This window comes from Malaclemys terrapin, chromosome 23, assembly GCF_027887155.1.
Source record: "Malaclemys terrapin pileata isolate rMalTer1 chromosome 23, rMalTer1.hap1, whole genome shotgun sequence".
NCBI classification, from domain to species: Eukaryota; Metazoa; Chordata; order Testudines; family Emydidae; genus Malaclemys; species Malaclemys terrapin.
In genome coordinates, this window is record NC_071527.1 from 2,104,522 (window position 1) to 2,170,407 (window position 65,886).

The following is a 65,886-nucleotide window of genomic DNA, read 5'->3' on the forward strand; positions in this document are numbered from 1 at the left end:
CCTCCCAGAGCCAGGGATAGAACCCAGGCGTCCTGGCCAAGGCCTGGGTGGCCCGCCCAGCTGGGTGAACAAGCGGACAGGAAATTCCCACGGCCTAATTGGTGCGTCAGCGGGGGGCCTGGCTATGCGGTGACACTGTCCTGTCCCAGCCGGGGAGGAACAGTGGTGTCCAGCCTGGGGTCGCCACCATGTCCTGTTGGCCCAGCCACGCTGCAAGGCCCTGGCACGTGGGTGGGCTCTGCACTGGTAGGTGGCCCCATCCCCAGCACAGATTGAAACAAGTCCCGGGGCTGGCGTGGGAACGCTGGCAGGGCTGGGGGAGCCCCGGAGGATTGTCAGATCAGGGTCGGTGAGAGCTCCCCATCCCCCAGCTCTGGATAACAGCGGGCCGCGGGGCAGGAGTGAGGGGCACTGGCAGAGCTGGGAGGGATCCCAGGAATGGGATGGGGATTGGGGGGCACCGGCACCATTCCGCGCCATCCCCCGTCCCCCCAGCACCATCCCGGCTGGGCCCCGGAGCCGGCGCTCCCTCTGGGGCACGAGAACACCCCCGGTCCCGACTCACCACAGCTTCCTGCTCCTCCGAGGGGTCGCGGGCAGTGGTGCTGGCAAAGAGGGCGAGGGCACAGACCTTGCAGAGCAGCTCCAGCCCAATCATCCTCAGCGGAGCCTCCAGCAGCAGCAGCCAATGGCGGTTTCTAAGGGGGGGCACTAAACACTCCTCTGAGACCTTGGAAACCGTCTTTCTGGGCCTGGTCCCTCGTCCCCTCCTGCCCGCCGGGTTCCCAGCGGCCCTTTGCTCCTCTCCAGCCCTCCCGCCCCTTTCCCAAGTTTATAAACCTTGAACAGCCCGGATGACTCATGCCAAACTAAACCATGTTGCAACCGCAGGCCAGAGCCCCCCCCCCCCCCCGGGGGGGGGGCAGACAGTTAACCCCTTCCCGAGCGGGCTGCGTGACGGACCGACCCAGCACAGGGCCTGCTGGACCAGGTGCTGCACAGACACAGAGCACGGGGCAGTCTCTGCCCTGCGCAGTTTGGGCACCAGAATAGGACACAGGACTCCTGGGTTCTAATCCTGGGACAACCACAGCCCCGCCCCCAGGCCTCAGTTTCCCGTCATGTCCTTTCCCTGTGAGATGCTGCCCAAGCCCGGCCCAGGTTACTCCTCTGGGATGCTCTCAAGTGTCCCCCAGGCCTGACCCTGGGAGCAAAACAGAGTTCAACAAGCCTGTGGAATTGACCCTTTGCCCCCAGCCCGGACAGCCCCCGCGCCGCCAGGATCTCTCCAGCCCACTGGGGTCAGCTGCTGGGGGTCTGCAACGTGCCCCTAGGAACCAGCTGGGACCCATCCCCCAGGGCCCCAGTAGGTGTAAAGCTGGTGAAGTCAGTAGGGCACCGGTCGGTCGCCCCGGCTGGGCTCTGGCCCCATTGACGCCCGTAGGCACCAGCCGGGTAGCCCCAGCTGGGCTCTGGCCCCATTGATGCCCGTGGGGCACCGGTCAGTCGCCCCGGCTGGGCTCTGGCCCCATTGATGCCCGTGGGGCACCGGTCAGTCGCCCCGGCTGGGCTCTGGCCCCATTGACGCCCATGGGCACCGGTCGGTCGCACCAGCCTGTTCTCCTCACAGACTCGCTCCTTGCCCAGCAAACCGCGCCACAAAACAGCTGCCAGGAGAACGGCACAAAGGACCAGGGCTCCCAGCAAGGCCCCAGCGCCCGTCCCTCGGGACAAGCATTGTCAGTCTCTGGCCTGTTCCCCCCGGGGACCAGGCAGTAGTGAATCAGCCGCAGCCATGGCAACGTGAGCCTCACACGCACGCCTGCTCATTGCACAACCGGCTGCTGCGCGGCCTGAGTCTGAGGGCTCCCCCCTTTCACAGCGCATTGGGGGGGGGCACCAGGGCAGTTCAAGGGTTCCCCCTTCCCCTCCACTCACCTGCAGAAGGGTGGAAAGAATTGGGGTGTGATGGGACAATTCACCTGGGGAACTCACCGCAACAGGATCGGACAGAGGCATAGGATTAAAGGGGGCTAGATACATACAGGACTAAGGACAGGACCTAGCTATGATAAAAGTTACAAGGGCCAACGAGGCCACATAGCAATCAGTTCCACCACCACTGAAATGCAGCCACCTCTGGGGTGGAACATGGCAGCTGTTAACACCTACACAGCAGAGCTGCCGGAGCCAGTAGGGAGGCAGAACCCCCACCCTGGCTGAAGCTGCAGAGGGATGTAGGGAGGCAGACAGGGACAACCAGCAGTGGGGGAAGGCCAGGACAGCGGCTCCCATACCCAGCTCCCCCCTTGTGCCCCACATTTGGTGTTTTGTAGGATGGGTATTTTCCATGCGTCCAACTCCTGCCAACTCCCCCAGCTGAGAAAACCATCAGGGTGTGACTCCCGGGCTCCCGCCATCCCCAGCTGATGGGGAGATGCAGCCTGGCCCGTGGGCTCAGACTCCGGCATCATGCCAGCCCTGCAGGGCGAACCGGAGTGAAGGACGGGGCACAGTGGGTGAAAGAGGGACATATCATGGAGCCTGCCATCCAGGCAGGCAGGAAGGGAATGGAGGGATGAGCTACAGAGCCAGTCACCTGTCTAGAGATGAGCCCAGAGACCTGGCTGAGATGCAGAGTGCGGCCCTGCCACTCTGTGCTCACAGGGAAACTGAGTCACAGAGGGGCGTGACCTTACCCAAACTGTCACAGAGAAAGTTAGTGGCAGGAGCTTGGAGTGGGTCTCCAGAACACAGTACAAATGCCCTGATAGAACTCGTTCAGACCCCCTCCCCCAAAACCTGCTGAGGACCCAGGAGTCCTAACTCTGCCCTTAACCACTAGGCCTCCCCACTCCCACCTCTACTCTAACCCATGAGAGCCCCCTCCCTTCCCACAGCTGGGGATAGAACCCAGGAATCCCCACCCCAATCCCCTGGGCAGCACTTCCTTCAAGCACCCCACCCCAGGCCAGCTGCCCAGCCCAGCCCCCAGGAAACAGTTTAACCTTCAAGGACAAAAGCCGAACAAACACCCCCATGACCATTCTGGTCCCTGGGGCTCGCCCCCGCCTTGGGCTGGTTCAATTGGCATGGGCGAGCGGCTGGGCCAAGGGGCAGTCAGTGACCCAGCACTGCCAGGAACTCCAGGCGAGCGATGACTGGTCTGACAGAGCTAACCAGCTGGGGAGAGGGGGGGTGCGCGTCACTGGGCGGGAGAGTGCGGCTTGGAGGGGGAGCGGGCAGGGGGACGACAAATGGCATTTGTATCCCAGCCGCAGCTCCAGGGCCGTCAGCCCAGATGAAGCCCCTGCTCCAACCCACTCAGCTGCTCCGGGGCGGGGGGAGTCCGGACTTCTGGGTTCTATATGCTCTTAGGCAAGTCACTGTCCCGGCACTGTGCCTCAGTTTCCCCATTTCCCCCTGGTCTGCGCCTTTAGCTCTCCAGGACAGGGCCTGGTCTGTGTTTGCCCAGCGCCCGGCCCACAGGGACCCCACTCTCAAAGCAATTAATGCTAACAGGTTCCCCCACTTGGAAGGGGCTGCAGGGAGAGGGGATAGCCTGTGTCCCCCCACCCCCCAAGCACATGGTGTTAACAGACCTCGTGCAGTCCCCAGAGGTGGGGGGCCCAGTCAGGTCACCCCATGTGCCAACCCCAGCTCAGCTTGAATAGACGCAGTGTGGGGTTTCACGCCCAGCACCAACCAACGTCCCGGAGGCCGGGGAGTCCAATCCCACAGCCAGCAAGAGCCCCCCTCTTTCCCCTAGAGGTGGGGCAGGAGCCAGCAAATGGGCCCCAGGCCGCAGCCCCATGGCAGGTTCCTGCCCCTGCTACCACGACCCCAGCCTCCCACAGGACAAGCCCAGCAGGACCCTGCTCTCCCCGTGCTTTGGCCCCGCCCAGCCACGCGGTCTAGGTGTTAACACAGGCAGAGTGAGAGCCAGGACACCTGGGTTCTGTTCCTAGACCGGCTGCCATCTCCCTGCAGGGGTTCAGGCAAGTCACGGCCGCCCCCTCTGCGCCTCAGTTTCCCAAAGCGGCAGCCACGCTGGTAACAAATTGCCCTCCGTGTGCCCAGGAGACGCTCCCGCCCCCCCCCCCCCCCGCCCGCGCAGTGACACTGACCAGACCCGTGTCCGTCACCCTGGCATCTCTCCCACTTAGTCACCCTCTGGTCACTATGGCAACAAACAAGACAAGCTGTGTTCTGTGCGGCTTTTAATTAGTCACCAATTCTGTGCCCTAAACACCCGTCGCTACCCAGAAAACCGCCGGGCTGGGTCATGCACAGGGGCTGCTGTCCCAGCCCCACAGCTGCAGCTCGTTGAGGGCAAGGGAAGGGGGGACTGGACATATCGTTCCCATGAGACACAGGGGGGCTGCTGCCCCTGCCAACCCTCATCCCACACCCGGTCCGCCCAGTTCCCACCCCCCTGCCCTTCCATCACTCCCAAGCACTGGGGAGGAAGGGGGCAGATGACCCCACACGTACCCGCTGCAGGGTTCTTCCGCTGGGAGATATGGGGCGAGATGGACCCTGGCTCTGAGCTGCTCTAGCAGCTGCTGTGTTACCGCACAGCTGGGGAAACCGAGGCACAGCCAAGTCACCTGCCCAAGGTCTCCGGGGGCCAAGTCAGCCCTAGAACCCTGCTTCCCCCTCCCAGGCACCCCGCACCACCTCTCCCTGGCCGTGCTAACGCGCTGCCTCTGCGGCACCGAGCCGACTCTGTGCCACTTACAGCCCGTTAATGGGGTGGAGCTTCCGGCCCAGGCCCTGTGAACACCCAGCTGCACCAACAACCCAGAGTGCGTCAGCGCAGCACAGCCCCAGGGCAGGAGCAGCCGGAGGGGAGAGGGGTTCGCTGAGCTGCTGCGGCGTGGGAGCGCACACAGGCTCTCAGGCAGCCAGGGAAGGCCGCTGGTGGTAGCGTCACCTCGGGACCTGCTTGCACACTAAGCTGAAGAGGGGTTGGCTGGTCAATAGCGGGCGGAGCTGTGGCTTGCAGAGGACTCTGCCCTGTATTACTTTACACCCCAGAGGTGATTGGGGGCCCAACATGCTGGGTGCTGCTCCCAGGGGCTCCCACTAGCATCCCCACCTACGAAGGCAGATGGGCACTGCCAGGCCTGGGCGCTGGAGAAGACAAGCGCACCAGGGGGATCTAGGCACTGGGTCACGGCCAGGCAAGTCGCCATTGTCAATTAGCCAGTCCCCACGCCCCGAGTCGGTAGCACGACCTATCAAGGTTTTCCGACCTTTCCCATTACAAGACCCTGTTTTTGTTGCTTAGAACTTGGCTACGCTTTATCCGCTCGAGCTGAAATTTCCCATGCCCGGCATCTGCTGCCTGCTGAATTCTCCTGGGAATTTCGGCCAAAGCTCTCCAGCCACTCCGAGCAAGGCGAAGGGGAGCAGGAGCCATGGGCCACCTCCTGGAGAGCCCCGTCAAAGGGGATCGAGGCCTCACTCCTTCGGCTCCTGGCGAAGCCGCCAACAATCCCCGAAGGGTTTTGTGTAAACCCCTTCGTAACCCCCTCCCCCAGACACAAATCGTGATCCAAAGCTTCCTTTGGGGTCTGCAGCAGCAGGACACACCCGCCCTCGTCTCTCCAGCAGCGCTTGGCCTCCAGCGCCCCCCAAAACGCAAGGCCCACCCCAGCCTGCATCTAAGGCAAAACCTTCCTGTCCACCACTGCCGTTGGGCTGGGCTGGCAGGACCCGCCCAAGTGCCCGCACTCCACCAATGGACGAGGCAGCTCAGATTTCGCTCTCGCGTGCAGGGCGACAGGCGTCACTAGAGCAGTGACCAAGGGTCTCATTTTCAGCCGGACGCCTGCAGCCCACCATACTCAAGGGACTGGACGGTCCCTACAGAACCACCTGGTGGCCAGTATCAGGCAGAGCAGGTCCCCGTTTACAGAGGGCTCAAGCCAGTTACTCTTACACCAATATACCCCCAAGACAGGCGCTGCTCCGCTCACCTTCGTAGGGGTGCACCAAGGACTAGCCAGGGGCACAGTCAGCCCCCCCCCCCCCCGACTGTTCTTAGCGGTGAGACTTGCACAGAAAAAACTTGGAAAATGGGACCTAGACGGAGCAGCACCTTCCTGAGTTTGCAGAGAGCCTGAAGCAATCGCTGGAGGGTCATTCCAATGGCGCGGTCTCAGACGCTGGTGAAGATCCGTTCAGGGCCAGCACTGTTAACTAGTTCTCTGCTCCCACAGGGAAAGCCCCACGTTCCAGAAAGCTACACAATCTACTCTGAGTAGCCATGCATTCTGGGTAGGCCGTTACCACACCGTGGGGCTGACGGGGGGAGGATGGGCGTGTTCTCCTGAGAGAGGGGCGCGCCTCAGCTTTCTCGGCTTTCCCTCCAGCACGCAGAGCACGCACTCTCCGGGGAAGCCAGCGAGACTCTGTGGGGGCCTGAAGGCAGCTTGGCTCGAAGAAGGAAAAACAAAATCCCAGACGCCGAGGTCACTACTGCAATTTTATTATTGCGTCATTTTTAAAAATCAGAGGAGTGAGTGGCTGGAACACAGAACACTGAGGACCTGGGAATCCTACGGGGGTGGGGAAACAGCCGTGGGGTGCTAGCCCCGCCCACCCCCTCCCTATGACACCCCCAGCCTCCCCCCCACCCCCAAGAAAATAATAAAAAAGGAGAGAGGTATGTGAAAAGTTGTCGAGTTTCTAACCTCGATAGCTGGGAAAATTGTTCTTAAAAAACCAGGCAGCACCCAACAAAAAACCCAGCCAGGCCCAACGAGGTCACCACAGCTCGCAGAATTCATTCACCTGCGTGCATTGAGTCCAGTTCAGAGTCTCCCTCCCGGGTCCCCCCTTACAAATCCAGCTCCAGGTCCTCCAGCTCCTCCTCCAACGCTTTCCGCCGCGCCAGCTTCTCCAGCTGCTCTCTCGTCGGCTGCTTGATCTCCCCAGAGTCCAGCCGCTGCTGCAGCTCCTCCACCTGCCGCAGCTTCTTTTTCAGGTTTTTCATCTTCTTGGTTTTCTCAGAGGCTGAGTCCCCCCCGTCCCCCAGGGACGTTCCGCCGCAGGCCTGCTGCAGGGCCAACTTACCATCCCCCGGGGGGCCCCTGTCCCTGCTGCTGCCCCCCAAGAGGGTGGCCTTTTCCAGTGACTGGATCAGTTCGTCTGTCTCCCTCTCCCCTTTCTCCTGCTGCTGCTTCCTCTTCTCCTTACGTTTCAAGTTCCTCTTGGCCGTCTTGGACAGGCCGGTCTCGCCGCACTCCGCCTTGGTGGCCTGCTTGCCTGGCTGCACGTTGGCCTCGGGGCTCAGACCGGGGGGCAGGTCTGGTTTGCTTTTGAAAAACTTCACATACTTATTCTCATACCTGCACAGAACAAAAACCATCAGGACTTTCCTCTCCCACGCACAAAGAACAGGAGCTAGCCAGCTGGTCCAGGCGGCGGCCATCAGCTCCAACGCGCTCTAACCCCATTGCACACACCCAGCGCCCCAAGGCCTTGCCGCTGCAGATCCAGCCCACCACAGGAGGTGCTAAGAACCCACTGGCCCAATCACCACCCAACGAGTCACGAATGCTCAGCCCCTCCCATCAGGCCCCCCAGAACAGCGGCATCACTGAGGGACAACTCCAAAGGGCAAAGGAATCACAGCACTTGGCCGCCACCCTCAGGGCGGGAGATGACACCCAGGACCAGAGGAGTGAGCCTCCATGAAACAGACACACCTCGAACATTTCCGGATTTGAGCAGTTTGCGAGTACCTGAGCTCTATGCCTGAGACTAGCAATGCCGGCCGGCAGAGGTTACCCTCGCAGGCAGGACACACCCGGAGCCCTGCCGAAGCCGCCCACCAGAATGATTTATAAGGGGAGTTAATACATACCGCCAGGTTACATCTTATGGTATAAGAGGGGTCAAAGTTGGTCGGGCACCTGGAAAAAGACTCAGATCTCACGATGTAACCCAACAGTACATACACATGGTTATAAATCATTACAGCCGAGGGGGCGCTGGGCTGTGGGGGCATCTTAAAGGGGCTTGATTGGGAAACGTGGGACAGCCTCTCCATTGCACCCTTCCTGACAGATGTGGCCCAATGGGAGACAGGCGGTTTGCTGCACCATGGCCCCTCTTGGATCGACTCGCGCTAGGCCAGCGAGAGGATATCTGGTGCGTAAGAACTGCACACGCGCACGCCAGCCCGAAGTGCAGCGCTCGGCACTAGCACGCTGAAAACACTTAGAGGGAGTCCCGGCATCGGAAATCTTGCCAAGGCAGGGAGGCCATCTTTAGTATTCCCCAAAGGGTTTGGAGACTGGAGACGGCAGGTTCGACTCCAACGAACGACCACATTCCCAAAACTTCATGGCCCAATCTGGAAGCCTAGAAAGTTGACAGCCGATTGGCCTTAGGTTCTAGCGAGGAGAGGGAGCCACATCCCACATGTGAGAGTCGATGAGCCCCCATGAGGGCTGACGTAGATCGACAGCGGCACGCTGAGCCCAACCCCCATTCCAGCTCACTAGTGACCCTTCTGTGGGCATGGGAATTCTGAAGCCAAGCCAGATGCCCCGGGAGCTCTCTGAACATGCTCTGCTGTGGGAGAAGAGCTGGGATCAGTACTCCAGAGCTGACGGGAATGCCTGGCTTGCATTAGGGATTCAGAGATTTAAAGCCAAAAGACACCCTTGGGATCACCTAGTCTGGTTCGGTGGAGCACTGAAGAACGTGTTTCCAACTCGGCCACAAAGCCTCCCACGGATCCTTTGGGGAAAGCAACCCCAAGCGGTGAGCAGGCCCCAAACGTACAATTGTCTGGCTCGTCACGCTGCACCCAGCTAAGAGGTGGACCGGGAGAGGACTAACGATTGTAAGATGGGCCGTTACCCTGAAGGAGGGAGAGGTCCCAGGCCTATATGCAAAAATGGTAGCACTTTAACCTATCCCTGGGCAAATCCATGGGGACCATTATTTCAGTGAGCGTGGCTTTCTTCAGGTTAGCTTATGGCCTTTAAGAACAGTTTTAAGCTAAACCAAAAGAAACCGCCCCGAATCCAAAAGAGCACGCACACAACAATTCGCACCAGCTTAAAATCACACCTTAAGTGAAACCAGCACCGCTTCCTCGGGTAGCCCAGCTCTGCGGAAGCAGGCCACCTGTTCACTGAATAGGCCGAAGCGCCCGGCACATATTCGGTGCCATAGAAGCAGATAATCTCACAGCAGTCGAGGTTTTCAGATGCAAGGAGTTGGACTGCGTAACAGCCCCCCCACTACGGGCCATGCAAGAGATCCCAGAGACCCTCCCCTGCTCTCTGGAGGACTAGAATTCGACTTACACTGGCACTTCTTCTTGGGGCACGTATCCCTCCTTCACCTTTCTCTGCTTCCTCCAGGTCCCGTCAGGGCGCTGCGTGGAGGCAATGTACTTCCCTGAAACGTTACAAGCATCTTTGTCTGTGATGGGATATTTTAAAGAGGGGGAAGGGAAAAAGTGATTTCAATATTCACCTAAAGGCTGCTCAGTAAGACCCGGCCAGCTAAGAACCCCAGTCCAATAAGAGATGTCACCTCCCCCACCATGTCTCTCCGGCAACTTTCAGTTCACAGAAAAACTGAAAACCAGCTTCACGCTCCCCCGGTCAGTACTGGGCCCTCCGATGGGGAAACCGAGGCATGGAGCAGGGAAGGGAATTATGCCGGAGATCACCCAACAAGTCAGGTCTCCGATGGGTCAGTGTGACTGTACCGGTGCCGTCTCCTACCGCAGAGGAACTGGGGTTCGCTACCCCCAGGGCCTGCCCCATGGCCACCCCACCCCTCCAGTGCAGCCCCCCAGGCCACAGTCAGGATGGGGCTTCTCTGGCGGGGCCCGCAGGGGACGGGGAGGAAACAGCCCCACGTGATCCGGAGTGAGACTGAAGGGGGGGACACGAGGTTAAGGAGTTGGGGGGGGGCACAGACACGTGACTGGTTAAGGGGTCAGGAGCTGGGGAGATGCGGGAGGTGGGGGTGTCCCTGGCGGGGGGGGCAGGAGCCGGGGAGGGTCGGGGGTGATGTGGGCGGGGGGGTCCCTGGCGGGGGGGGGCAGGAGCCGGGGGGGGATGTGGGCGGGGGGGTCCCTGGCGGGGGGGGGATGTGGGCGGGGGGGGAGCAGAAGCCGGGTGGGGCGGGGGGGATGCGGGCGGGGGGGGTCCCTGGCGGGGGGGGGCAGGAGCCGGGGGGGATGCGCGCGGGGGGGTCCCTGGCGGGGGGGGGCAGGAGCCGGGGGGGGATGTGGGCGGGGGGAGTTCCTGGCGGGGGGGGGCAGGAGCCGGGGGGGGTCGGGGGGGATGCGGGCGGGGGGATCTGGGGGCAGAACGGGGGGATACGGGCCAGGCGGGGGGGCGGCTCGCGGGGGGGTGAGGCCGGAGCGGGGGGGGGGGCTCCCCTCCCCCTCCCGGAAGCGGTTTCCGCACTCACCGGTCTCGTCAGTCACATAGGGAGTCGCCATCTTGGAAACGCGACCCACTTCCGGCCACTCTGCCCCGCCCCCGGAAGTGGCGTGCACGGGGCGGGGAGCGCCGGGCCGGGGGCCATCTTGTTTTTAAAGAGACACTGACCGCCACAGGGCTCAACGGGGTGGGGAGACATTTCCCAGCATCCTTTGGGGCTTAGGCTAAGCGACCCCCCCACATACGCACACAGAGCGAGTCACGTGGGACACAGGCCTCCCCCAGGGGACATCTGTGGGGGGAGGGCTCACGGGTTCAAATCCTGCCCCCGGGGTGGGGGCGTCAGGGGTTCGAATCCTGCCCTCGGCCGGGGGGGGGGGGGACGGTGGCGCCCTGGGGGCGACTGGAGCCCCAGGCCAGGGGAGGGAACGGGGGATCTCCCAGGGGTGGGGTGAGGGGTCTGAGGTGGGCGCTGGGGGTCTGCACCTGTGACAGCCACATCCCCACACTGCCCCCCGTCGCCGTCCCCAGCCACAGCCATGTCCCCACACAGGGCATAGCAGTGGGGGGCGATTCTCCCTCTGGACAGGGCAGGGGGGCAGCCCAGCCTGGGGTGGTGCATCGTTAAAAGGATGCGGAGGAAGTGGAGACGGCAAGGGCTGGAGGAAAGGCTCCAGGGGAGACGCCCAGAGCTCAGCACCGCCAAGAGAAGATGGGGGAGGTGATTTGGTGTCACCAGCCAGGCCAGGCACAAGAAGAACCCGCAGTGGGAAGCCAAAGCCAGGCTGATTCCAAAGGGAAATTAGGCCCAGAATTTGGCAGGGAGGGGGGTAAGCCCTGGACCCAGCTCCCCACAGCGGTGGGGGATGATCCATCGCTCCGTGTCTCCTGGCTTCCTTAGCCACACGCTAGCTCTCCGGCTCCACCCAGGGGGCAGCGGGCAAAAGCCTCTGCTCTGTGCCAGAGCAGGTGATCGAATGGGCCCCTCTGGCCTCAAGGCTCTAGAATGGATTCTCAGGAAATCCTGTGTCCATGCACCTCCCCCACCTCAAGGCGCCAGCAACCCAAGTTCTGGCAGCGGGGCGGGGAGGGAGGCCAAGGTACCAGCTCCCTGGGGAAGCCGTTACAGTGGCTGATCACAACCCAGCAGCTGCCTGACCGCTTTCGGTGGTGACAGATGGTATTTCCAGCCTTGCTGAGCTGTCTATCTCAGGTACCTAGCCAGCCCCCCCACTGTTAGGATCTGAGCCTCTCACGTTCTTACCCCAGTCGCCCAGTGAGGCTGGGAAGTGCAACAATCCCCATTTTACACGTGGAGAACTGGCACCGAGCGGCTATGGTCATACTCCTGGGGCAGAGAAAGGACGGAAGCTGGATTTCCCCTGTCCTAGACAGCGCCGTAACCGTTGGGTCATCCTGCCTCCCCAGGGAAGCGAGCAGATGGGCCGAGCTGACACCTGGCCAGATGTTCCACCTTCGGATTAACACCAGGGATGAAGTTTGCAACCCAGGAGATTTGTGTTTTGTTTTGTGTCTTTAGTTAGTGACAGAGAAGAGCCGCTCACCCTCCCCAGCTAGAGCATTTCCTGCCTGCCACCATTAGCAAGGCATCATGAAGGCTGGAGAGCGAGGCCAGATAGCAGGGAAAAGACAATTTCCCCTGGAGATGCAGTAAACCTCTGATTTGATTCACAACCTCCAGGTCAGTAGATAATTAGTTCCATATCAGCCAACAATCGGATTTGAAAAGATTGGCTGGAGTTTCATTAACTAGTTACAATGATCAATCCAATTAGCAGAGCATGGGGTAATTCAGTTACCCAGGGATTAGATCCATTACTCAGGCAGGGAGCGCCTGTAATTTATTTAGGCGAAACCCCAGGCGCTCCCGATGCGTTTAAAGCCATAAAGCAGCTTTTGGACTAGAATGACACCAGCTTAAAAATAGCCTGCAAACAGCAGTGCCCTCAGGCCAGCCCTGCCACGCTCCTAGGGCCAGCCTGCACACACCCTATGGAGCCCCCCCTGCACCCCAGTAGCTGCCAAATAAACAGAGGAGCACCTCTCAGGGCAATAGGATTCTCCCCCTCTAGGGATCTCACTACCCTCACCTGTTGCATTAGGGTCTCCAGCAGCAGCCATATTGGGGAGAAAGGGGAGCAGCTGATTGGACTTTATAGAAGCTTTGTGGTGGGGTTGTGAGCTAGGCTCCACCCTTCCACTTTTTTTGGTAGCTGAATGGGGCGGGGGTCTTAACACGGCTACTGCTACCCTTAGCTAACCCTGGGGGGGGACTTAACACCGTTTTCCCTGCGGGCTGGGCTGCATGGCAGTTTCCCAAGGGGAGCAAAAGGGAGGCAATCTACCACCAGCAGGGGATATTCTGGGAGCAGGGGCAAGGGAGGGTGAGTGTGTTGCCGGAGAACCGCCATGCATTGTGTTTGCTTGGCACCTGCAATCCAAGGAGCTGACCCATCCCTGAATGGCTGCTCCCTGGGGCCCTGGTCAAGGTGGACGCTTTGTCACCCTCATTTTACTGCTGGAGAAACCGAGGCTGAGGGAGTGGAGGTTTGTTCCCCAGGGGACAGAAGCCAGGCCCCCGACTCCCCAGGCCCCCTCTAGCTGCTCGGCCTTGCTCTCTGGTGCCGTTCCTACGCGGGGGCAGCACAGCGCCAGGCCTTTGCAAATCTTTGTATTCAAACTCCATGGAGACAGATGCGAGCTGTTAGGAGGGTGGGCAGTGAGGGATAAAGGGACCGGGTACTTCCCTCCCTTCCCCTCAATTGCCAGCACACAGCTCTGCTGGTGCCCCTCACTCCGGACCCGCAGCCCCTGCTAGCCCAGCCCTGGACTCCCCCCAGCCCTGTCAATGCTCCTCACTCCCAACCCGCTCGAGGACTCCCCCCAGCCCTGCAAGTGCCCCTCACTCCCAACCCACAGCCCCCTGCTCTCCTAGCCCTGGGCTCCCCCCTTCCCCAGCTCCATCAGTGCCCCTCACTCCCGACCCACAGCCCCCTGTTAGCCCAGCTCTGGGCCCCCCCAGCTCTGCCAGTGCCCCTCACTCCCGACCCGCTCGAGGACTCCCCCCAGCCCTGCAAGTGCCCCTCACTCCCAACCCACAGCCCCCTGCTATCCTAGCCCTGGGCTCCCCCCTTCCCCAGCTCCATCAGTGCCCCTCACTCCCGACCCACAGCCCCCTGTTAGCCCAGCTCTGGGTCCCCCCCAGCTCTGCCAGTGTCCCTCAACCCTGATCTGCAGCGCCTGGTAGTCCAGCCCTGGGCTCCCCCCAGCCCTGCCAGTGCCCCTCACTCCCGACCCACAGCCCCCTGCTATCCTAGCCCTGGTCTCCCCCAGCTCTACTCACAGCAGTTCCCTCTGAGCAGGGCTGGCCGGTTTGGAGCCAGAAGCTACCTGGGGTTAACAGCTGTTATAAAAAGGATGGGGATCAAGCGTTCTCCAGGTCCACCGAAGGGAGGACAAGATGCAAGGGGCTTAGTTGGCAGCAAGGGAGATTTAATCTTTCTAACTCTCCGGGCAGTGGAACCGGCTTCCAGGGGAGGTGGAGGTTTGTAAGAGCAGTTGGGACAAACACCTGGCCGGGCATGTCTAGGGTGACCCGGGTGGCCTCCACGGAGGTGGCTGGACCTGCTCGAGGTCCCCCCCAACCCGACACTTCTGTGACTCCATGAACAGCATTTCCCGGGCCCCCCCTCACTACCCCAGGAGAAGGCTGGACTCCCTCGTCTCAGCGTCTCTGGCATCTCAGCCATGCAGCCCTCATGCCGCAGGCACTCAATCACCGCTCTCCATTCATCGGGGCACCCGCTGAGGAGCATCTGTGGGTGATCCCTATCGACAGAGAGTTGAGGTTTACCAGTCAAGTAGCCAGCAGGCAGGGAAGTCCTGCCAGCAGGGCTGAGTTCTGATCCCAGCGAGAGATACACACGGCGGGAGGAAGCAGAGCTGCTGATCTGTGTCTGCTTTACGCCTCCTCCAGCTGCTGCGTGCAGTGCACAGAGCCGGCTTGAGCCCTGCAGCGAGTACCCGGCAGGTGTCGTGCTGAGCACTGGGAAGACAGGGTGAGACGGCCCGGCTTTGGCTTGATCCTTTCCACCTGGGCGAGGGGCCCAGGAAAGGGGGTAGGGACAGGCTGGAGTGCCCCCCCCTACACCCTCCATCGGTCCCGAACCACGGATTGGCCCCCAGTAGAACCGGCCGGGCTCCGACGCCCTCGTCGCTAACACCAGTGCAAACCAGTGTGAAACCCACCGGCAGACTTTGCACGGGGGCGAGGGGTTTGCACGCTCGCCTGGCTCCAGTGTAAACAATGGCACGAGGGCTCGAACACGTGATCCACTCGGGCACGCGCGTGCTGGGCTGGGCTTGAGCCAGTAGAGAAGCAGCGTGACCCGGGATCGAGGCTGATTCCCACTTACACTCGGGCTCTGGCAGCGTGACGGGGCCTGAGAGGGCAGAGCGGGGGAGTGGCCAGAGGGAGCCAGGGGCGTTCGAGCATAAATTAGAGCAGCCTCGGGCGTCTCCCTGGCTGTCCAGGGATTTCTGGAGCGCTGCTCCCTGGGGTCACGCATTCTAACACACACCCCTCCCTGCCTCTCGCTCCGTTCCTCCGGTCTGCCGCTTCCCGCCCTTCTCAGCTCACAGGTGCAGGGGAGACCGACCTCGACGCAGCTAACACCCGCAGCATGTGCATTTCTTAGAGCAGATGGTGCCTGCGAATTCCCACGCGCGGTCAGGCAGCATCCGTTAGCTCCGAGCCTGGTGCTTTCGGGGCTACGCGGAGCTGTCGGCGGGCTGCCCAGAACAATTCTGCTCCCTCTCTTTTGTGTGTTTTTCAGTCACTAGCAAAGCGAGACAAACACCTCCCAGCTCTCCGCTCCGGCGCTCTCGGCCGGGCAGAAATCCACGGTGGGACTATTCTAGTCTTGTTCGGTAATTTCAGTGGTTAGAGTGGAGGGCTGCGAGTCAGGACTCCTGGGTTCTCATCCTAGCTTAGGAGAGAGTGTTGTCTAGTGGCCAGTGCAGAGAACTGGGCGTCAGGACTCCTGGGTTCGGTCTCCAGCTCTGGGCGGGAGCATGGGCTAGTGGTTAGAACACAGTGGGGCAGAAACCCAGGGCTCCTGGGTCCTAGCCGTGCTTGAAGGAAGCAGAATTTATCTGCGGTGGCGTCAGTGCCGGAGCCCCGGCTCTGCAGCGTGCGGCTCGGTTGTTTTCAAGCAAACCTCGCTCCTCCTTTCTTTTCTCTTTGTTCTCTGGCGGTTTCTCGCTCTCACTCAGACGTGGGCAGCAGCACTGGGGCTGACAGGGAAGTGGGTGCCGCACCTGTGACTCATCCCAGGGCAGGAACATACTTGCTCCTCCGTACCTGCCTTCTCTGCACTGTGCCTCTGCCTTCCCCACGCCCACCCCCTTCCTTCCGCCACCTTGGTCCCCATGGGGGTGAGCCTTCCAAGGGGAAACCGACGCCGCTCTGTTTGCAATCTCTAGGGCACAAAGCTGGCTCCTGCTCAACAGAGTCAACCTTAGCAGGCTGCCTGTCTGTGCGTGGGAAGGCTGTTGGCTTACAAGGCATGCTGGGAAGGCTCTCCCCCCATTCCCCCCGACTTGGCCGGAGTTGGGGTGCATGGCTGGGGCATGCATTGTTTGTGGACGATGATCAGACACACAGATGAACACCATTTGCTGGGGAAGAGTCAACACGGCTTTTGTGAAGGGAAATCACGCCTCATTAATCTATTAGAATTCTTCGAGGGGGGTCAACAAACGTGGACAAAAGCGATCCAGTGGATCTAGTCAGCTTGGACTTTCAGAAAGCCTTTACCAAGGTCCCTCACCAAAGTCTCTTAAGCAAAGTGAGCAGTTGTGGGATAAGAGGGAAGGTTTCACAGGTCAGTAACAGGGGGAAAGGTAGGAACAAAGGGTAGGAATAAATGGTCAGTTTTCACAGCGAAGCGTAGATAGTGGGGTCCCCCAAGGATCAGTTCCGGGGCCAGTGCTGATAGACATATTCATATATGAGCTGGAAAAAGAAATAAAGAGTGAGGTGGCAAAGTTTGCAAACGATACAGAATTGCTCAAGATCGTTAAGTCCTAAGCAGCCTGCAAAGAGCTACAACGGGAGCTCACAGACCTGCGGGGCTGGACAACACGACGACAGATGAAATTCAGCATTGATCAATGCAAAGTAATGCACCTTGGAAAACAGAATTCCAACTACAGCTATACAGTCACGGGGTCGAAATGAGCTGTTACCACTCAAGAAAGAGAGCTTTGAGTCATAATGGAGAGTTCTCTGAAAACATCCACTTAATGTCCAGCGGCCGTCAAAAAAGCGAACAGAATGTTAGGCGCCATTAGAACAGGGATAGATAATAAGACGGGAAACATCATAATGCCGCTATATAAATCCAAAGTACACTCACACCTTGAATATTACCTGCAGTTCCGGTCGCCCCATCTCAAAAAAGATTAGAAGAATTGGGAAAAGTACAGAGGAGGGCAGCAAAACTGCTTAGGGGGATGGAACAGCTTCCATCTGAGGTGCGATTAAAAAGGGTGGGACTGTTCATCTTCGAAAAGAAATGACCATGGAGGGATATGATAGGTCTATAAATCATGGCTGATGTAGAGAAAGGGAATAAGGAAGCGTTATTTACCCCTCCACATATCACAAGACTCAGGGTCACTCAATGAAATGAATAGGCCACAGGTTTAAAACAAACAAAAGGAAGTATTTTGTCACACAACACGCAGTTAACCTGTGGAACTCATTGCCAGGGGATGTTGTGAAGGCCAGAACTATAATGGGGTTCAAAAAAGAACTAGATCAGTTCACGGAGGATGTGTCCATCACTGGCTATGAGCCAAGCTGGTCAGGGATGCAACCCTGGGCTCTGGGTGTCCCTAGCCCCTGACTGACAGAAGCTGGGCCTGGATGAGGGGATGGGTCACTCGGTAATTGCCCTGTTCTGTTCATTCCCTCACCGGCCACTGTCAAAGAGAGGAGACTGGCCGTTCTTATGTTTGACAAATGGCGAAACTTTTAACAATACGTAGGTTCGAGTGGCCCAGTTCACGTATATGTTCAACACTGCCCTCTACTGGATGGGATGAGGATGGCAACTGTGTACCATAGCACCCGGACTGCTTTCAGCTATTGGGGATTCTCCTTTAAGGGGTAGGAGCAAGCAGACCTGGGTTCTAGCCTTGCCAACGCGGTGAAGTTGTGAGCGTGTTATGGTGTGTGTATAGATACACATACACCCCATTCCCAGTATATCCCAACCCCCACCTCTTCTCCAAACTGAAGCTGTCACCCACTACACAGCATGGCTAGGAACCCCCAGACACCCCTATTTTTCAGATCCCCCCAATCTGAATCTCCCCCCCATTCCTGTTGGGTTTCACAGGCTGGTAACTATGCTCCTGCTCTGCCCGGGCTGTCGTTTGAAAGCCTGACGAACCAGCCGCCTTCGAAGAATTCGTCAGCCGGAGCAGGCTCGGCCCATGACAGCCCTTATCCTCGCCACAGCGGCGTGATTCATCCGAGCTGGTATTTCGATTCGACAGCCTGATTGGCAGCACAGTCATCTGAGTCAATGGGCTGGGAATGGTGCCGGCAGAGCCAGACCCACAGCACAGTGAGAGACCCGCCCCCCGCCCCACTGCCATGGGGGCCTAAGCCTCAGCCAGAGGGACCCCGCCCACCCCACGAGCTCCATCAACATGGGCCTTTCCGCTGAGTGAGGGGCCTGTTCGGCCAGCCGGGGCGGCCCACACAGGCTGCCAGGCAGGAACGGCTTTTCCAGGTGCCCCGGGAGCGAAATCCCCCCTCGCCATGTGCTGTCGCGTGGGCCTTCCCTTCTCCTCGGTAACATCCTCCCGAGCGGACCCGCGTGTACACGCACAGCCGTTGATTCATTCCCTCCAGGGCCCGGGACGTGCGTTCCCATCTGCCGCTCCGCTGCGCCCGCGCTCACCACGGCGGGGGGATTCCGGGGGCAGGGCGGGGCTCGGGGTGGACACATCCTGCCCTCGCGCGGAGCACACACAATGCAGCAACGGCCGGAGATCCCCAGGGCAGATAAAAGCGCCGCTTTTCAGCCTCTTTTGTTGCTCGACTCCTATTTCCGCTCCGCTGCGACTGAGCGACAGGCCGGAATTTCTGCACGTCTGGCTGCAGCGCCGGTCGGCAAAGTCCTAGGGGAGAGCACTGGGATGTTTAACAGAGCACACGGCTCCAGAGTCCAGCCCCCCCGCTCCAGCCTGGTTTGCTGCATTGAAGAGACTGTGCAGTCCGTGGAGGGCAGCACTGCCTGGGTCTCCCTGCAGTGGGCCAGGAACTGCCACTAACTCAGTGCTGGGCCGTGAGCAAGTCCCTTCTCCCTGTCCCCATCTGCAAAGCCAGGCGCGAAGGAGGGTAACAGGGTAACGTGAGATGGAAACAGGGCCACCCAGAGGATTCAGGGGGCCTGGGGCAAAGCAATTTCAGGGGCCCCTTCCATAAAAAAAAGTTGCAATACTGTAGAATACTATATTCTCGTGGGGGGCCCTGCGGGGCCCGGGGCAAATTGCCCCACTTCCCCCCGCCCCCGGGTGGCCCTGGATGGAAACAGTTGCAGAGGCGGCATCGGCTCCCCGCAGCACTCGCACCTCCCGCCCACGCGCCCGCTCAGCCGGCAGAGAAAAGCTCGGCAGCCCACGAAGGGGAAATTCCAGCTGCAGGTTTGTGCCTCGCCCTGGGGTTCGGGGGGCCACGGCACACGGCTCTTCCGCCCTCCAGACTGGGCTGCTCTGTCTGCAGACAGCCCCAACAGGGGTGACAGGAGTCGAGTCTCCCCGACCCGGTCAGTCCTTGGCCTCTCCGCTGAGCCTGGCGCGGAGGGGCCTCTCCGTGCCAGTCATGTGGCAGCATCTTTTGGCCGCTGAACTGGATTTGGACTGGTAGCCCAGGAGGCAAGACTCTGTGCACCTAAGCCAGCTGCTCCTGGCCAGACTGCAAGGGCTTTCTGGTGGCCTGAGTGTAGTGAGTTTGCTGGGTCTCAGTCCAGTTCCCAGGTGGGACCCTTAAACCCCCAGCACCAAGACCAAGGGCTGGCTGGGGCCCAGACTGAACTCGGGGGGGCAGCACCTTCACAGCACACATGTGCACACTGATCACGCCTGGGGGAGAAGGACGAGGGCGTAGAAAGGGACGAATGGCTCAAAGGTGACAGGGGTGTGGGTCCCCTCCTGCCGCCCAGCGTTTCTAGCGAATGTCTCCAGATCAGTGCCGCCCCCTCGCACCTGGCAGCCTGGCCTCGATCCCAGAGAGCACTTGGAGCCCACGTGCCTGGAGCGGGGCTCAGACAGGCGCCCGGCGAGGGCAGGCATGGGCAGGCCCACATGCGCGGAGCTGCACAGGCAGGCTCCGGCACACCCACGGATCCGTGCCGAGGGCTGAGCCAGCGACACACACACAGAACCTGCACCCACACGCAGAGATCCAGGCTGATTCCACCCCCGCCGATGCATGAACGTGCAGCCCTTTTACACACACCGAGATTGATTCCTCACACGCGGCCGGACCCAGAAACTCCCCCACCAGCACACAGACCGGGCCAGGCCCAGAACTCATCTGCCCACACGGACCCATCGAGTCAGGCCTGCAAAGAGCCAGAAGCCCCCGCGTGCTGCCGGCTTCGGGAGCAGAGATACAGCCAGGCACCCTGCACAAATCCAGCCCCCCACTCAGGGGCACAGGCCGGCCTGGCCAAGTCAGCTGCCCGTAGGGCAACCGGACAGCAAATGTGAAAAATCAGGTCGGGGGTGGGGGGTAATAGGAGCCTATATAAGAAAAAGACCCAAAAATCAGGACTGTCCCTATAAAATGGGGACATCTGGTCACCCTAGCTGCCCTGCTCACAGCCCTGAATAAACTGTCCAGGGAGGTGGTGGAGTCTCCACCACTGGAGGTTGTTAAGAGCAGGTTGGACAAGCCCCTGCCAGGGACGGGCTAGATAATCCTCGTCCTGCCATGGGCGCCGGGGACCCGACTAGGGTGACCAGATGTCCCGATTTTATAGGGACGGTCCTGATATTTGGGGCTTTTTTTTATATAGGCTCCTATTACCCCCCCCTCCCGATTTTTCACACTTGCTGTCTGGGCACCCTAGTCCCATCCGGTCCTACCGTCCTATGGCTCTGATGTGCTGCTGGTGCCACCTCACACACACACGGGCACTAAGTCAGAGCTGCTCGTGCCACCCCTGAGTTTGCCCCCTAATCCCCCCTCCCTGCGGTTCAAGGCCAAGGGGGGGGGTGCACCACAGGGGGGGGGTTCCAGAAAAGTCCTGTTGGCAGCGGGCCAGCCCCCCCCCCCAGCTGGATTCTTGCTTTAACTAACCCCTGTCAGGAACTAAGCAGGTGGGGGGGGGAGCCCGGGGGACCCCAGCGACTCTGCGGGGTTTGGTCTCACTGCAGACTGGTGCAGTGCGCTGCTGTCTCTTTAAGTGTGTCCCCCCCACCCCTCCCGGGGCAGGAGGCTGCGGGCTGGGGGCAGCCGGGCTCTGCAGAGCTCCGGGAGGGGGCGTCGCAAACCCGCCGCGGGGCTCGGGAGAACCTGCCCGCATCGCCCGGAGCTCGCCTCGCTGCCGCCGCACCGCAGGGGAGCGGGCCGGAAGAAGGTGCGGGGCCCCGGGAGGGGAGGTGCCGGAGGAAGGTGCCGGGGCCCCGGGAGGGGAGGTGCCGGGGCGGGCTGTGATGTCAGCGGGGCCGGGCTCGGGCGGGCGGCGCCCCAGGCTCGCCCCGCGCTGCCGAGCTCCGGACAAGGTAGGGCGCGCCCGGGGGGACGGAGCTGCCGGGGACCCCCGCCCGGCTCCGCAGCCCCCGGCGCTGGCGAGGGGCAAAGAAACTTTGCGGCGTCCCGGGGGATCCCTGCGCTCCCGGGTCTTCCCCTTCCCGCAGCGCCCGCGGAGGAGGAGCCGGGTCCGGCCGCTCCCCGCTCGGGGTGCCCGGGGAGGCTCCGGGGAGTGACCCGCTCCCTGCAGTGTCCAGCTCTGGGCAGGGGAAGGGGCTTCTCTGTGCCCCGCCTTGGCCCCAGGGTGACCCTCTGGGCCGAGCTGGTTCAATCCGTCCTGGCCCTGGGGGGGCTGCCGGGAGGGGGAGGGTGTCTGGGCTTTTCCACCCATTCATAGGGTGTCTGGCCAGTAGGGACCCCTAGATCCTGTGCTCCACCGTCCTGCAAGGCCAGGGCCAGAGGGGTCCCCTGGTTCCCCCCGGACTGTACGCTTATAGCCCACGGGTGGCCCCTGCCCCAAGGACTCTGCAATCCCGAGCGCCGTGTCCGGGTTTGTACCGAGCGTGCCACGTCTGCCAGGGCTTCCCCCGCCTGGTCGGTGCCCACGTTCCCCACCTACCTCCAAGCTGCCACGAAGGACCCGTCGCGGTGCTGGGGGTCTGCAGGGAGGGGAAGGGGCTGCACAGGAGGGGGTGCTGGGGCGTTTGGCTGAGGGTGGCTGGTGGGGCAGGCGGGGGGCAGGGTAGCGAGGGGCAGAGGTTTGGCCAGGGGGACCAGCGAGGCAGGGCACAGGGGGAGACCCCTTTCTGAGGTGATGGGCCTGCGTGGGGCTAGCAAAGCCCCCGGTGGAGCACCCCCAACCCAAATCCGGAGCCCACTGGGTGTTGAGCTCTGGCTCCAGGCGCGGCTGGTGAATCTCTGACCCCCAAGGCCTAATCTGGCTGGGATTAAACCTATATGCTGCGACCTCTGGCTCTGCTAACTACGGAGCCCAGCGAATCTCCGTTGCGCGGGAGCCGGGGGACTGGGCCCGGCGCTCGGTGGCATGGGGGGCGCTGCTGGTTAACACTAGCTGAGGGTCAGCTCCTTGGGACCTAGATTTTTTAGGGGTTCAGCCTCCCCTGGGATTTCGGAGGCAGGTTTCTGTGTGTGATGCCCTGGCCCAGGAGAAAACCAGCCCCCGTGACTCAAGGCCCCGCCATCTTGTTTAACTTTTATATATGGAGGAAAACATCCTTCCTGGGCCAGGTTGGGGCTTCGGACGGACCGGCTCCCTCGCCGCCAGGGCGCATGTGTCGCAACTGGACCTCCAGGGCGGGCCCCGTCTGTCAGCGCTGGGAGGCTGAGTGAGTCCAGGGGAAATGGAACCCAGGAGTCCTGGCTCCCAGGCCTACCCTCCCCCCCAGTTAATTGATCCGGGGGGCGAGTTTCGAGGGGTTGCGATTCCTGTTCTGTTGATGCTGTTGTGTCTGGAGCCTGGCACAATCCATGGGGAGAAAGCAGCGCTGCGGGCGGGCGCGTGGGCGGGGAAGGGTTTGTCCTGCCCCCAGCAATTCTCCTTAAACCGGAGAGGCGACATCCACCTGCGTTCTTGTGCTAAAGGGCCCAGCTCCAGCCATGTGCCAAAGTACACGTTTACCCAAGAGCTCTGAGCGACGGGGGGGGGATTTACAACCTGCCGCCAGAGTGATTATTAATTAAGGAAAACAAAATAACTTCCTGCCAAGATCTGAACGGTGGACAAACAATAACGTGATTCCCGAGCGCCTTTCCTCCCCCAGCCCTGGCTATAGACAGGTCGTCTTCCGCCACGGAGATGCAGCCACCTCTGGGGTGGGGCGCAGCAGCTATTTAGGCAGGGCCCGACAGAGCGGTGGTTGGTGGTCTGAGGGCAGCGCCAGCCCCCACTGGGCCGGAGGCTCCTTGGCCCTCCCTCATCCAAGCGCTGACCCAGCTCAGGATGCCACGCCAGCTCAGGACCCCCCCCCCCCATGCTCATCCCTTCTATGGGTCATGTGGAGGGTCTGGGGCAGCAGGGGCCTGGCTCACTGGATCCCTCTGACTGTGCTGAGGCGGGAGGGGGTGCAGGGTCCAGCTGACTTAACTCCTTCGGGGAGTTGCAGCCTAGAGTGTCCCGTTGCTCTGGGGCTGGGGGCGGGGGGCGGCCGATGGGGCTTTGCTTTGAAGCGAGACGGGAGGGGCCTTTGCAGAGAGACAGGGATGAAGCAAGAACCTACCTTAGTGAAGGGGAGGGGGGAGCCGTATTCACTGGCGGGGGTGGGGGGGGGTCTCGGTGATACTCAGCTTGTGGCTGGGTGAAAGGCCCCCCCCCCCCCCCCCCGGGCCTCCCCAGCCAGTATGGAGCTGGGATCAGGGCCCTGTGTGGTGACTTCCCCCATTTCCCAGGGCCCCAGAAACTCAGCGTGTCACTTAGAGCTGCCTTGGGGCTGCTGTAACCTCTGTGGGAGGCAGGCCAGGCCCTAGGCTACGGGGAGTGCAGTGAGCGAGGGCTTCGCCCTGCCCCTGCCTAGGAACAGGGTCCCCCGGAGTCAGACGCCAGGGCGAGAGGCCCGGCACCAGCAGACGCTCCAAAGGCACTTGTTAAAAGTCGCCGCCCGCCGCTGGCCCCGGGTGCTGGCCCCCTCGTGGGGCCAGGGCAGGAGCATTTCCTTCAATCAAGCCTGCTGGTTCTACAGGCCTGAACTCGCTGGGGACGCAGGGTGTTGGCCTGCCGATGGCAGGGAGTAACCGACTCGCGGCGTCTGGATCCGGCTGGGGGCTGCGTCAGAGCCGATGGCTGGGCTGGCGGGGAAGCCGGGGAGCTCAGAGCTGTGCGGGGAGCCGGCTGCCAGGCAGAGTTCGGACCCACTTTTGTTTGGCTCGGCCGCTCCAGACGGGGTTGGGGCAGCTCCCTTGTGTTCAGCGAGAGTGAGTTAAAATGGAGAGTCTCTGGCTCCCAGCCCCCTCCCCATGCATTAGCCCCCACTCCCCTTCCAGAGCTGGGGCTAGAACCCAGGAGTCCTGGCTCCCAGCCCTCCCCTCCCCCCCGAGCTCAACCACCTTCTCCTTGTGCTGTCCCTATAAGACCAGCCTGGGGGGGATGACCCCCCCCATTCGTCAGGTGGGGGCTGGCAGCTCAGCCTGGAGCATGGGTGGGGGCCAGGCAGTGCCCAGGCTCCTGGCAGGGGGGCCAGCTGCCCATCTGGGATGGGTAGGGCTAAGCAGAGTGGGGTGGACAGCTGGATGGGGGGGCAGCCCCAGAGCAGGGCACTGAGCCTTTCCCTTGACATTCCCACCCCTCCTGCATGGCCGGGCGGCCCCCTGCCAAGCCCTGGACCATCCCCTCCTCCATGCAGGGCTCACCCCCCCCCTCCCCCTGCAGCTCGGCTAAGCCCGGGAAGCATTTAAGGGCAGCTGGAACCTATTAAGGGATTAGCGAGGAATCCCAGAGGGGGTGGGCGGGGAGCCTGCCAGCCTGGGCCAGCACCCCGGTGTTCCCACCCCCTGTCTGCCCAGCACTGGCTGATGGGGAGCAGGGGCTGCTCCGTGCGTTGGCACCAAGCCAGGGAGCGTGGGCCAGGGGGGCAGGGGGGGCACAGGCCCAGAGGGAGAACGGTGGGAGTCGAGATTCCTGGGTTCTTTTCCGGGTGCTTGTAGGCAAGTCCTTCCCCTCTCTGCCTCAGTTTCCCCATCTGGAAAGCAGGGACCCTTCCGGGGAGGCTGTGAAGCTAAAGTAACAACTCGTGTTTACAAAGCACTTTGGGGCCAGGATTGGGGGGCACTGGTAGATCTTGGGGGGAGAGGGCTGGCCTAGCAGGGGGCTGCGGGACAGGGGCTGCTAAGAATGGTCCCCCCGTGTCCCGTCCCCCCCCGGCCGTGCCAGCACTCACTTGCCTTGTGCAGCTCCCAGGTACTGTGGCACTTGCTGGGTGACGGGGTGCTGGGGGTGGGAGGCCAAGGCACAGTAGCGGGGGGAGCTGCCCCCTCCCAGGCTGGGAAGCTGCAGCCCCATGCCGGGGGGTGGGGGGGTGGGATGGGGCCGTTAGCATGTCAGCCGCCTTGCCAAAAATCAGCTGGGTGGCATCTGTCGGCAACACGAGCGTGAAATCTCCTCCGTCACGCTGGGATAACGCCCCGGGCTGGGGTGCAGCCCTGCTGTGCCCCCCCAAGAGGAGCGATGGGGCTGGCGAGGAGAGGCCCAGTGGTGTCCTGGGGAGGGGAGCAGGTGTCTGAGCCCCCCACCCCACCCCCCAGCGCTGCCCCGCTCATGACAAAGGATCGTGGGGAGGGGCTTTTCCCTGGATCACCCGGTTCCCAGCCTGGCTAGACGGCAGCAGGGGTCACTGGGAGTCGGGGGGGGGGGAGCTGAGGGGGACTGGCTGGACCATTGGCCGGGGGGCCTGCAGTGGGGGTCCCTGGTGTCCCTTCTCTCCTCCCTGGCCTGAGCCCGCGCGTGTAGCCAATTGGCGTCCCAGGAACGGGGCCAGGCAGAGCAGGGCTTGGCCTTGGGCTGGTCAGAGCCGAGGGTTCTCCGAGTCGTGTGCTGGGCAGGGCCAGACGAGGGGGCCGGGCCCCCTGCTCGGCCGCCCCCTGGGGATCAAGATGTTAAGCTTTGGCTTCCAACCCCAAGCGGCTTCTCCCAGCATCTGGTTTCCATTTGCCGCGCTTGGCTGGTGGAGCTGGGGCAGGCGGAGCCGAGCTAAATTTAGCGCCGCTGATGGAGTTAGCAGGACTTGGTAACCTCAGGATCACTGGGATGTGTCCAGGGCGGAGTCGGTGCCCCTTACCCATGGCCTAGCGCGCCTGCCCTCCTCCTGACAGCTACGGGGGCTGGGAGCCAGGACTCCCCGGTTCTGTTCCTAGTTCTGGGAGGGGAGCGGGGTCTAGTGGTCAGAGCAGGGGGGCTGGGAGCCAGGACTCCTGGGTTCTTTTCTCAGTAGTGCTGCTGGCTCGCTTTGTGTCACAGCACTGCTCTGCCTCAGTTTCCCTTCTATAAAGGGTGGGGGAGCAGGATCCTATCAGGGCTGTAAGTGCATCCAGCAGGCGCTAGAGGAGGTTCACGGCCCCGTTAACAACAGGGTTTATTAGCTTTGCCGCTAAGTTTGTTCAGTCAGATGCAGCGCCCGGCCCCTCACCCTGCCTGTGGCTGCATCTGCCTTCCCTGCTCAGGTTCTGAGTGATGTGGGCTCAGAGCTCACGGTTTGCCCCTCCCCGTGCGACTGCCCCGTGGAAGTCACTGCTGCAGGATATTCTGGGGGCAAAGGGGGAAGTGAGTTGACAGAAAGGCCAGGCCGGCTGGAGGAGCGAGGCTGGAATTCTCCCAGGGGGCTGGCAACCCTCATGCTCCAGGGCACAGCCTGTGCCCCAGCTGGGGTCAGGCAGGACTTTCCCTCTGGTCACAGATGGCTCAGCTGCACCATCCCTGGGCTGCAGGTGACGCTGAGGACACACTAAACTCGCCTCCTGGGGGCTGCATCAACAGCAGCCTCCCGGTGAGGCATCGGGAAGCCCCATCATATCCCGTAGCGCCCCCCGCCCCCCCTCGGTGTGCAGCCAGGCTGCCTCAGTGCCCCACTTCCCCCCAGGGCCGGGAGTTGCCAGGGGGACTCCCATCCAGCCGGGGGCGGGCAGGGAGCCAGCCAGGCCTCTGGGATCTCTGCAGCTCGGCCTGGCCTGGAGGAGCCGTTTGCCTGGGCCGCATTTCACGCCTCCCCCTTTCCTTCCTGCCCCTCCTCGCCCGGGGGGGTCCCTGGGGGCAGGCACTGAGCAAAGCCGCCTTCGAAGCCCAACCCCCTGCGGGAAAGTGGGGGGTGCTGAGCGGCTACCTGCTCCCCAGCGGCTGGGCATGTACCGAGGGGGGATGTGCATGGCTGGGGGGAGCACAGGGAGCTGAGGTTTGTGTAGGGTGCTGGTGGCGTGTCTGGGGGGGTATGTTGAGGGAGGTGGCACTGGCACCCTGCCTCTCCCCCCCCCCCCCGCCCTGTCCCAGTGGTTTGTTCCTTGCCCCGGGACAGTCCCATGTTTACCCTGGGGGGGGGAGAGTCATTTCTTGCCTGGGGGATCCCTGTGGGCGTGCTCCCCCCCCCCGCCCACACTGCTCTAAAAATGGATCCACCGAAAGCAGAAGTCGTTTTGTTGAAGGGCTTGGACTGGCTTTGTCGTCCCCTCCCCCACTGGCCCCACCCGGAGCTGGCCCCACAGCGTGGGGGGAGGGGGACTCCTGGCCCTGCTGGCCCCAGAGCAGCTGCCCCGGGGGGGGATTGGGGGTTGGATAGTCACATGTTTGGGATGAAAGGGGGGGGCTGGGAATGAGGCAAAGTCAGAGCCCCCCCGACTGCAGGGCCTTGGAGCTAACGGAACAGGGGGTGGGACCAGTCGGGGTACAGGAAGGTTGGCAGAGCTAAACACCGGCCCCCACTCCCCTCCCAGAGCTGGGGACAGAACCCAGGAGTCCTGGCTCCCAGCCCCCCTGCTCTAACCCACCAGCCCCCACTCCCCTCCCAGAGCTGGGGACAGAACCCAGGAGTCCTGGCTCCCAGCCCCCCTGCTCTAACCCACCAGCCCCCACTCCCCTCCCAGAGCTGGGGACAGAACCCAGGAGTCCTGGCTCCTGGCCCGCCTTCGTTTTCATTGTCCTGCGTGTTAGCCCCTCAGCTCATATTAGCTCAGCCCTGGGTCCCCCTCCCTAGCCAGTGCCCCCAGTTTTGTGCCCTTCCCCAGCAGCTCCACCGGTGCCCCTCACTCCCGACCCGCAGCCCCTGCCAGCCCAGCCCTGCCCCCCCCAGCTCTGCCGGTGCCCCTCACTCCCGACCCGCAGCCCCTGCCAGCCCAGCCCTGCCCCCCCAGCTCTGCCGGTGCCCCTCACTTCCGACCCGCAGCCCCTGCCAGCCCAGCCCTGCCCCCCCCAGCTCTGCCGGTGCCCCTCACTCCCGACCCGCAGCCCCTGCCAGCCCAGCCCTGCCCCCCCAGCTCTGCCGGTGCCCCTCACTTCCGACCCGCAGCCCCTGCCAGCCCAGCCCTGGGCTCCCCCCACCCCAGCTCTGCCAGTGCCCCTCACTCCCGACCCGCAGCCCCTGCCAGCCCAGCCCTGCCCCCCTTCAGCTGCGCTAGTGGCCGTCAGCCTGGCATGGCTAAGCGGGTGAGTTACTGCTCCAGCTTGTCCTTGCGATGTCTTCCCTTCATACAGTCCTTTGTGACTGATTTTCTTGTTCTATAGCCCGTCATCCTGAAGGGCCACGTTCTGGGGGGCCAGGGCTGGGCTAGCAGGGGCTTGAGGGGTTGAGACTGAGGGGCACGGACAGTTTGGGGGATCCGGGGCTGTGGGGTGGAAGTGAGGGGCACCAGCAGAGGTGGGGGACCCAGGGCTGGGCTAGCAGGGGGCTGTGGGTCGGGAGTGAGGGCACCATCCAAGCCGCTCTCAGGTCTCAGACTTGCTGTCTGGGCTGCGAGGGAGCTGGTGGCCCTGGGGGGCCGTGCTCGGATTAGCCCCATTAGCGTTAATGGGGGCGGCACGTCCCGTCCTCTCCCTGCCCCGCAGAGACCTCGGAGCACTTAGCGCAGCCAGCAGCTCCCAGGTGTGCGCCGAGATCGGTATCAACATGAATAAATCATCTCCCTAATGGAGTGAGGCGGGGGCTCTGGCGGGCGCGAGTCCTGGGAAAACGCTGCCCCGGAGCAGGGGGCCCCCCCGGCTCCCACTGAGTGGGAGGATCTCCAAGTACTCAGTGCTCTATTAGCCCCTGAGGGGGAAACTGAGGCACAGAGGGGCCGTCAGCAGAGTGTCAGCAGCACAGCTAGGAATGGGACCCAGGCATCCTGGCTCCTAAGTCCCCTGCACTAACCATTAGACCCCACGGCCCAGAGCTGGGAACAGGGCTGGATGCAGCGGGGGGCACAGTGCCACTCAAGATCTGGGGGGGGGAGGCCTGGAGCGGTGGCCCCTCCCCCATGCTGCTCAGCTCCCCCCAGGCTTTGGCCCCCAGCCGGTCCTTACGCAGTTTGCAGCCCACTCAGCCAAGCGCCCCAGGCCCCAGCCGGTACCTAGAAGAGCTTGGCCTGTTGCCAAGTCCCACCTCCCTCCCCCCAGTTCGTGTCTCTGAATCAGACGATTTCCCCCCCATCCCCAATTCACAGCCGCAATTGGAGAACCACAAACCTCCCTCCCAGCCGTGACTTGGCACCATTAAATATTGAGCAGAGCCGGCAGCGTGGCCGCCCGCGGCGAGGTATAAAGCGCTGGTACCCGCTGCCCATCGCCAGCAGCTCCGTGCCAGGCTGCTGGGGCACCGGCGCCTCCCAAGTGTCCCGCTGCGGATCCCTGCGGCGCTGGAGCCGGCCGGGGTGTCTGCGCTGGCCATGGGGCTGCTCTGGGGCAAATGGTGCTCCCGTCTGCCGGCCGGCGGCCAGCCCACCCCAGTCGGTAATTGGGTAATATCCCTTTAAGAGCCCGTGGGGCTGGGGGGTCTCAGCAGTGGGTCCAGAAGAGGCGGATCAGGCCCCACTCCCATCCCCGACTGCCATGGGTGCCAGCCCGGCCTCCTCTGCTGGGCTCCCGGCAGCCCCAGCACAGGCCCCCCCGGTTGGGATACTGGGGGGCTGATGGATCTGGGGGGCCGGGGGCTTGGCTGGCCTTGCCTGGGGGAGGCAGTCGCTGCTCTGGAGATGGGTTGGCTCTGTTGGGGAATGTGCCGGCTCAGCTCATCCGCGAGGGGCACTGCCCAGCCCCCCGTCGCTCTCGCCGGCACCTCGCCCGAGCACCGTCGTGCTCTGCGGTCCCGCTCCCGTTGGCTCCTTTTGTTGTCCCCCCCCCAGTCACCCCCCCACGGGCGTCTCAGTTTCTAACTCTCCCCCCCCCCCCGCCCCCCACAGCCGCGGCCCGGAGGCCCCAGAGCGTCATGTCGGAGAGCAAGGAATGGGCCACCCTGAGCCCCGAGGAGTTCGCCCACCTGCAGAAGTACATTGACTGTGAGTAACTGGCCCTCCCCCCAGCCCCGCTGCCCCCCCCACCTCCCTGGGCAGGTACTCGGGCTCAGAGCCCCCTGGAATCGGCCCTGCCCTCGCCATGGTCCTGCTGCCCTGGGGCGGGGGCCTGCGGTAGGGGGTCCCCGTGAGGACAGCCCATTGCCCCCAGGGCATCGGGGTGCCAAGCGGAAGGGCCCCCTCCCAACCAGTGAGTGCCCCCCCCGCAGACCCACTTGTCTGGGCCCCGCCTAGGGCGGGGGCTGGTGGGGAGAGTTGCTACTGCTCTGGCGGGAGCAGGATCGGGCCCCGGGCGGGGGCAGGACGGCATGGGGGGTGCAGCTGAGCCCACCCACACCCCACTTCACGCTGGGGGGTCGGTCCCACTGGTTCTGTGGTGGGGGAGGGGTCGCCTCTGTTGGGGATTTGCTCTGGTACCAACACTCCAGGCCTGCAGGTGGGGCTGATTTCCTGCCGGGGGGGGGTGACCTGGCCCCTCCATAAGGCTAGGGAGCTTGTGGAGGGGGGCAGTAGAGTGGCTGGATTTGCCCCCAGAGCAGGGCGGGGGTCACGGTGGCAGAACTGCAGCTTCCCCCCCCCCCCGCGGCAGGGCTGAGGGAGGGGGAGGGCTTGGCCCCAGGTCTGGGCAGCGTCTGCTCCAGGCCTGGGGGGGGATGGGGGGGGGGAGCCTGGAATCCTGACCCCCCCCTCGTCTCTCCCCCCCCCGGTAGACAGCAGCAGAAAGGTCCAGGACGTGCTGCAGGAGTTCTATGGAGATGGCGCCTTGGTGCAGCACCTGCAGGGAGACGTGAGTCCGCCCGATGTGCCCCCCCCCCGTGCCACCCAGGGGGGTCCCAGTCTGACCCCAGAGCCCCGAGCAGGGCCCCCCCAGGCCCGGGACACCCCCTAACTGCCCCCCTCTCTGCTGCCTCCCCCCAGTCGATCGACTTCGAGGGCTTCAAGCTGTTTATGAGGAGCTACCTGGAGGCCGAGGAGATCTCGGACACGCTCTGCCAGCACCTCTTCCTGTCCTTCCAGACCTCACCTGGGGAGGCCCCCGGGCAGCAGCCGGGCCTCGGGGAGCAGCCAGGTAAGGGCGTGCACCGGCCCCGCCTGCTCCGTCAGCCTGGCTGAGCTGGAGGAGAATCCCCATCAGATGCTGACTGTACGGGGGATATGACACACAGCAGAGCAGTTCTGATCCCAAGCGGCAGGGGGCAGTTGCTAGCCAGCTTGTTGCAGTGGCCAGAGCTGGATTGAGGAGAGGGCCTGTGCCTTGGCCCCACCCCCAGCCTTGGGGAGGGGGGTGACGTGGGTCACAGGCTGCCTGGGGCTGGGGGCTGCAGCTGAAGCTGAAGAGTGAATGGGCCTCAGGGCCCGAACTCCTGGGTCCCGTGTGGGGCAGGGGGCTGCAGGATTCAGCGCCGGCTCTGTCCCTTTGCAGCCAGCGGCCTGGTCTGTGTCAACGATGTCTCCTGCTACTTCTCACTGCTGGAGGGGGGGCGCCCCGAGGACAAGCTGGAGTGTGAGTCTGGGGAACGAGGACAGGGGGCACGTCCCACCCGCCCCAGCCCCACGGAGAGGCGACGAGCTCGGGGCAACTCTCGGGCTCAGACCCGAGTTGGGTTCCTAAGGGGGCAGGGGGTGGCCCTGGGGGGCAGGGCGGGGGGGGCATGGCGTGGGGCTCATGGGAGACCTTTGGGGGAGGGGTCAGACGTCTTTCACCAGAGGGGTGGGGGCTGACAGGCTGTGCTAGGATGTGGATTGGACGGGGCTGGTCTAGGGTGGGGGTGGGGTGGCCATGGGGGTCTGGGCCTGGCTGGGGTCCCCCCACTGACTCCACTCTTTCCCCCCCCCCCCCCCCCAGTCACCTTTAAGCTCTACGACAAGGATGGGAACGGCCTGCTGGACAGTTCGGTGAGTGCCGGGGGGCTGTGCCCCATCAGTGTCCCCTTCACCCCAGTGCCCCCCACTGCCCGCTCTGAGCCCCTGGCCCCTGCAGAACCCCCCCGGGCCTGGCAGAGGCCGGGAGCAGCCCCTCCCCCCCATCTCTGGGTCTGGCCCCAGAGCAAAGGGAGGCCTCTGCCCCCCACCCCCAACCTCTCCAGGGACCCCCAGGTGCTTCTGGCCTCAGGGCTGAGTGACGGGTCCATCCCCGGTGCCCCATCCCTGGGGGGGCCGTCTGCCCCCCCCCATGGGTCGGTACTGCCCCGCTCTGCCACCCCCCCATGGGCTGGTACTGCCCAACTCTGCCCGCCCTGCCCCCCCATGGGCCGGTACTGACCCGCTCTGCCATCCCCCCCCCATGGACCGGTACTGCCTCGCCCTGCCCCCCCCATGGGCTGGTACTGACCTGCTCTGCCAGCCCTGCAGCCCTGCTCCCCCCCATGGCCCGATAGTGACCCGCTCTGCCCCCCATGGGCCGGTATCGACCCGCTCTCTTGTCCCCCCCAGGAGGTGGATCGGATCATCACCCAGATGATGCGAGTGGCCGAGTACCTGGACTGGGACGTCACGGAGCTCAAACCTGTGAGTACCGGGCTGGCGCCGTGGGGTGGGTGGGGCTGCCCCGGCCCTGCCCCGTCCTGCCTGGAGAGGCCCCAGCCCATGTGCACTGCAGGGGGCAGCGTGTGGTGGGGGGGCTGCCCTGAGCCCGTGGGGTTCTTGGAGGGGGGCTGCTGGGTGGGGGCTCGCCAACCCCCCCCGGAGCCCCTCAGCCATGTCCCTGTCCCCCCCCCCCCCGCCCCCAGATCCTGCAGGAGATGATGAAGGAGATCGACTATGACGATAGCGGGACGGTGTCGCTGGCCGAGTGGCTGCGGGGGGGGGTCACCACCATCCCCCTGTTGGTGCTGCTGGGCCTGGAAGTGGTGAGTCCGGGGGGTGGGGGGAAGAGAGCGGGGCGATCCCCAGGGGGGCAGGGGGATCCCGGGGGGTGGAGGGGGGCGATCCTGGGGAGGGGCAGAAATGCTCTGAGCTGTGTGGGAATTTGACCCCCTCCAACAATGGGGATCCCCACTGGGAAGATGGGGAGCAGCCGGGGGTGTGACGGGGGGGTTGGGGGGAAGCTCCCTACGTCCATCCCAATCCGTCCTGTGGACCTGGCACCCCCCACAAACCCTGATTTTCCCCCCCCCCCACACCAGTGGTAACCACAAGTGGGTAACGGCCCATAGGTGAGCCCCACACCCCTGGGGGAGAAGTGAGGGAGCTCCGTGTACCCCAGCCCCTGCTGCCCCCGACCCGCTGCCCCCACTGACCCTCTTCTCTCCCCGCAGAACATGAAGGACGACGGGCAGCACATGTGGCGGCTGAAACACTTTAACCGGCCGGTCTACTGCAACGTCTGCGAGACCCTCCTGGTCGGGCTGCGCAAGCAGGGCCTGTGCTGCACCTGTGAGTGCCCCCCCCTCCCGATGCGGGCACGCCCCCCCCCGGCCCCTCGACACAGGCACGGCCCCCTGCCCTCCACCCCTCCCGACGCGGGCACGGCCCCCCCACCCACCTCCCGACGCGGGCACGGCCCCCCCTGGCCCTCCACCCCTCCCGACGCGGGCACGGCCCCCCCGACACAGGCATGGCCCCCCTGCCCTCCACCCCTCCCGACGTGGGCACGGCCCCCCCGGCCCCTCGACACGGGCACGGCCCCTCTGCCGTCCACCCCTCCCGACATGGGCACGGCCCCCCCCGGCCCCTCGACACGGGCACGGCCCCCCTGCCCTCCACCCCTCCCAACGCGGGCACGGCCCCCCCGCCCCCCTGACACGGGCACGGCCCCCCTGCCCTCCACCCCTCCCGACGTGGGCACGCCCTCCACCCCTCCCGACGTGGGCACGGCCCCCCCCGGCCCCTCGACACAGGCACGGCCCCCCTGCCCTCCACCCCTCCTGACGCGGGCACGGCCCCCCCCGGCCCTCCACCCCTCCCGACGCGGGCACGGCCCCCCCCGGCCCCTCGACACAGGCACGGCCCCCCTGCCCTCCACCCCTCCCGACATGGACATGGTGGGGGATCCCCTCTGCCCCCCTCCCCCTGACACGGGCATGGCCAGGGAAGGGGGATCCCCCCCACCTCGGCCCCCCTGGAGAAATGGTCACAAGCCAGGGAAAGGTGCCCAGGGGGCGCTGTGAGTAGTGTGGGGCAGGGGGGGGCCTCTGCCTGGGGTGACCCCGCCCACCTCTCACTCAGCCAATGAGAAACAAGCAAATCAGCATTGTGTCCTCTGCTCAAACTGCCATTGGCTGGCTGGTGGCCCGGTGGGCGGGGCAGTGGCCTAACCACCGCCCCCCTCCTTCCAGTCAGGTGTGATTGGCTGGCCCACTCTAAGCCCAGCCAATCATTGAGCAGGACCTTTAAGGGGGTCTGGGGGGGGGAGAATGGGGGTGGGGCTAGAGGAGCAGCTAAGCCCCGCCCCTGGCCAGCTCATGCCCTGGTCACTAACCTCCCTTTTCTGCCTCCAGTCTGCAAGTTCACGGCCCACGAGCGCTGCGCCCGCCGGGCGCCCCTCAGCTGCATCAGCACCTACGCCAAGTCCCGCAAGGACACCAGTGTGAGTGGGGGGCAGGGACCCCCCGGGTCTGTCTGGCCACGTACCGGCGCGACGGCCCCTGGTCCCCAGAACCATCCTCCGCCCCCAAGCGCCTGCCACGTGCTCGCCGACCCCATTGTACAGACGGGGAAACCGAGGCACGGCGCACGAAAGGGAATTGCCACTGATGGGCTGACAGACTCTGGGACTAGAACCCAGGAGTCCTGACTCACAGCCCTCCCCCACCCCCCTGTAAACCACTAGACTCCCCTCCCCTCCCTGAGCCGGGGAGAGAACCCAGGAGTCCTGGCTCCCAGCCCACCTCACCCCCTGCTCTAAGCCACTAGACCCCACTCCCCTCCCAGAGCCAGGAGAGAACCCAGGCGTCCTGCCTCCCAGCCCACCTCACTCCCCAGCTCTAACCCACCAGACCCCACTCCCCTCCTAGAGCCAGGAGAGAACCCAGGAGTCCTGGCTCCCAGCCCCCCCTGCTCTAACCCACCAGACCCCACTCCCCTCCTAGAGCCAGGAGAGAACCCAGGAGTCCTGGCTCCCAGCCCCCCCTGCTCTAACCCACCAGGCCCCACTCCCCTCCCAGAGCCAGGAGAGAACCCAGGCATCCTGGCTCCCAGCCCCCCTGCTCTAACCCACCAGTTCCCACTCCCCTCCCAGAGCCGGGCGAGAACCCAGGCGTCCTGGCTCCCACCCCCGTAGCTCACTGCTGCCCCCCCCCCAGGCGCAGAGCCACGTGTGGGTGAAGGGCGGCTGCGAGGCCAGCAAGTGCGACAAGTGTCAGAAGAAGATCAAGAGTTTCCAGAGCCTGACGGGGCTTCACTGCGTCTGGTGCCACCTCAAGGTGGGTGCGACCCCCCCTCCCCCCCCCGGTGCCCCTGTTGCTCGGCCGGGGGCTGGGGCGGCTTCGGGGGGGTGGGGCCAGGAGCATGCGCCGCGCTAACCCCCGTCTCCCCCAGATCCACGAGGAGTGCCAGCCCAGCGTGCCCCCGACCTGCGACTGCGGGGCCCTGCGGGACCACATCCTGCCCCCTTCGGCCATCTACCCTGTGGTGCTGGTGAGTGCGTCCCTGCGGGCGGCGCGCCCAGCCCCGAGCCCCTGGCTAGGGCTGTATGGCCCAGTCCGGGCACCACCAGGCTGGGGAGTTCCCCCGCTGGGGAGGGACCAGAAGCCACCGGTGAGGGGCTCTGTGCCCCACTGGGCTTTGACCCCAAAGCAGCAGCTCTGCCCCTGGATCCCACGGCGCCCCTGGGGGCTGCTGGTTCCTCTCCCAGGGCTCCGGGCCCCTGCCCCCAGGTGACGCCCCGGCTCTGGGTTCCAGGAGAGACAGAACAGCCAGAAGAGCGAAGGCGGGACCCTGGTGGAGGAGACGCTGCAGCCCTGCACCACGCCCGAGGGCCAGGCGCTGCGGGTGAGTGGGGGCGACCCCCGAACCGCGTGGCTCTTCGGCTGGCACCGGCGGGCGCGGCCACTGCCAATAAACCCTGGGAGAGGCCCCACGGCAGGGCCCCGGGCCGGGGTGGGGCCGGGATTTAAAAAAATGAGGGAGTTTATCCCTGCCCAGAACGAGGTAACAACCCCCCTGCGCCCCAGATCAGCTATTCCTGTCCGGTGCCCCTCACTCCCGACCCGCAGCCCCTGCTAGCCCAGCCCTGGGCTCCCCCCAGCTCTGCCGGTGCCCCTCACTCCCGACCCGCAGCCCCTGCTAGCCCAGCCCTGGGCTCCCCCCAGCTCTGCCGGTGCCCCTCACTCCCGACCCGCAGCCCCTGCTAGCCCAGCCCTGGGCTCCCCCCAGCTCTGCCGGTGCCCCTCACTCCCGACCCGCAGCCCCCTGCTCTGCCAATCGTGGGCTCCCCCCAGCCCTGCCAGTGCCCCTCACTCCCGACCCGCAGCCCCCTCCTAGCCCAGCCCTGGGCTCCCTCCAGCTCTGCCAGTGCCCCTCACTCCCGACCCGTAGCCCCTGCTAGCCCAGCCCTGGGTCCCCCCAGCTCTGCCGGTGCCCCTCACTCCCGACCCACAGCCCCCTGCTAGTCCAGCCCTGCCCCCCTCAGCTCTGCCGGTGCCCCTCACTCCCGAGTCCGACCCACAGCCCCTGCCAGCCCAGCCCCGGGCTCCCCCCCGCCCCAGGCTCCCCGACCCCCCTTCACAGTGGTCCGTACACACCGAGGGCGCTCACTATTGGCTCATACAGGGCACAGTGGCTCCCTCTGGTGGCAGAAGGTGACCATGCAACTTGGCCCCAGCCTGCGCACTTGGCATCAGCTGGGCAGGTGCAGATCCCACCACGTGCACTTCTTCCCGCGCCCAGGCGTTGCCCTGCTCCCCCCCAGCCCTCAGCACGCGCCGCGGATCCCCGCTTCGGCCGTGCGGCGGCTGCTGGACCCCGGCTGCGGTTTGCTCCGGCCAGCGCTCGCGACTCGCTCGCGTCTCCTCCTTTCATTTCCCCTTTTCCCCGCTCTGCAGATCATCCCGGTGCCCGACACCCACCCCCTCCTGGTCTTCGTCAACCCCAAGAGCGGCGGGAAACAGGGGGAGAGGTAAGAGAGGTGGGGTCTAGCAGAGGGGGCTCTTGGGAGCCAGGACTCGGGCAGTGCGAGAAGGGTGGGGTCTAATGGTTAGACATGGGGCGGGGAGGCAGGATGTCACGGTGTCCCCGGGCGATGCTCTGGAACTGCTCCCCACAAAGCCAGTCAGGACTCTGGGGAGCCTCCTCTCCCTCGGAGCAGACTGTCTTCAGGGCAAGAAGCTCACATGGCTTCACCTCCTGGGTCTGACCTGGGAGCATTCAGCATATGCCCCTCCGTGCGCTTCCCACAGCGAGTCCGCCCAGGCGGGGTCCTGAGGAAGCCAGAGGGTTCTGCACCCCCACTTCGCAGTCAGACGTGACTCTCAGCCAGCCAGTAAAACAGAGGTTTATTAGATGACAGGAACATGGTCTAAAACAGAGCTTGTAGGTCCAGCGAACAGGACCCCTCTGCTGGGTCCATTCTGGGGTTCAGAGAGCCAGACACCCACGTCTGCCCTCACGCCTAGTCCCCAGGTAGCTCCAACTCTGAAACCCCCTCCAGCCCCTCCTTCTCTCGGCTTTGTCTCTTTCCTGGGCCAGGAGGTCACCTGATCTCTTTGTTCACCTTTAGCTATTTCCTTGGGGGCGGGGAAGGGCCCTGGCCATTTGTTGCCAGGGAAACAGAGTGTCAGTGATTTATGCACACTGGCCTTTCCCCACCACCTAGAGACATAAGAAATGCATAGGGAAAACTGAGGCACCCACACAGTATTCAGAGGAAACATTAAGAACAGTCCCACTTCGTCACACAGGACTCCTGGGTTCTCTTCCCAGCTCTCTGTGTGACCTCGGGCAAGTCTCTCTGCCTGTCTGGGCCTCAGTTTCCCCATCTTGTGTGACGGGTGGAGGCGGGTTTGGGAGGGTTGTTCCGAGGTTGCCGGGCGACAGTCTCGTTACCATAATGTGATTGCTACACCTTGGTCTAATGGACATGCCCTGGACAGCTGCGCCCCCCCCCCCAGCCCCCAAGGCTACCCTGCACCCCCCTATGATCTAGACTGTCCGGGGGGGGCGGGGGTGTCCAGGGCGATGCCTGATGGGTTCTAGGCTTGTCTGCACCGCTCCTGAACCCCTCCCCTCGTCTCCATGACCAGGGTGCTCCGGAAGTTCCAGTATCTCCTCAACCCGCGGCAGGTTTACAACCTGATGAAGGGGGGTCCGGCCCCCGGGTGAGTGAGAATTCGAGGCCCTGAAGCCTTTCGCTGGTGGGTCTCGGCTCTGCCCCCTAGTGGACTCTTGCCCACATTGCAACGCCATGGGGCAGCTCCACAGCATGAATGGGGTGGGGCGAGGGTCAAAGGGCATCGGCTGAGTGAGGGGTGTGGTCGCCCCCAGGGCTGGGGTAGCAGGGGCTGCGGGTCGGGAGTGAGGGGCACCGGCAGAGCTGGGGGTGTGGGGGAGCTCAGGGCTGGGCTAGCAGGGGGCTGCGGGTCGGGAGTGAAGGGCACCGGCAGAGCTGGGGGGTCCCCAGGGCGGGTCAGGGTTTAATGAACTCTTGGGGAGGATCTGGCAGGGAAGGGGGGGGGGGGGGAGAGTCCGGGCCCCGGTGCTGACCCAGCTCCGTGTCTCTGTTCTCAGGCTGAACTTTTTCCGGGACGTGCCGGATTTCCGGATCCTGGTCTGTGGGGGGGACGGCACCGTGGGCTGGATCCTGGATGCCATCGGTAGGTGGAAGCAGGAGCGGGGAGGGGCAGGAAATGGGGCCAAGGAGCCTGGCCCCCCCCCCGCTGACCATCCCCCTCTCCTTGCAGATAAAGCCAACCTGCCCCGGCGCCCCCCGGTGGCCGTGCTCCCGCTGGGCACCGGCAACGACCTGGCACGGTGCCTGCGCTGGGGAGGAGGTGAGTGACACCCGGCGGGGGGGAGCTGGGCCTATGGGGCTGCCTAGCCTGGCGCCCCCCCCCCCCCCGTCAGAGCAACGGGCCTGGCCCCCCCAGCTCAGCCCTATGGCCCCGTCCAGCCAGGTGCCCCCTGCCCGCACCTGGCACTGACCCCTGCCCCCCTCAGGCTATGACGGGGAGAACCTGCGGAAGATCCTGAAGGACATGGAGAGCAGCAGCCTCTTGCCCATGGACCGGTGGCTGGTGCAGGTGACCCCCGAGAACCCCGCGGAGAAGGGGGACCCCGTCCCCTACGAGATCATCAACAACTACTTCTCCATCGGCGTGGTACGGCCGGGGGGCTGGGCACTGGGGTGGGGTGGTTGGGGGGGGCAGGGCAGAGCCCCGCTCGGCATCCCCCCCCGTCTGGCCAGCCTAGGAACCGCGGGGGGGAGGGGAGGGCTGCTGGGCTCTGACTGCGTCTGTCTCGTCCCCAGGACGCCTCCATTGCTCACCGCTTCCACCTCATGCGGGAGAAGTACCCTGAGAAATTCAACAGCCGGTGAGCACGGGGGCGGGGGGCCTGGGGCAGGCTGGTGGGTGGGGGCCAGCCAGGCAAGTCTAGCGGGTGGGGGGGCAGGGGCTGTATCCTGGGGGGCCCTGGTGTCCATGTGGATCCTGGCTGGGGCTTGGGGGGCCCTTGGGGGGCACCGACTCTGGGTCCGTAGCCAGGTCCTCGGCCATCGTATTGGTGACCCCCCCCCCCCCCGACACCTCCCCTGCTGAGATGGGCCGGGAGCCACAGCCATCACCCTGCCCCCCCACAGCGCCCCCTGCTGGGACGGGAGCAGCCGGGCTTCCCCCCTCCCCCCCCCCGCCGGTGCCCTGCCCCCACGGCACCCCCTGCTGGGACGGGAGCAGCCGGGCACGCACTCCCCCAGCGCCCCCTTCTGTGGTTTGGTTTGTTCTGTTTTCCACCGGGGTTTGTGGGGCTCTGGTTCCTCTCCAGGATGAAGAACAAACTCTGGTATTTTGAATTTGCCACGTCCGAGACCATCTTCGCCACCTGCAAAAAGCTCAAGGAATATCTGACCATTGAGGTGAGCTCTCCTCCCAGCCGGCGCTCCTGCCCCCTCCCCCAGCGCCCCCTGCTGGCAGAGCCCAGGGCTGGAGGAGCTGGGAGCTCCCACCCCCCCAGTCGGCGCTCCTGCCCCCTCCCCCAGCGCCCCCTGCTGGCAGAGCCCAGGGCTGGAGGAGCTGGGAGCTCCCACCCCCCCAGTCGGCGCTCCTGCCCCCTCCCCCAGCGCCCCCTGCTGGCAGAGCCCAGGGCTGGAGGAGCTGGGAGCCCCCCCCCTAGCCGGCACTCCTGCCCCCCCCCCCAGCGCCCCCTGCTGGCAGAGCCCAGGGCTGGAGGAGCTGGGAGCTCCCCCCCAGCCGGTGCTCCTGCCCCCCCCAGCGCCCCCTGCTGGCAGAGCCCAGGGCTGGAGGAGCTGGGAGTCCCCCCCCAGCCGGCGCTCCTGCCCCCTCCCCCAGCGCCCCCTGCTGGCAGAGCCCAGGGCTGGCGCATGGGCCGGGCGAGCGCTGGGTGGGGACTGGTTTAAGGAGGTCCCCGGTGGGTAACGAGGGCTCTGCCCCCCCCCCCCAGTGCTGTGGGCAGCCCCTGGACCTGAGTGGAGCGCTGTCGGGGGTCGCCGTCCTCAACATTCCCAGCATGCACGGCGGCTCCAACCTCTGGGGCGAGACCAAGAAGCCGCTGGGCGAGGCCCGGAACGTGGGTGGCGGGAGCCAGCCCCAGGCCGTCACTGACCCGGAGACGCTCAAGACCTGCGTGCAAGGTGCGGAGCCGGGGGGTGGGGGGCAGGTGGGCGGAGTTAGGGGCGGGGCCTCAGGTGGAGCAGAGGCGGGGCCAGGTCTGAGGTGCAGGTGGTAGGCGGGACCCAGGCAGGTTTCAGGCTAATTCTGCATGAACACCAGCACAGGGACGCCCCCAACCCAGACCTGCCTTTTCCGCCTTGGCCCCGCCCACTAGGTGGAGCCATTAGAGCCCCGCCTCCTTAAAGGCACAGCAGCCTATGCGGGGGTTGGGAGGGGAGCTCCCCAGAGCAGGGGCACCCCTGGCACCCCCAACCCCTGGTGTCCACTGACCAGCCCCACTCACTGAGGACACATCCCCCGGCCCACGGAGCTGGCTGGGGGGGACCCGGGTGTGGGGGCTGGGCTCAGTCATCCCCTGGCCCCGGGCCCCCGGCAGCAGGGGCCCCAGCGCTGACGGCCCCTCCCTCCCCACAGACCTGAGCGACAGGCGGCTGGAAGTGGTGGGGCTGGAGGGCGTGATCGAGATGGGGCAGATCTACACGGGCCTGAAGAGCGCAGGCAAGCGGCTGGCCAAGTGCTCGGAGATCACGCTGCGGTGAGCACCGGAGGGGCGCCAGGGGCAGCGGGAGGGGGGAGGTCCCGTGGGGGCAGTCGGGCCCCCCCATGATACCAAGGGAGGCAGGCTCGGGCCTGGCCTCCCGCTCCTGGGACCCGCCACATGTTGGGGAAGGTCCCAGCCCCCTGCGGGGCGCCGGGGGGGTGCTCCTGTCTCACACCGGGGTCTCCACAGGACCCTGAAGTGCCTGCCCATGCAGATCGACGGGGAGCCCTGGATGCAGCCGCCCTGCACGGTAAGGAGCCGTTTCGGGGTCCCCCCTGTGCCCCCTGGCGGTGGGGAGCCGGGCCCCCTGCAGCTTTCCCAGCCCCCGCGAGAGGCCTCAATAGACCCCCCCGCCCCGCCAATCCATCGTGGGGTGGGAAGGAAGCCGGGGCCGCCTGGCGTTGGGGGGGGGGGGGGGGGGGGCTGGGCTGCTGGGGGCCAGGGCAGTCGGCCCGTTGGGAGAGGGTGTGGGGCCTGGGTGCTCCTTGCTCGCTGGTCGCATGGGGCCGGGGTTGGTGCAGTTCGGAGCCATGGGGGTGGGGTGCTGGAACCACCCCCACCCCCCATAGACGGGAGGTGCCGGGGGGAGGGCAGATGCATTCCCAGGGAACCGGCGGGGGTGTTTGTGTGACCGGAGCTGGGGGAAGGGCCCCCCCCACCCTCAGCCCAGCCTGGCCCAGGGCCCCCTCCAGCGCGTCCTCCCCCCACTCTCTCTCTCTTTCAGATCCGGATCACCCACAAGAACCAGGCGCCCATGCTCCTGGCCCCGCCCCCCCGCTCGTCCAGCTTCTTTGGCATCAAGAAGGGACCCCATGAGTTGTAGGGGGATCCCAGCTGGGGGACAAGGACCCCCCCAACCCGGCCCCCGACCCGGCCCCCTTGGCTCGGAGCAGGGGACAGCCCAACCACAGGGCGCTGGTGGGTTTGGTTCCTGCCCTCCGGCAGCCTGGATGTCCTGGATAGACCCATTGTATCATCGGGGGGGGTCACACCTGCGGCCCCGCCAGCCAGGGCCCCTTCCCTGCCCTCGTTCCCCTGCTTGCAGCCTGGGCCGTCTGCGGTAGCGAGCAGGGGGCACACGGGGGCCTTGGTCTATTCCCCTCCCCCCCCCCCCCCCAGCTGCTGAGAGCGCTGGCCCCCACTGCCCACCCGCCTCTTGGCTGTTTCTGCCCCATGGTGGGGGGGGAAGGGGGCATATGTACCTGCCCCTCCTGTGCATCTCTGGCCCCTGCAGGGAGTGGGGGGCAGCAGTGTGCTGGGCCCCGTGTGTACCCTACATTCCAGCCCCCCTATTTATTGCCCCCACAGTCCAACACCCCCCCCCCCCGAGATTTCAAGTGCCTCGTCTTACTAATAAAGGTTGGAGTTTTTGTTCTTTCCCCCCTCCCCCGACTGGTCTCTGTTCTGGGCAGGGGGGCACAGACCCATGCTCAGGTGGGGCATGGGCCCCGGGGCCCCAGGCACTGGGCCATGGCTTTGACCAGGGCACCTCCAGCTCGGCCCCCGCCACACGCCCGGAGGGGGGTCCTGGGGTTAGAGGCAGCGCTGCTCAGGGGAGGGTCACGCTGGGGGCGCTGAGCACAGCGTCACAGGACGCCTGGGTTCCTACTCCCAGTTCTGGGGAGCAGGGGGCCTGGGTTCCATTCCAGTCCCTGCGGGCACCTCCCTACCCCCTGCTGGAGGAGGGCGCTAAGCTTGATCTATAGTGTGGGGGGGGGCACCTGACTCCACAGTGGGGGTGCTGGGTCCTGAATCTCTCCCTCCCGCCCGCCCGGCTACCCTGCCCCAGTGTTCACCCAGCACCTTCCCTGGCAGGGACAGAACCAGGCCGACACGGGCGGGAGTGTGAGTGTTTAATAACTGGTAAGGACACGGGCACCTGAAAACCACCACCCCCCCTTCCCACCGTGCTGTGGGGGCAGGGAGCAGTGCAGCTCTGGGGCATCCCAGCCCCCACCCCGAATGCCAGGAGGAGGGGCCGGGCCGGGGCGCTCCCAGGCCGGGTTCTGCGGGGGGTGTCGCCGGCTCTACACCACGTTGCCGCTCAGCAGAGGGCTGCTCTCGCCGGTGGGGGCGGTGCCGAAGGCCTGGCGCAGGAAGAGCAGCAGGGCGGCGCGGTGGGGCAGCCACGCCCGGGGCAGGGGGCTGTGGGCGGAGCCGGCGGGTAGGGGTCTGTACTTCACACGCCTGTCAAGGGACAAAAGGGGGGGGGGTCATACCTGGCCAGCTGGGGCTCAGGGCTACCCCCCCCCCCAAAAAAAAACCCCACCACATGGGGGCTGGCTCCACAGAGGGCAGCCCACAAAGCGGGGACCTGGTTAGCCCCAATTCTGCCACTGATGCACTGTGCCTCAGTTTCCCTCTCCAGAACTGGGAGCTCATCCCCCTCCCTTTGTGCAGTGGGGAAGCTCTTCGGGGCAGGAGGTGGGGCTGGGCCTGGCCCAATGGGGCCCTGATCATGGCCAGGGGATGCTGGGCAGTGCCCAGCCCCCGAGGGGGCCCTCATCTGAGCTGGCATCTGGGTGCTGCTGGCCGGTAAAGCCGGGCTGGGCTGGGGGGTGGCCCCGTTTGGTGCCCCGGCTCTGGGAGCAGCGGGACCCGGCGTACGAAGCGGGCAGGGGCTGGGCTCACCTGTAGGCGTAGGACACGGCGCCGAGGGCCACGGCCACCAGCATGAGCCCCACGATGAGTGTGATCCTGGGCGTGGCGGGATCGGCACCTGCAGGGCACAGACATGGGGAGCAGTGAGGTGGGGCCGGGGCCGAGCCTGGCCTGGCGCCTCCAGGCTCAGCACCCGGCAGAATGGGGCCAGCCAGCCCCTGTTACCCCCGGGGTGTCTTGGAGCTGGCTGGGCCCCAAACTCCCCAGCACCCTGTGTAGCCGTGAGGCGGTCGTGCTCCACCCCCGCCAATCCAGGCCCTACCTCGGACGCTGACTTGGGTGCTGGTGATGGCCAGGCTGGCGGGGTTGGCCAGCGAGACGTTGAGGCAGTAGAGGCCGCTCTGGTTGAAGGCCTGGCGCAGCAGGAGCTGGCAGGCGGGCGCGGGCGGCACGGGGCTGCAGACGCGCTGCTGGAGTGTGAGGCACGTGGGGTCCAAGACGGTGGTGCAGACCTCGTCCGGCAGGCTGGGGGGAGGGGGCAGGTAAGGCACGGCCATGGGGGAGGGGCGTGGGTGGGGGACACCCACAGGAGGCAGGATGGGCCAGGGGCCCCTGGGAGCCAGGCTCCAGCAGGTGGGGGGGGACGATGCTGGGGGTGGCTTGGCCTGGGGGATCTCCTCCAGCCCGGTTTTGAGGTGCTGCTGCAGGGTGGGGCCGGGGTCCAGGCCCCAGGGTGAGGGGGGTTGGTGCATGAAGCCACCCTGCCCATCCCGAATGCTCCCCCCCCGGTGCCCCCTACCTCCCCTGGCAGGTCACAGTGAGTTCCACGGCGTTCTCGCCCGCCGCCGGGGCCAGCGGCACCACCTGGACGATCTCCACACTCTCGATCCCCTCTGCAACGGGAGGGCATTAGAGGGGGCATGGCTGGGCCCTGCCCCGATACCCAGCCCCGCCCAGCCACAGCCACCCGGGAACCCGCCGCTCCCCTGGAAACAGCCTGCCCCCTCTAGCTCCCCCCCCCCCGAGAAAGTGTCCCGTAGAGGGGCAGGGGGCCGCCCCAGAGCCTAGTGCCCATTGCTCTGCTCCAGATATAGGGGGTGGCGTGGGAATGGCTGGGGGGGCCCTGCATTGTGCCCCATTCCCAAGCACATGGGGGGGCAGGGCAGCCCCCCAGTCAGGTTGAATCTTGACCTAGGCCCTAGTGCAGACTGACCCCCAGGGACCATGGAGCCCCCAGGTTTCACCAGTGCCTCCTGCCCCGAGCACAGCCAGGCTGGGACGGCCCCTCCCATGCCCGGAGCTGTGTGGCTTGCCACTGCCCTGTGGCTGGTGCCCCCCATTGCTCGGGGCCAGGGGCTCGCTGGGACCCTGGGCTGGGGGAGCCGCCGCGCCCCGACTCACGCACGATCTCCAGCTCCGTCGAGAAGGTGCCGTATCGGTACAGGAGGCAGTCGGCGGGTGCCTGCCGCTTGGCCAGCACGAGAGCCTCGGGTGCGGCAGGATCTGCGTCTGCCGAGAGAGACGAGACAGAGAAAGGAGACTCCCCCGGCCAGGCCCTGCCCACCCAGCGAGCCCCCTGGGTCACAGCCACCTCCCTGCGGGACGCCCGACGTTGTCCTGGCTCCGGTCCCTGGCAGCTGGGTCTGGGCCCATGCTGCCCCCCCACCCAGGCAGAGCCGCCACCCGCTGCCCTCCACCCCCTGGGCACCCGCAGCGCTCGGAACCAGGCCCCGTATCCGGCTGAGCCGAGCCGGCCCGGGCCGGACGCTGACCAGCCTCAATCCCCAGGCAGCCCGGGCAAGGACCTGCCCCCCACAGGCTGAGATCAGGCCCAAGCGGGACCCCTGAAATCATCAGGGAAGGGGGGCTCTTTTGGGTCAGCCCCGTGGGACCCCCCATACCAGGCGTGCACCCACCTGCTACTCCCAAGCTAGTGTTGGCCACGGTTCCTGCCACACTGGCCGGCGGGTTGGCCACGGAGGACGCGGACGTTGGTGGCGAGGTGCCCGGCGGGTTGGCCACGGAGGACGCGGGCGCTGGTGGCGAGGTGCCCGGCGGGTTGGCCATGGAGGACACGGACGCTGGTGGTGAGGTGCCCGGCGGGTCCCCAGCGGCAGAGACAGAGGCAGGGAGCGGTGGATCCGCAGAAGCCACGGCCAGGTCTGAGGCGACGACGGTGACCACGGACCCGGGTGCCACGGTGGGCACGGTGCCGGTTTCCAAGGCGGGGGTGGGAGCTGCGGTACTGGCGGCAGCCGGGGTCACAGCACTGGGGAGGGTGGCACCTGTGCCGGGCTCCGCGGGGCTGGCAGGGACGGAGGCCGGGCCTGCCGTGGGTGTCGCTGGCTCGGCCGTGGCGGTGGGTACTGCGGGCAGAGAGAGCAAGAGCTGCAGCCGGTTCCAGACTGGCACCTGCAGCCCAGCCCCAGGGACACGTCCGCCACTTACCCACGCTGGGCGCCGGGCCCGGGGTCTGCGTGGCACCCCCACTGGGCGCCAGGCTGGCTGGAGCTGAGGCAGAGGTGGGCTGCGCCGGGGGGGCCGTGGTGGGGTCCACGACCGGCGCTGGCGAGGTGCTGCTGCAGGCCACGGGGATGGCAGCCTGGAGCACCACGCGGGGCTGGACGGGGCCGGCCTCCAGGTAGGTGTGGGTGACGGTGCTGGCACGGGAGATGAGGGTCCCGCTCTGGTCCCCAAAGTCCCAGGAGTAGGAGACGTCGGCGGCCTGCAGGTAGTGGCTGGGGTCATGCAGCCGGACGTTGAAGGCCACGGCCCGGTTCCGCACGAAGTGCTGGTCGCCCCCGTCCACGTCTAGCACCTGGGAGATGTCCACGGCGAAGGGCACCTGGTCTGGGGAGGGGGGGCAGGGAGATTCCAGACCTTTGTGATAGGGGCCTGCCCCATGGACCCTGGCCCCCACAGACCCTGGGGTCTCCTGCCCCCACAGGCCCAGGGCCCCCCTTTCACCTGGAGCCTCACAGACCTGGGGCCCCCCTGCCCCCTGGAGCCCCACAAACCCTGGGGTCCCTCCTGCCCCCACAGACTCAGGGCCCCCCTTTCACCTGGAGCCTCACAGACCTGGGGCCCCCCTGCCCCCTGGAGCCCCACAGACCCTGGGGTCTCCTGCCCCCACAGGCCCAGGGCCCCCCTTTCACCTGGAGCCTCACAGACCTGGGGCCCCCCTGCCCCCTGGAGCCCCACAAACCCTGGGGTCCCTCCTGCCCCCACAGACTCAGGATCCCCTGCCCCCACGGGCCCGGGGCCCCCCAGAGACCCACAGACCCATGGCTCCCCCCCCGCTCCATGCCCCAACCACCCTCCCCCCGACCTGCCCGGGGAGCTGCTCTGTGGCAGGGGTGAGCAGGGCCGCCCCGGAGCGAGGCCGTGGGCAGGGGCTGGGGCAGGGAGGTGGAGGAGGAAGGGGAGCCCGTGCTGCACAAACGGAGCCCATGGTGATGAGGGTGACACCCCCCCACCCAGCACCCCCCGTCGGTCACCCCCTGCCCAGCCTCACCCGTGATGCTGAACTGGGACGTGGCCCGGCCCATGGGGATGAACCTCTGGCGCCTGCGGTAGTGATAGACCTGCACGTCCATGGCATAGGAGCCCAGGGGCACGCCGGCCGTCTCCACCGTCAGCAGCGAGGAGGGGCCGTCTACCACCTGCCAGTACTGCCCTGTGGGGAGGGAAGGGAAGGGTGCAGCCGGAGGGAGCAGGGGGGCAGAGCTCAGGGGCACGTGCACCCAGACTCCAGTTCTGACTGGAGAGGGTCCTGCAGCGTGGCCTGTGGGGGCTAGTGGTTAGAGCAGGGGGCTGGGAGCCAGGACTCCTGGGTTCTTTCCCAGCTCTGGGAGGAGAGGGAGGAGTCTTGGTTACAGCGGGGGCTGGGGGGTTACCAGGAGCCAGGACTCCTGGGTTGTATTCCCAGCTCTGCCAGGGAGTGCAACTGGGTCTCGTCCGTGCCTCAGTTTCCCCATCTGGCCTAATGATAGGAAATGCTGGGAGAAGTAATTGGATAACGTTTGTTCGGGGCTTTGAAGAGTAGAAGACGGCGAGGGTTATTGGGGGGCGCTGGGGGCCAGCCTCAGGCTAGCGTTCCCCATGGGGCACCAGGAGCCAACCCCACCTGTGGGGCACCAAGGGCCAGCTCTGTCCATGGGGCGGAGCCTTCTGCCATGGCCCTGCCTTCTGTGGGGCTCCCAGTGCCAGGTGCTCTGAGGGGCCTGCAGGGTGGACGGGGGGCACGGGATGGGCCGGGCAGTGGGCGTGGGCAGGGAGCCGCCTCTCACCCCAGGTCCGCCAGACGTAGACGAACTTGCTGCGCTTGCCCCGGGCGCTGCGGGGGAAGGGTTGCCCGTCGGGGAAGACGCCACCAGGGCCCTCGCCCGGCTCCTCTGGGAAGACAGCGTCGCCCTGTCTCACCCGGGTACCTGCAGGAGGGAAGGGGGCCGTTAGTTCTATCCTGGCTCAGGGTGGGGATCCCGGACTCCTGGGTTCTATCCTGACTCGGGGAGGGGTCGTCTCTGCTTCCCCCTGGGATACCCCAGGGGTACCACCCACCTTCTGGGGATGAACAACCAATCAAAGGTGCAGCAGGCGCCCCTCCCCCGCCCTTCAGCTCCCAAAGCCCGTCACACGGGGGGGGGGGGGGGGCTGGTCTGATGGGGCGTGAGGGGGGGCATGAGGGGCTGGGAGGCAGGTTGATCTGGAGGTTGGGGGCAGAGTTAATCAGGGGGCAGATCCTGAGTGGAGCTGGGCGGGGGGCACTGGGGGCAGCTGCCATTGGCCGGATCCGATGGCGCTGGGTGGGGGAGAAACATCTGGGCCCCAGCCTGGGAGCCCCTTAGCTCTGGCCCCCACTGCCACTAGCAGCACTTCCGCCCCCCAGCACCAGCTGCCCCTCGGCCTCGGGGCCACTGTCAACTGGGTCAACCGCAGGAGCAGGGAAATCGGGGGTGTCAGCACATCCTGGCACCGGCCGCACCCGGGGGTGGAGGTCCAGCCCCCCCAAGAGGGGCCTTTCAAATCGGGGGACAAATGCGGGCGGCTTTCAAGGCAGCTCCCTAGAGAAATACCAGATTCCCCCCCACACACCCTATAGAAATCCTAGATCCACTGCCACCCCCATATAGAAATATTGTGCACACAGCTCCCCCCTGGAAATACTAGGTACCCCCCCCCAGCAATACTCTCCGCCCCACGTCCTGCTGAAATACTCCATATTCCCCTGTCCCACCTCAGAAATACCCGGGGGGGGGGTTAAAGCAACGGCCCCTCCCCAGCTCCAGACAGGCCCATTGCTCCAGGGGCGAACCCAGCCCCCAGAGCGGGCACTGTGCTGGGGGGGGCGCGTAAGGGGGTGGGGGGCTCACCGTTCACGGTGCAGTTCTGGCTCCACACGACCCGGCCGTCGGGAAGCACCGTCTGGGTGCCGGGAAAGCGCAGGGCGATGGCGAAGGTGGCCCTGGCGCCCGTCATGGTGGGGGCGTCGTTACTGATGTCAAAGGTCACGGTGCCACCTGGGAGGGAGAGGGGAAGGCAGCCAGCTGGTGGGGCGCAGATCGGGGAGGGGTGCAGATCTCCCAAGCCCCCATAGTGTTTCCAGCTTGTCACAGGGTGAATCCTTCATCCCTGAACCCACAGCTCTGCCGGTGCCCCTCACTCCCGACCCGCAGCCCCTGCTAGCCCAGCCCTGCCCACCCCCCCGCTCTGCCAGTGCCCCTCAACCCGACCCGCAGCCCCTGCAAGCCCAGCCCTGCCCACCCCCCCACTCTGCCAGCGCCCCTCAACCCGACCCGCAGCCCCTGCTAGCCCAGTCCTGGGCTCCCCCCAGCTCTGCCAGTGCCCCTCACTCCCGACCTGCAGCCCCCTGCTAGCCCAGCCCTGCCCCCACCCCCAGCTCTGCCAGTGCCCCTCACTCCCGACCCGCAGCCCCCTGCTAGCCCAGCCCTGCCCCCACCCCCAGCTCTGCCGGTGCCCCTCACTCCCGACCCGCAGCCCCCAGTGGCATGGCATTGGGCTCAGAGGGGCCAGCCCCTACCTCTCCAGCAGTTCTGCTGCCGGGGGTCGCCCTCCTGCCAGCGGGGGTACAGCTGGGAGTTCCAGGACCCCTCGACCGAGGGCAGTCGGTTCCGTCGATCGCTCCCCTGGCCTCTGCTGCCGGCCCCTGGAGAGAAACGGAATCCAAGCTGGGATCGGGGGAATAGACCCTGGCCTCGACCCCCCGCCAGGGTGTGCAAAGACCCGTCCCTCGCCAGGGCGGATCAGGCTAGAACAGAGCTCGAATGTTCCCCAGAGGCTGGAGTGGAGGGCTTGGGGTGGGGGCTGGAACCCAGGACTCCTGGATTCTGTGCTGAGCTCTGGGAGGGGAGAGGTGTCTCTGGGTTGGAGTAGGGAGGGGAGGGGGCAGGTTAGTCAGGACTCCTGGCTTCTGTGCCCAGCTCCTGTGTGGAATAGGAACGAGGTGCTTTGCGATCCATGGTGGGAAGGCTGCGGGGGGCAGGGCGGATAATTCCCCATGAGGAGGACGGTGGGAGATTCGCTGCCCCAAAGCACTGGGCATGCAGGGCCCCCGGCCCCCTGGGCACCACATGTCTCCTGGCATCCCGGCTCACGGGCAAGGGGATTCTAGCCGAGGCACCTCCAGGCCCCAGCCGACACGCTCAGCCCTGTGGGCTCCAGGCCCCGCTCCATCACTGCATCAGCTGGGGGTTGGCTGCGCCCAGCCTGGCCACGGCCCTCCCACAGCCTGGAGCCCCAGCTGGCTGCGTGGGGAGCATGTGACGGATCTTCCACCCAGCACTCGGGGCTCCAGGCAAAACCCATCACATGGGCCTCTAAATCCTCCGCCGAGCCCTTGCATGTGACTCTCAGCTGAGTCCCTGGTGCAGGACGCTCCAGCCAGTGCGGGGTTAATGCCCCCGCCCCCTGCACCACCACTCAGCGGGAGGGGGGAAGTCCCAATCACCCCTGGGTGGGATAGGGGGATGGAGAGCTCGCTGGGGCAGGAGCGTGCCCTTCTGTATCACACTTGGATAGTGTGACCCACTGGGGGTGAAGGGAGGGGGGGGTCTAGTGGTTGGAGCAGGGGTGGGGCTGGGAGTCAGGACTCCTGGGTTCTCTGCCTGGCTCTGTGAGAGGAGTGGGGGAAAGTGGGTTAGAACAGGGGGCCTGGACTCCGGGGGTCTAGTCCCAGCTCTGGGCTGACTCATTGTATGACTTGCAGCATGTCCCCGTCTCCCTTCGTGACTCAGTTTCCCCAGCTGTAAGCTGCAGGGAATGCCAGTGACCCTGTTGTGGGGCTCAGCGCCTGGCAGTGAAGCGCTTTGGGATGCTTGGGCGGGGAGGGGAGACTTCCCAGGGAAATGGTCTGACTTTCAACGCGCCCCCCACCCCTGCGCCCAGCAGACATAGGGCCGGACAGGCACGCAGCCCCCCTGCAGTGTCGCTCCACTGGGAAGTGAGGGTTTCAGGGGGGCTCCCCACTGCAGACAGGCCCTAGGGGAGACCAACAAGGGCTAAGGGTGGAGAATCAAGTGCACCCCGAACCTGCCCCCTTAGGGGATCCCCCCTGCAAGCCCCTTGGCCAGGTGTTCAGACTCCGATGGCCTAGGAGAGGCCTCCCCCTGCTACGGGTGCACTGTCAGTTCTCAGCACAGGGCGGGGGGTCTCGGAGGAGGCAGCAGTGTCAGCTGGGGGGACTGCAGGGGGGCAGCTGCCTGGCTGCAGGGGCCAGTAGGTAGGTGGGGGGAAGGGTCCTTGCAGCAGTATGTTGGGGCTGGGGGAGTGGGGACGTCCCTGCGCCTGGCACAGCGCAAGGAGCTGTACAGATATTACCCAGAAGCCGCTGCCTCGTCTCCTCCCCGTCCGCCCGGGGGGAGCAGAGACCAGGCCCCCAGGCTCCCTCCTCGGTACGGGGACGGGGCTGAGCGCGGTGGGTTCCCCCACTGGGTCCCCCTCCCCAATTCAGCCCCATTCCAGTCCTTACCAGACGCGGGGCCCAGCGCGGGGGATTAGCAGGGGCTCTGAGCCAGCTCCCCACGTGGTTCGGCTTTACCGCAGGCTCTCCCGGCCCCTGGTAATCCAGCAAGAGGCTTCCCAGGGGGGCAGGGCCGCATCCCTGCTCCAGCCACGCTGGGACGAGAAGGGTTAAACCCACCGGAGCACCCGGCAGCACCAGCTTGGAACCGGGCCAGAGGGCGCCTGGGCCGGAGGGTGCCCAGCCCGTCTTCCTCCGCAGCCGCTCGGGGGCAGCTGACGGAGGGTGCGAGGCTGGCGCTGCCCTGGGCCGCTCCCTGCCCTGCTCCCCAGGCCGGCCTGGCACAGACAAGCTTTGAGGCAGGGGGCTCGGGGCGTAGGCAGACCAGGCAGTGGGGTGGGCTATGGTGTGAGTCGTGGGTGAGGGGCAAGGGAGGCCCTAAATATTCCTGTTTGGGGTCCCCAGGGGCCTAGCACCGTCTCTGCTCTCCCCCTCAGCCCGCGGGAGCTGGCCCAGCCGTGAGAGTCTGTCTGTCTCCTCTGCAGGGGGAAAACCCTCTGGACGCCTAAAGGGGGCACATTAGATCTGGAATTGCTACGGGGGGGGTGTTATAGGGGATAGTCCTGTTCTGCCCCCACACGCACACATGCTCCTTGGCAACTTTATAGTATTTGGCTGCTTCCCACCCACCCCTCCCCAACAGGACTTTAAAGTCCCTTCACATTTTAGCATCACTGCATCCAAAAGCACCTCCTCCCCCCCCCCCGAGAAACGTGCTCCCCCCGCAGGGATGGAGCTGGGGGGCTGGGTCAGTTAATTAAGCTACATTAACCCAACGGGGCTCTTCTCTGCCCCTATTTGCATACCAGACACACACACCCCTCCCCCAGACCTGTCAGCTGGGACCATCCTCCCCACTAGCAATCTGGGGAGGGGAAAGGGGGTGTCACTACGTTTGGGACCCCCGATCTAGGCCATGGGCGGTAAATGCCCCCATTGGCCCCCAGGGTAAGATCCTACAGAGACTCGGGGGCGGGGGTTTTACCGGTACCAGCCCCAGCGTTCTGGAGTCAGGAACGAGGCGTGACCGGGATCGATCCTGCATTGGCCGGGGGTGGCTCAGCTGAGACCCTACAGATCCTGCCACCCCCGCTCCAGGCCCTTTGCTACCCCCGAGGACCGGGACCCTACTCACTGTGTTGAGCTGCAGCCACAGCCAGAAGGGCCCAGGCAGCCACCAAGTACCAGCTCGTCCGCATCTCCCAGCCCGTCCTTCGCACCCGCCTGCGCGCTCCTGGACCCCTCGACAGCCGAGAGGCAAAGCATCCCAGGCGCCCTGTATAAGAAGGCATCCTCATTTGCATAGCCCCGCCCCCTTCCTAGCACAACCTCAGGCAAATCTCACCCCCCCCCAGCAGTGGGGCGGGTGGGTGAGAACCAGTCACAAGTTGGTGTTTCTAGCACAATGGGGCCTCACTAGTTTTGCCTCCCAGACAGAGCCTGGAATTTCGCGGGGAGAAGGACAGACACGGGTTTCCGCTCTGAGAAGAAAGCGTCTCTAATGATCACAGAACTACAGGAGGCTGGGAAGAGTAACCCGTGATGCAACTTCACTACAGGGTCTTGGGGTGACATGACAAGTCACCCCAACGCTGAGCAAGGCAGACTCCACTTCGCTCGGGGCAGCCGGCTGCTTCTGTTCCCCCTCTCCCCGATACAGGAGCGAGGAGACGGGCAGCACCTTGAAAACTGACCAAAGGAAACATAAAACACACACACACACTGAATTAGCAGGTGGAACTCACTGCTACAGGATACTTGCCTTCCAGTGGTAGGTCCTATAACACTAGTGACTTAGTCCTGGCCGACAGACAGAGCTTTAAGGTGTGATTTAAAGCCAGTCTAATAAAACCGGTGCAACTTTATCTGTGGACACTCTTAGAAAATGGCTTTAAACCCAGCTCATAGTGGTTTAGTGTGTGTCTGTGCTTGTAGATGGAAGCTAAATCAATAGACCCAGCTGTCAATCGCTAGACGAGGGTGCATACGGGGTGGGGGTGGGGTGGGGGTGTCACTAAATCCATTCTCAAACCAATTGACGTTAAACCAGCGCGACTTCTGAGTGCAGAGTGTTCAGTTAGCTTGTGAACGTAAAGGAAAGTCATGTCTGATCACCCCGGTCCATGGGGAGAGCTCTAGGCAAAGAGAGGGAAACCAGAACTGGCAGTTAGCAGAACAAGGGCAGGTAATTTGAGGGACCCCAATTTACTAATTCGGTTCAGAACTGACCCCGAATAGAACTATTGCTGTGACCCATTACACTGCAGTTGCAATGTCACTTTGCGTGGCAATAAACCTTCCCCTGGCCCGGTTTGCACCCAACCATCACAGCCTGGGGAGAGCCAGAAACTGACCAACGTGAAACTGACTGGCCTGTTTTCCTCCCACACAGAGCATCAGCAGCAGGGAGCTGGGGGTGGCTAACGGCCCCAAAGGAGGAGTTTGGGACTAGGGAGTGGAATCAAGCTGCTGTGGGATTTTCAGTGGGTCCCGGAAGTGAGGCACAGGAGAGAGCTGCATCTGGGGGACTGGGCAGCGGTGCTGTAGCCCAGGTGTCGAATAGAATCATAGACTAGCAGGGTGGGAAGGGATCTCAGGAGGTATCTAGTCCAACCCCCTGCTCAAAGCAGGGCCAATCCCCAACTAAACCATCCCAGCCAGGGCTTTGTCAAGCCGGGCCTTAAACACCTCTAAGGAAGGCTGTCTGTGCAGGAAGCTGTGGTCTGCTCCGATCTCCATTCAAGGGAACAGGAACTTTGTACCTGTTGTAAGCAAACAAGTCACACTACGGAAATACCTGACGGCATCACCCATGTCTGCTCCAGACAGGAAACTGACCCGGAAGGCCCCAAAATCCACTCAGCAAAAGGGGCACCAGTACAAATGTCAAATCCTGTTCTGAACCCTGGTACGCTCTCGGCCTTGGCAAGACCTTGTAGCAGTGAGTTCCGCACGTTAACGGTGTGCTGTGCAAAAGGCATTAGTAACACAGGGGAGGGAATTTTTTGAAATGTATCATTTTTAATCCGTCTGTGTCCCTTTAATAAAAGGAACAGATTGGGAGGGATAATTCACAGCAGTTACTGAGTCTGACCTAGATGGTCAGAAGTCCTTAGAAGCTGAACACCCATTGATTTTAATGGGAGTTACGTGTCTAAATACCTTTGCAGACCTGAGCCTACGTCTTCAGGATATTATCCTGCTAAGAAAACAATTACTGTGTAACTCCTCCCCCAAACACCAGACGTATCAGCAAAATCCTGTTTAATAAACCCATGGCCCAAGGTTTCTCTGTGACAGACTGTGTTCCTACATTCACCACTTTTACAAGACTGTGATAAATTTTGTACAAAGTATGCCTTATGGGGTAGCATTTGAAAACCCATAATTCGCTGATCATTATTGTCTTAGTAAAATTGGTGTGGCAACATTGTATGTGAAGTTATCAGCTTCTAGTGTATGATTTTACTAAGGCATATTTCAAATCTGGGGAAGCAGCCCAAGCAAGTTCCTCAGAGACAAAAAGGCAAATTGATGCCTCAGCCAGGTGTGAACAAAATCAACTGGACTATCACCTGATTAAGCAGTCGTTCTTTGGCAGGAAGAAGGATGTGAGCAAGAAATTTACATCTTGGCAAAAGACCAGACTTGCTGTCACCTGAACCCGTTGGAGATGATTCTCAAAGAGGAGGAAAAGATATAAAAATGAGGAACAGAGGCCCCAAATCACCTCTCTCCCCATATCTCTATTCTTGGCTTCAACGACATTTGAAAGACAAAGGAAGCATCAGTGACCTGGGGAGGAGTCCTGGCTGTGAGCATCAGGTGAGAGAAATCCATTTGTTTTAAGTTCACGTCGCTCGTTACGTTAGGTATTAGTTTGCATTTTACCTTTTATTTCTTTGTAACCAACACTGACTTTAATGCCTCATTCCTTGTAATCACTTAAAATCTACCTTTCTGTAGTTAATAAACGTGTTCTATTGTTTATCTAAGTCAGTGTGTTTGGACTGAAGTGTTTGGAACCTCCATTTAAGATAACAGAGGGTGTGTGTAGCATTTTCTTTTCACGTTATGATGGACTGTCTATGTGTTTGTGCTGCACGGAAGGAGAGAGCTGGGCAGTACAAGACGCACATTTCTGGGGACAAGTCTGGGACTGGCAGTTTGCTGGTGTCACTCCGTAATATAATCCAGGAGTAGCTGACTAGAAGCACTCCTATATTCAGCTGGGAGTGATTCTCCATGCTAGAGGCTGTGTGACCGGACCAGGAGTGGTTGTTCTCACAGCGAAGCAGCGTAAAAGCACTCCAGATTCTAAAGTTGAGGGGACACAGCTGTCCATCAGTCAGATTGTACCGTGGGGAATGTCACAGCCCCCTTCGCAGAACGACATAATGTTTAATATTTGGAAGACCTCAGGTCACATTCCATTAGGTCATTGGTCACTTATTCGTGTAGCAGAGATCTGGTTTGGTCAGATGCAAAGAGAATGGATTTTATTTATTCTAAGCAGCAGCTGGCTTGTGGGTGGAGTAGGGTCTAGTGGTTAGAGCACAGGCTTTTGCAGCAGGACTCCTAGGTTCTATTCCCACCTCTGAGAGCGAGGTCTCATGGTTAGAGCAGATGGCCTGTCAGTCTAAGCCCAGTTTTACCACTGTGCGACAGGAGGCAAATCGCTTCTCTTCTGCGCCTCAGTCTTTCCATCTTAAAATGGGTCTATTTATGATGTGCCTTGCAGTAGTGCCCGGGGTGCAGTCATGGACGGTTGCGCTAGGTGTGGTACATACCCACTGCAGAAAAACCAGCCTGTCCCTGGAGAGCTTACATCTACCTCTTAGGAAGCTGATGAAGCTCAAGTCATGAATATTGGGAAAGTATTTTGAGATTTTCAGAGACGAGCCTCAGGGAAGCCCACAGTAGAATGAGTTTTTATCTGCACGAATGTAATGGTGAAAGTGAGGCGCACAGCGAGGAAGGGACTGGCCCACGGCACCCAGAGTATCGGTCCTGTCCCACCTGCTACCGATTTGTGGCTCCAAAACGAGTCGTCACTGACAGTCGACGGTACAGATCCTACAGGCTTTGGCCAGCAATGAAATCGTTCCCCATGGCCATCTGTGACATGACTCTGACACATGAGCACTGTGGAGCCTTTGTCCCGTGCCGGTGGAAGACTGCCCCAAAGCACGTCCCCGGGAGATGTCAGAGTCTGTATGTACCTGGCTTTCAGACCAGACCAGCCGACGCTATCCGAGACACACACAGAACGGCTGGAGCCGGATCCCTTCGGGGAAGAGACCCCCGGGCTCTGGGAAATGAGAGAGCGCGGAAAGGAAGGAGCCAATCCACACAATAAACCGGCACCGCAACAGCCCCCTGGGTCCCCGTTCACGAGCTGAGGCCTGATGGGCAGCGAGCAAAGCGCATGGCCGCCCTGTCTCCCAGCCAAGCCGCACGGGAGCTCGTCACCCAAAATGGCCAGGTGCAGAACCAAACCAGTTCAGCAGGAACTCCACCGCCTTCCCCTGCCAGCTCTTTTGTCTGCTGGATTAAAGAGCCCTGAGCAGGTGCTTCCAGGCCGGGCTCAAGTCACCGGTTGGACCTTCTCACAGATGAGTCGTGCTGCCCCGCTCAGAATGGCCAGGGCTGGGCGCAGCTCGTGGTGCACGAATCCCCTGGGGGCGAGGGGGGCGCGCGTTTGGCTGGCTGCGTTAGGCTGCTAGGTCTGAAATCCCCCGTGCGGAGGGGGCCTAAGGCCCAGATCCTCAAAGGAAGTTTGGAGTCTCAGTACTTTGCAGGAGCTGGGCCTTCGTGGTTTAGTTTTTGGAGCGGAAGCTGAAAGCTGGTTCTGAGCGAGGGCCTCAGGGCTTCCGAGGCGCCGGACAAACGGGGGCACTTGCCATCGATTGATCATAATCTTAACCCTGGGAATCCCCCTTCATATTCTGCCAGGCGGAGCCCAGACAGGGCTGGGGGGGTCCCGCATGCAGGGAGGGGGGAAGGGAGGGGAGCAGCTCCCTGGGGATAGGGGGAGCACCTGGAGGGAGGGGAGTCTCCTTAGGGAGGGGGGGCCTGGCCCGCTCCAGCTCGGGAGGGGGCTCAAGGAATCCTGGGGGGCGGGGAATCCCCCCAATAATAAACACAGCTGGGGATCAGCCAATGGACTGGTGTGGGGTCACCTGGGGCTCCCCCCGCTGACCCCCAGCCGGGGAGGTCACCTAGGATTTAAGCGCAGCTCTGGGTCTGGCCCACCCCGTAACCCTACGATGGAGGGAGGAAGCCCGCTGCTTTCTCGGCGCCTGTCCCTTTAAGGAGACTCCCGCGTCGCTCCCAGCGTCCCCTCCAGGCGCCAGCCAATGGCGCGGCGGGGTGGGCGGGGCGAGTGGAACGCGGGAAGCGGCCGGGCGGGGGGCGGCGCTACATTGTTGCCAGTTGGGTGGGTTTGTAACCGCCGGGGGCCGCGGAACGTTCTGTCCGGGCCGCCCCCGCCCCCGCCCCCCAGGGGCCGCGATCCCGGGCTCCCCCCCCCAGGGGCCGCGATCCCGGGCCCCCCCCGCTCCCCCCCCCCAGGGGCCGCGATCCCGGGCCCGATCCCTGGCCCCCTCCCCGGGGCGGGCCGGCTCCGGGACCAGCCCCTCCGCGGCCCCGGCCGCCGCCTGCCCGCGCCCCATGGAGAACTTCCAGAAGGTGGAGAAGATCGGCGAGGGCACCTACGGGGTTGTGTACAAGGCCAGGAATAAGGTCACCGGCGAGGTGGTGGCGCTGAAGAAAATCCGCCTGGATACGTGAGTCCCCCCCCGACCCCCCCGGGGAGTCCCAGGGAACCCCCCGTCTCCGGCCGCGGGGCCCCTCCCGTAGCCCGGGGGTGGGGGGGGGGCACAAGCAGCTGGCCCCTCCCTGGGCCGGGCAGACCCTTCGCCTCGAGGGCTGGGGGCCTCCTGCAGGAGCCCACCCCCGGGGGCGAAGCGTGTGGCACCTTGGGGGTGCAGATGTGGCAGAGAAGGGGTCCGGGGTGGGGCTGGCATCCGGGGGGCCAGTTCCCTGCCTGTGGGGCTGGGGTGCCCCGGGAGCGGCTGGGCCGGCTGTCACCAGGGCCTTGGCATGAATTCACTTGGCGAGGTGCATCCGAGGTGGGCAGAGCCAGACGGTCGAGCTGGTGGCCGGGGGTGGGCAGGGCGCTACTAGAAGCCAGGATAACCCTTGGGTTTGGGGTACTGGGAGGGGGCACCCGGGTCCCTCTCTCCAGGGGGGCGCTGGATGTTTCTGGGCACTTCCCAGCTCCCGCTGGGGTCAATCAGCAGCGCTCTACCAAGCTCAGTAAGGCTGGGGCCAGTCAGCCCTTCGGATGCCTGGTGCTGGGGGGCGGGAATGACACCCCTCAGCCTTTCCTGCAGCCCCATTTCTGGTGGGGGTGTCTTCTGCCCCATACGCTTCCTTAACGCCCTGACAGAGGTCGTCCTACGGAGCTGAGACCACTCAGTCACTCGCTCCAGTTTTAGGCCTTGTCTGGACTTCGCTGAAACAGCTGTTCTTAAATTGTCTGGCTGCCATCAGCAGGTCCTCGAAGAAATTCTCTTCTCAGGTGCAGTGAAAGAATATCCCAGCCGGCTTTGCCTCTCAGCCGCCCGGGTGGGTCATGGCACCCGGGCCGGCTTTGGGGGTCCCGTCGCAGTCACTGTCGCTCTTAATGCGGGGGCAGGTAAAGTCGTTACCACGTGGTGGGTCTCGGGGCCAGTGGACAGCTGCCCACACGTCGAGTAGGGGCCGGAGGTTGAATTAAGGCTGCTCCGGCGTCTGCCCGGTTCTGGTGCCGCAATCCAAGGGGGACGTGGATCCGCCGGAGACACTCAGAGAAGAGCCAGGAGGCTGATGGAACATGGAAGGATTTGTAGCGACAGGCTCCGGGAGCTCAGTTTATTTAGCTGAGCAGAGAGAGGGGGAAGGGGGGACTTGAGGCCAGTGCTAATGGGCTCGTCAGTCTCGCAGACAAAGGTCTAACACGGGTCTCACACTCGCGGCCCATCTGCGGCCCGCGAACCTCCCCAGTGGCCCATGGGGCTCCAGCAGTTTTGGGGCCAGGTCTCTCCCTTGGCCCCACCTGCCGGCCCCGGGCGCTCGCCGTCTGTATCGCCGCTGGCCCCTGCCTGCGGACGCGGGGTGGGGCTGTGCCTCTGCGCGCTGTCCACGCCCCGAGCGCTCCTGCGGCCAATGGGAAACTCCAGGGGTGGTGCTTGGGGGTCCCCCGCCCTGCCTTGGAGCCCCAGGTAAGCACCACACCCCCACCCCTCTCACAGAGCCTGTACCCCCACCCCCAAACTTCCTCCCAGAGCCTGCAACCCCACCCCCTTCTCCTGCACCCCTGCCCCAGCCCAGAGCCTGCACCCAGCACCCAAACTCCCTCCCAGAGCCCAACCTCTCACCCCTTCTGCACCCAAACTCCCTTCCAGAGCCTGCACCCCAATCTCCTCCCCCACCCAAACTCCCTCCCAGAGCCTTAGGTAGGTTGGGGGCGGGTTCTGGGCAGCATGAGTGACATTATTGGCCCGCTGGGAGGATCTGAGGACTGGCACTGGTCGAGTTGGAGACCCCTGGTCTAACAGGTCCAGTGGCAGGAAGTTGAAGTGAGACAGTTTCTGACTGGAGATAAGGCGCAAATCTGTAGGGACGAGGGTCACTAACCACTGGGCCGTAGTGGATTTTCCATCACTGGCCATTTTTAAACCGAGGTTGGACGTTTTTCTCCAAGCTCTGCTCTAGCTCGGCTGGGAGGTGCCGGGCCTGCGTGATGCGGGCCAGGCCAGGTGATCTCAATGGCCCTATGGAGCCTGTGATTCACAAGGCCCCCTCTGGTCTGAATGGGCTGTGGAAAGTGTTCCCAGCCCCTGGTCGCTCCTGCGGTCTGCCTGTGCTGGGCAGGTGGGTGCTATTTGGCGGCAATTCGGCGGACGGTCCCTCACTCCCACTCAGAGTGAAGGACCTCCCGCCGAATTGCCGCCGCAGATCGCGATCACGGCTTTTTTTTTTTTCTGGCTGCTTGGGGCGGCCAAAACCCTGGAGCCGGCCCTGCCGGGAGGGGATGCAGCAGTGCGCAGGGCACTGAATAGCCCTGGACCCCTGGTTCCGACCCAGAGAGCTGGTCCAGGCCTGTGGGGTCGATGCGTTCAGGGGCCCCATCAGCTCTGCCCAGATGTGAAGAATCCCTAGGGCGGGCAGGAGTTTTGTCCCTGTGTCCTAAGCTGCCCCTCTCCTCGCTGTTGCTTCCACCCCAGAGGTGGCTGCATTTCCATGGGGTTGCATCCGTGTAAAGGGTTTTTGGCTTATTGGTGCTGCACTAGGCTGGGGCCTGTGTGTGCTGGACTGGAGTTCTTAGGCCGCCTGGCGTATGTGCTTTGGTGTCACGGATGTCACTCAAGTGGGGCTGGAGTTGATTGGAGCCCCAGACCTTCTGCGTGTCTCCAGGCTCCCCATGGCTTCCCTCCCCCCGCAGAGAGACGGAGGGCGTCCCCAGCACGGCCATCCGGGAGATCTCCCTGCTCAAGGAGCTGAATCACTCCAACATCGTCAAGTAAGTGGGGGTGGGTGGCGAAGGGAGTTAACGAGGTCCCTGTAGGGTGGCACCACGCGGTCGCTGAGCTACTGGGATCCGGAGCCCTTCTTCCCCCGGGCTGGTGGGGACCCAGAGCTGTGGCCCCCATCGTGGTTGGTCTGGGCCCGGCTCCCCAGCGCTCGTCACGCCGGGTGCTGCCTGCTGGCAGCCTCAATAAAGGCCAGGACGGGCATGGGACACAGCGAGTGAACGCCCCCGCCCCTCCTCCCAGGGCCTCTCCAGGGCGGGAGCCGTGACATCTCCTCGTTCCTCTCCCTGCGCCCGCAGGCTGCTGGACGTGATCCACACGGAGAACAAGCTCTACCTGGTCTTCGAGTTCCTGCACCAGGACCTGAAGAAGTTCATGGACTCCTCCTCCATCAGCGGCATCCCTCTGCCCCTCATCAAGGTAACCGGCCTGGCTGGCGTGCTGCTCCGCCCCTTCCCCAGCGTCCTCTCCTCCCCGCTGACACCAGCCCTGTCTGCCCCCCGCTGCAGAGTTACCTGTTCCAGCTGCTGCAGGGCCTGGCTTTCTGCCACTCCCACCGGGTGCTGCACCGCGACCTCAAGCCCCAGAACCTGCTCATCAATGCTGAGGGAGCCATCAAGCTGGCGGACTTCGGGCTGGCCCGGGCGTTCGGCGTGCCGGTGCGAACCTACACCCATGAGGTGCGTCCAGGGGGCTCCCCCCTCCTCCAGCCATCTGGCTCCTGCTGGGAGCTGGGATCCAGGGGCTAGGCAGTGAGATGGGGCCACCTCACCCGGGTAGGTGCCCCCGATGGGCTGAACATCCCTGTCCTCCCTGCACCAGGACCCCCGGCTCCAGCTGATCCCGCCTCCTGCGGATTCCTCCAAGGCTGTCATGCCACCACCAGCACTTAGGGGGTGGGAGAGATCCGGCTGCATCCCCTGCGCCTACTCCAGGCTCCCAGACCCATGGCCTCACACCACCCTGCCGCTCCGTTCCTGGACCAGAGTCCTACTAGGGAGAGGAGTGTCTAATGGTTACTCCCCACAAGGCTGGGAGCCCGGACTCCTGGGTTCTATTCTCAGCTCCCCCCAAAATTCGCTGTCTCGCCTTCGGTGAGTTTCCCTTTCCGTGCCTCGGTTTCTCCATCTGCAAAATGGGGATTACGAAGTTTCCCGGGGGCCTGTGGTGTGTAAAGCTCTTTGGGGTCCTTGGAGCGGAAAGGGGGAGAGACGTCCCTGTTGTGATTAACGAGGATTTCCCCCACTTCGCCAGGTGGTGACTCTCTGGTACCGCGCCCCTGAAATCCTGCTCGGCTGCAAGTACTACTCGACGGCCGTGGATATCTGGAGCCTGGGCTGCATCTTTGCCGAGATGGTACGTGCCCCCCGCGCCCTGGCACATGGTTTTTCTCGTCCCACAGTCAGGGAGGGGCCCCGTGTGCCCCGTGCAGTGGGGGGAGTGAAACAAGCGCAATCCCCGGTCTGGGGGCCTGATCCTGCCCCGACTGAAGGTCATGTGTGTCTGTGAGATCGGGGCGGGGGGGTGCGGGGGGTTTTACCCTGCTCCTCTCTGTTCCCAGCTCGTCTTGTCCCATGCTGAGGGAAGGAGTATGACTTAGTTACTCCATCCTGCCTCTTGCACCCAGCCACCACTGGGCGCAGCGGGTCTCGCTGCCTGGCCTGGTGCTCCACAGGGGAGTCTCCCTTGTTTGTTTTCCCCCAGGCGTGAGAGGCAGCGTTAAGCGTGTGATGGGGCAGATCCAGGCCCCCCCACCCCACACGCGCTGCCAGAGCTGCTGATGGTGTCAGATGGGCAGCCTCAGCCTCGCTTCCTCTGCCTGGGGGCAGCTCTGGGATGCGCTTGGTGACGTCCCTGGAGAGGGGTGCTGACCCACCGAGCAGGAACCAGGAAATAAAAGGGCTCTGTTGTGTTCTCGGGGGGGTGCCCTGCCTGGCATTTCCCCCGCCCCGGGGGAAGGGGTTGTGCTGGCAGCGGGGGGACGAAGAGGGGTGACATGCAGAACATGTGGGCTGGCATCTGCATCACTGGGTGGACGAGAGGGGAGCAGACCACGGAGTGGGCTGTTTCCCCCGGGAGCCAGTTGGCCTTAACCCTTTGTTCCCAGTAGAGGCTTTGCTGCAGTGTGGGGGGGTCAGTCATGAGGCTGTCGAGATAGGGGACGATTCGTAGGGTTTAAGGCCAGAGGGGATCAGGAAACGATCCTTCCCTCTGTGCTGAGCCGGTAACTGATGTGTGGCCAGAGCATCCCTGGCCCTCACTCCCTCCTTTGGGGAGAGAGGAGGGTGGGAAAGCCCCCCACCCCCCATTGCTTTGAGCCATTGGGAGGTGGGGCTGTGCTGGGACCTCGCTTGACCCCTCTCCTGCTGTCCAGATCACCAGGCGAGCCCTGTTTCCCGGAGACTCAGAAATTGACCAGCTCTTCCGCATCTTCCGGACGCTGGGCACCCCAGATGAGGCCGTGTGGCCGGGGGTCACTTCCATGCCTGATTACAAGCCCAGCTTCCCCAAATGGGCCAGACAGGACTTCAGCAAGGTGGTGCCCCCCCTGGACGAGGAAGGGAGGAAGCTCTTGGCTGTGAGTAGCTGGGGGGGCTCCAGGATTGACCCCATACCTAGTTAGCTTGGGGGCAGGAGCGGGAGAGGAACGAGGTTTCTTGGGAGAGTGCAGGGCTGGAGCTGGGGACTGGAAGCCACTTGCCCTCCAGCCGTAGCTGGTGCTGCACAGACAGCAAGAGCCTCCCCCTCTTCCCCCACCCCGCTGGGGCAGCCTGAGACACAGGGGGGAAGTGACTTGTCCAGGCCACGCAATCAGCGGCAGAACCAGGAATAGACCCCAGATCCCCATGCGGTAGCGGCTGGAACGAGAACCAGGAGTCCTGCCTGCCCGACCCTCTGCCCTTCCGCTGCGAGAAGCGTTAGCCCCGGTATCCAAACCAGAGTTCATCGCATTGTCTCTAAATTCCCCCAGAGATGTTCCAAGGGTTTGAGATTCCGTCTCGTTCCCTGTCCTTAGCGGGGGCGTTGGAACAACTACCACGTTCCACCCCAGGGGCAGCTGCACTACAGCCTTGGGTGTGACCCACCCACCTTGGTGCTTCAGGATGACAGTTGCCATGGGAATGGCAGGGTTCCCACCTGTCCCGTCCCCCACCCACAATAACCACCACCCCCCCTCTCCTACCCAGCAAATGCTGCACTACGACCCCAACAAGCGGATTTCGGCCAAGTCAGCGCTGAACCATCCCTTCTTCCGGGACGTCACCAAGGCCGTCCCTCACCTGCGCTTGTGAAGTGGCTTCGGGGCAGGGGCCGGCCCAGCCAGGACTCTGCTGCCCCCACGCTGGCTCTGTCTGGCCTATGCCTGTATCTGGATCCGTCTCCTGGCGCTGGGCCTGCCCTGGGGATCCTGTGACTCATCCTGCCCCTGCGGACTTGCACTTAGCCTCCCGGCCGTGGGGGTGCTGAATGGAGGGGGCGACCCCCCCCCCCAGCCCAGCCCCCGTTGCCCTGGCTGGAGCACCTAGTCTGCAGCTTTGACCCTCCCCGGAGGGCTTGGCTTCCAGCACCAGCAATGGGACCTTGCTCACTGCAGCTGGGAGCGTCGTCCCCCCAGCTGGCCTGGCTGAGCCCCTTCTTTCACCTCCCTGGGCATGCCCCCCTCTGAGCCTCTTCAGCGGAGCCCCCCCGAATTCCTGCTTCAACACAGGGTGACCCCCCCCTCCATGGGTGGAAGGCAGGGCGGGTCTGGCTGGGGAACCATCCCCTCCTACCAACTAGATACGCTCAGCTGGCCCCGGTGAACTCGCTGCCTGCTCCCTGTCCAGCCCCCTGGAGTCTGCTGCACCAGGGACCCGAGCTGCAGCCGGCGCGCCTGGCGACTCCTGTTCCTGCCGCAAATTGGACCCTGCGGATTGGCGGCCGGAATCCCCAGCGGCGCTTTGGGTCGGGGGGGGCCCACACGTCCCCAGCCGCTCAGGAAACATGCGTTGTAAGGGCTGATCCTGCAGCGTGTGGGGCCTGCTCAGCTCCCCTCCTCCCCGGCAGGACCTGACCCTAAGCAAGAACTCTGCTCACTTAGCATCCCCCCTTCATGTCCCATGGGTGTTGACCGACGGGGCCCAAGCCCCTCGCACGTCCTACGCT

At 64.1% G+C, this 65,886-nt stretch overlaps 5 protein-coding genes across 10 annotated transcripts in view; 2 read left to right on the forward strand and 3 right to left on the reverse strand.

Annotated features, from left to right (window-relative positions):
• MMP19 (matrix metallopeptidase 19) overlaps positions 1 to 815 on the reverse strand; it is a 6,215-nt gene extending 5,400 nt beyond the window's left edge. The window contains exon 1 of the mRNA XM_054012296.1: positions 566 to 815. Coding sequence (XP_053868271.1) covers positions 566 to 658 — 93 coding nt within the window. The 5' untranslated portion in view covers positions 659 to 815. The remainder of the gene's footprint in view (positions 1 to 565) is intronic.
• Positions 816 to 6,639: 5,824 nt separating this feature from the next.
• PYM1 (PYM homolog 1, exon junction complex associated factor) lies at positions 6,640 to 10,504 on the reverse strand. 3 transcript variants are annotated; one of them, XM_054012310.1, is made up of 3 exons: positions 10,456 to 10,504; positions 9,333 to 9,426; positions 6,640 to 7,358 (listed from the first exon to the last, which is right to left on the reverse strand). In XM_054012310.1, exons 1-3 carry the CDS (start codon positions 10,484 to 10,486, stop codon positions 6,848 to 6,850), a joined length of 636 nt encoding a protein of 211 aa, XP_053868285.1. In that variant the 5' UTR covers positions 10,487 to 10,504; the 3' UTR covers positions 6,640 to 6,847. The 3 variants fall into 3 exon arrangements, with proteins under 3 accessions (XP_053868285.1, XP_053868284.1, XP_053868287.1); XM_054012309.1 differs by having other exon boundaries at positions 9,333 to 9,450; XM_054012312.1 differs by lacking the exon at positions 10,456 to 10,504 and having other exon boundaries at positions 6,640 to 7,925; positions 9,333 to 9,421.
• Positions 10,505 to 20,976: 10,472 nt separating this feature from the next.
• DGKA (diacylglycerol kinase alpha) lies at positions 20,977 to 42,900 on the forward strand. Of its 4 annotated transcripts, none has more exons than XM_054012287.1 (24): positions 20,977 to 21,109; positions 30,091 to 30,186; positions 30,912 to 30,988; positions 31,120 to 31,270; positions 31,625 to 31,705; positions 32,048 to 32,097; positions 32,635 to 32,709; positions 32,931 to 33,050; positions 33,459 to 33,576; positions 34,641 to 34,729; positions 35,445 to 35,564; positions 35,680 to 35,778; positions 36,043 to 36,132; positions 37,185 to 37,258; positions 38,382 to 38,456; positions 38,866 to 38,951; positions 39,039 to 39,128; positions 39,295 to 39,455; positions 39,605 to 39,669; positions 40,117 to 40,207; positions 40,753 to 40,942; positions 41,397 to 41,517; positions 41,713 to 41,773; positions 42,248 to 42,900. In XM_054012287.1, exons 2-24 carry the CDS (start codon positions 30,117 to 30,119, stop codon positions 42,344 to 42,346), a joined length of 2,253 nt encoding a protein of 750 aa, XP_053868262.1. In that variant the 5' UTR covers positions 20,977 to 21,109; positions 30,091 to 30,116; the 3' UTR covers positions 42,347 to 42,900. The 4 variants fall into 4 exon arrangements, with proteins under 4 accessions (XP_053868262.1, XP_053868261.1, XP_053868263.1 ...); XM_054012286.1 differs by lacking the exon at positions 20,977 to 21,109 and adding an exon at positions 21,205 to 21,254; XM_054012288.1 differs by lacking the exon at positions 20,977 to 21,109 and adding an exon at positions 22,465 to 22,568.
• A 462-nt stretch (positions 42,901 to 43,362) lies between these two features.
• Positions 43,363 to 53,401, reverse strand: PMEL (premelanosome protein). The gene is made up of 12 exons (XM_054012289.1): positions 53,298 to 53,401; positions 50,165 to 50,290; positions 49,497 to 49,643; positions 48,414 to 48,554; positions 47,639 to 47,800; positions 46,573 to 46,974; positions 46,041 to 46,490; positions 45,526 to 45,633; positions 44,924 to 45,017; positions 44,447 to 44,649; positions 44,155 to 44,242; positions 43,363 to 43,710 (listed from the first exon to the last, which is right to left on the reverse strand). Exons 1-12 carry the CDS (start codon positions 53,359 to 53,361, stop codon positions 43,551 to 43,553), a joined length of 2,145 nt encoding a protein of 714 aa, XP_053868264.1. The 5' UTR covers positions 53,362 to 53,401; the 3' UTR covers positions 43,363 to 43,550.
• A 5,343-nt stretch (positions 53,402 to 58,744) lies between these two features.
• The window catches only part of CDK2 (cyclin dependent kinase 2), a 9,184-nt gene continuing 2,042 nt past the window's right edge, over positions 58,745 to 65,886 (forward strand). The window contains exons 1-7 of the mRNA XM_054012307.1: positions 58,745 to 58,950; positions 61,653 to 61,730; positions 62,040 to 62,160; positions 62,250 to 62,420; positions 62,995 to 63,096; positions 64,115 to 64,318; positions 64,929 to 65,886. The exon at positions 64,929 to 65,886 is cut by the window's right edge and continues 2,042 nt beyond it. Coding sequence (XP_053868282.1) covers positions 58,835 to 58,950; positions 61,653 to 61,730; positions 62,040 to 62,160; positions 62,250 to 62,420; positions 62,995 to 63,096; positions 64,115 to 64,318; positions 64,929 to 65,033 — 897 coding nt within the window. The 5' untranslated portion in view covers positions 58,745 to 58,834 and the 3' untranslated portion in view covers positions 65,034 to 65,886. The remainder of the gene's footprint in view (positions 58,951 to 61,652; positions 61,731 to 62,039; positions 62,161 to 62,249; positions 62,421 to 62,994; positions 63,097 to 64,114; positions 64,319 to 64,928) is intronic.

Coding starts and splice junctions, on each gene's coding strand:
- PYM1 (XM_054012309.1), bottom strand. CDS start 10,486: ATGGCGACTCCCTATGTGACTGACGAGACCG. Junction 9,451..10,455: donor CTATGTGACTGACGAGACCG/GTGAGTGCGGAA, acceptor ATCCCATCACAG/ACAAAGATGCTTGTAACGTT. Junction 7,359..9,332: donor CCCCAAGAAGAAGTGCCAGT/GTAAGTCGAATT, acceptor TGTTCTGTGCAG/GTATGAGAATAAGTATGTGA.
- DGKA (XM_054012285.1), top strand. CDS start 29,578: ATGGGGCTGCTCTGGGGCAAATGGTGCTCCCGTCTGCCGGCCGGCGGC. Junction 35,779..36,042: donor CCATCTACCCTGTGGTGCTG/GTGAGTGCGTCC, acceptor TCTGGGTTCCAG/GAGAGACAGAACAGCCAGAA. Junction 40,943..41,396: donor GCTCAAGACCTGCGTGCAAG/GTGCGGAGCCGG, acceptor CCCTCCCCACAG/ACCTGAGCGACAGGCGGCTG.
- PMEL (XM_054012289.1), bottom strand. CDS start 53,361: ATGCGGACGAGCTGGTACTTGGTGGCTGCCTGGGCCCTTCTGGCTGTG. Junction 44,243..44,446: donor CACCCAAGTCAGCGTCCGAG/GTAGGGCCTGGA, acceptor TGTGCCCTGCAG/GTGCCGATCCCGCCACGCCC. Junction 43,711..44,154: donor GCCGTGTCCTACGCCTACAG/GTGAGCCCAGCC, acceptor GTCCCTTGACAG/GCGTGTGAAGTACAGACCCC.